At 43.1% G+C, this 53,193-nt stretch overlaps 1 protein-coding gene across 2 annotated transcripts; it reads left to right on the top strand.

Annotated features, from left to right (window-relative positions):
• The first annotated feature begins 22,386 nt into the window (after positions 1-22,386).
• LOC110516601 lies at positions 22,387-35,691 on the top strand. 2 transcript variants are annotated; one of them, XM_021594994.2, is made up of 7 exons: positions 22,387-22,531; positions 23,635-23,727; positions 23,907-23,945; positions 25,078-25,197; positions 33,482-33,611; positions 33,717-33,961; positions 35,388-35,691. In XM_021594994.2, the coding sequence occupies exons 2-7, from the start codon at positions 23,653-23,655 to the stop codon at positions 35,535-35,537; spliced, it is 759 nt and encodes a 252-aa protein (XP_021450669.2). In that variant the 5' UTR covers positions 22,387-22,531; positions 23,635-23,652; the 3' UTR covers positions 35,538-35,691. The 2 variants fall into 2 exon arrangements, with proteins under 2 accessions (XP_021450669.2, XP_021450668.2); XM_021594993.2 differs by having other exon boundaries at positions 22,392-22,531; positions 25,075-25,197.
• The last annotated feature ends 17,502 nt before the right edge of the window (positions 35,692-53,193 follow it).

Here is a 53,193-nt window from a genome sequence, read left to right as displayed (position 1 = left end):
AGGTATGATGGAGGGTATACAGTAGGTATGATGGAGGGTACGTAAGGTATGATGGAGGGTATACAGTAGGTATGATGGAGGGTATACAGTAGGTTTGATGGAGGTTATACAGTAGGTATGATGGAGGACATACAGTAGGTATGATGGAGGGTATACATAAGTATGATGGAGGGTATACAGTAGGTATGATGGAGGGTATACAGTAGGTATGATGGAGGGTACATAAGGTATGATGGAGGGTATACCGTAGGTATGATGGAGGTTATACAGTAGGTATGATGGAGGGTACATAAGGTATGATGGAGGGTATACAGTAGGTATGATGGAGGGTATACAGTAGGTATGATGGAGGGTATACAGTAGATATGATGGAGGGTATAAGGTATACAGTAGGTATGATGGAGGGTTTACAGTAGGTATGATGGAGGGTATACTGTAGGTATGATGGAGGGTATACATCAGGTATGATGGAGGGTATACAGTAGGCATGATGGAGGGTATACAGTAGGTATGATGGATGGTATACAGTAGGTATGATGGGGGGTATACAGTAGGTATGATGGAGGGTATACAGTAGGAATAATGGAGGGAATACAGTAGGTATGATGGAGGCTATACAGTAGGTATGATGGAGGGTATACAGTAGGTATGATGGAGGGTATACAGTAGGTATGATGGAGGGTAAACAGTAGGTATGATGGAGGGTATACATCAGGTATGATGGAGGGTATACAGTAGGTATGATGGAGGGAATAAATCAGGTATGATGGAGGGTATACAGTAGGTATGATGGAGGGTATACAGTAGGTATGATGGAGGGTACATAAGGTATGATGGAGGGTATACAGTAGGTATGATGGAGGGTATACAGTAGGTATGATGGAGGGTACATAAGGTATGATGGAGGGTATACAGTAGGTATGATGGAGGGTATACATTAGCTTTGATGGAGGGTACATAAGGTATGATGGAGGGTATACAGTAGGTATGATGTAGGGTATACAGTAGGTATGATGGAGGGTATACAGCAGGTATGATGGAGGGTATACAGTAGATATGATGGAGGGTATAAGGTATACAGTAGGTATGATGGAGGGTATACAGTAGGTATGATGGAGGGTATACAGTAGGTATGATGGAGGGTATACAGTAGGCATGATGGAGGGTATACAGTAGGTATGATGGAGGGTATACAGTAGGTATGATGGAGGACATACAGTAGGTATGATGGAGGGTATACATAAGTATGATGGAGGGTATACAGTAGGTATGATGGAGGGTATACAGTAGGTATGATGGAGGGTGCATAAGGTATGATGGAGGGTATACAGTAGGTATGATGGAGGTTATACAGTAGGTATGATGGAGGGTACATAAGGTATGATGGAGGGTATACAGTAGGTATGATGGAGGGTATACAGTAGGTATGATGGAGGGTATACAGTAGATATGATGGAGGGTATAAGGTATACAGTAGGTATGATGGAGGGTATACAGTAGGTATGATGGAGGGTATACTGTAGGTATGATGGAGGGTATACATCAGGTATGATGGAGGGTATACAGTAGGCATGATGGAGGGTATACAGTAGGTATGATGGAGGGTATACAGTAGGTATGATGGGGGGTATACAGTAGGTATGATGGAGGGTATACAGTAGGAATGATGGAGGGAATACAGTAGGTATGATGGAGGCTATACAGTAGGTATGATGGAGGGTATACAGTAGGTATGATGGAGGGTATACAGTAGGTATGATGGAGGGTACATAAGGTATGATGGAGGGTATACAGTAGGTATGATGGAGGGTATACAGTAGGTATGATGGAGGTTATACAGTAGGTATGATGGAGGGTACATAAGGTATGATGGAGGGTATACAGTAGGTATGATGGAGGGTATACAGTAGGTATGATGGAGGGTATACAGTAGATATGATGGAGGGTATAAGGTATACAGTAGGTATGATGGAGGGTATACAGTAGGTATGATGGAGGGTATACTGTAGGTATGATGGAGGGTATACATCAGGTATGATGGAGGGTATACAGTAGGCATGATGGAGGGTATACAGTAGGTATGATGGATGGTATACAGTAGGTATGATGGGGGGTATACAGTAGGTATGATGGAGGGTATACAGTAGGAATGATGGAGGGAATACAGTAGGTATGATGGAGGCTATACAGTAGGTATGATGGAGGGTATACAGTAGGTATGATGGAGGGTATACAGTAGGTATGATGGAGGGTATACAGTAGGTATGATGGAGGGTACATAAGGTATGATGGAGGGTATACAGTAGGTATGATGGAGGGTATACAGTAGGTATGATGGAGGGTACATAAGGTATGATGGAGGGTATACAGTAGGTATGATGGAGGGTATACAGTAGCTTTGATGGAGGGTACATAAGGTATGATGGAGGGTATACAGTAGGTATGATGTAGGGTATACAGTAGGTATGATGTAGGGTATACAGCAGGTATGATGGAGGGTATACAGTAGATATGATGGAGGGTATAAGGTATACAGTAGGTATGATGGAGGGTATACAGTAGGTATGATGGAGGGTATACAGTAGGTATGATGGAGGGTATACAGTAGGCATGATGGAGGGTATACAGTAGGTATGATGGAGGGTATACAGTAGGTATGATGGAGGGTATACAGTAGGTATGATGGAGGGTATACAGTAGGTATGATGGAGGGTAAACAGTAGGTATGATGGAGGGTATACAGTAGGTATGATGGAGGGTATACAGTAGGTATGATGGAGGGTATACAGTAGGTATGATGGAGGTTATACAGTAGGTATGATGGAGGACATACAGTAGGTATGATGGAGGGTATACATCAGGTATGATGGAGGGTATACAGTAGGTATGATGGAGGGTATACAGTAGATATGATGGAGGGTACATAAGGTATGATGGAGGGTATACAGTAGGTATGATGGAGGGTATACAGTAGGTATGATGGAGGGTATACATTAGGTATGATGGAGGGTATACAGTAGGTATGATGGAGGTTATACAGTAGGTATGATGGAGGACATACAGTAGGTATGATGGAGGGTATACATCAGGTATGATGGAGGGTATACAGTAGGTATGATGGAGGGTATACAGTAGATATGATGGGGGGTACATAAGGTATGATGGAGGGTATACAGTAGGTATGATGGAGGGTATACAGTAGGTATGATGGAGGGTATACATTAGGTATGATGGAGGGTATACAGTAGGTTTGATGGAGGTTATACAGTAGGTATGATGGAGGACATACAGTAGGTATGATGGAGGGTATACATAAGTATGATGGAGGGTATACAGTAGGTATGATGGAGGGTATACAGTAGGTATGATGGAGGGTACATAAGGTATGATGGAGGGTATACAGTAGGTATGATGGAGGGTATACAGTAGATATGATGGAGGGTATAAGGTATACAGTAGGTATGATGGAGGGTATACAGTAGGTATGATGGAGGGTATACTGTAGGTATGATGGAAGGGGAAACATCAGGTATGATGGAGGGTATACAGTAGGTATGATGGAGGGTATACAGTAGGTATGATGGAGGGTATACAGTAGGTATGATGGATGGTATACAGTAGGTATGATGGGGGGTATACAGTAGGTATGATGGAGGGAATACAGTAGTTATGATGGAGGGTACATCAGGTATGATGGAGGGTATACAGTAGGTATGATGGAGGGTATACAGTAGGTATGATGGAGGGTATACAGTAGATATGATGGAGGGTATAAGGTATACAGTAGGTATGATGGAGGGTATACAGTAGGTATGATGGAGGGTATACTGTAGGTATGATGGAGGGTATACATCAGGTATGATGGAGGGTATACAGTAGGTATGATGGAGGGTATACAGTAGGTATGATGGAGGATATACAGTAGGTATGATGGATGGTATACAGTAGGTATGATGGGTGGTATACAGTAGGTATGATGGAGGGAATACAGTAGTTATGATGGAGGGTATCCAGTAGGTATGATGGACGGTATACAGTAGGTATGATGGAGGGTATACAGTAGATATGATGGAAGGTATAAGGTATACAGTAGGTATGATGGAGGGTATACAGTAGGTATGATGGAGGGTATACAGTAGGTATGATGGAGGGTATACAGTAGGTATGATGGATGGTATACAGTAGGTATGATGGGGGGTATACAGTAGGTATGATGGAGGGTATACAGTAGGTATGATGGAGGGAATACAGTAGGTATGATGGAGGGTATACAGTAGGTATGATGGAGGGTAAACAGTAGGTATGATGGAGGGTATACAGTAGGTATGATGGAGGGTATACAGTAGGTATGATGGAGGGTACATAAGGTATGATGGAGGGTATACAGTAGGTATGATGGAGGGTATACATTAGCTTTGATGGAGGGTACATAAGGTATGATGGAGGGTATACAGTAGATATGATGGAGGGTATAGGGTATACAGTAGGTATGATGGAGGGTATACAGTAGGTATGATGGAGGGTATACAGTAGGTATGATGGAGGGTATACATCAGGTATGATGGAGGGTATACAGTAGGTATGATGGAGGGTATACAGTAGGTATGATGGAGGGTATACAGTAGGTATGATGGAGGGTATACAGTAGGTATGATGGAGGGTATACAGTAGGTATGATGGAGGTTATACAGTAGGTATGATGAAGGACATACAGTAGGTATGATGGAGGGTATACATCAGGTATGATGGAGGGTATACAGTAGGTATGATGGAGGGTATACAGTAGATATGATGGAGGGTACATAAGGTATGATGGAGGGTATACAGTAGGTATGATGGAGGGTATACAGTAGGTATGATGGAGGGTACATAAGGTATGATGGAGGGTATACAGTAGGTATGATGGAGGGTATACAGTAGGTTTGATGGAGGTTATACAGTAGGTATGATGGAGGACATACAGTAGGTATGATGGAGGGTATACATAAGTATGATGGAGGGTATACAGTAGGTATGATGGAGGGTATACAGTAGGTATGATGGAGGGTACATAAGGTATGATGGAGGGTATACAGTAGGTATGATGGAGGTTATACAGTAGGTATGATGGAGGGTACATAAGGTATGATGGAGGGTATACAGTAGGTATGATGGAGGGTATACAGTAGGTATGATGGAGGGTATACAGTAGATATGATGGAGGGTATAAGGTATACAGTAGGTATGATGGAGGGTTTACAGTAGGTATGATGGAGGGTATACTGTAGGTATGATGGAGGGTATACATCAGGTATGATGGAGGGTATACAGTAGGCATGATGGAGGGTATACAGTAGGTATGATGGATGGTATACAGTAGGTATGATGGGGGGTATACAGTAGGTATGATGGAGGGTATACAGTAGGAATAATGGAGGGAATACAGTAGGTATGATGGAGGCTATACAGTAGGTATGATGGAGGGTATACAGTAGGTATGATGGAGGGTATACAGTAGGTATGATGGAGGGTAAACAGTAGGTATGATGGAGGGTATACATCAGGTATGATGGAGGGTATACAGTAGGTATGATGGAGGGAATAAATCAGGTATGATGGAGGGTATACAGTAGGTATGATGGAGGGTATACAGTAGGTATGATGGAGGGTACATAAGGTATGATGGAGGGTATACAGTAGGTATGATGGAGGGTATACAGTAGGTATGATGGAGGGTACATAAGGTATGATGGAGGGTATACAGTAGGTATGATGGAGGGTATACAGTAGATATGATGGAGGGTATAAGGTATACAGTAGGTATGATGGAGGGTATACAGTAGGTATGATGGAGGGTACATAAGGTATGATGGAGGGTATACAGTAGGTATGATGGAGGGTATACAGTAGGTATGATGGAGGGTACATAAGGTATGATGGAGGGTATACAGCAGGTATGATGGAGGGTATACAGTAGATATGATGGAGGGTATAAGGTATACAGTAGGTATGATGGAGGGTATACAGTAGGTATGATGGAGGGTATACAGTAGGTATGATGGAGGGTATACAGTAGGCATGATGGAGGGTATACAGTAGGTATGATGGAGGGTATACAGTAGGTATGATGGAGGACATACAGTAGGTATGATGGAGGGTATACATAAGTATGATGGAGGGTATACAGTAGGTATGATGGAGGGTATACAGTAGGTATGATGGAGGGTGCATAAGGTATGATGGAGGGTATACAGTAGGTATGATGGAGGTTATACAGTAGGTATGATGGAGGGTACATAAGGTATGATGGAGGGTATACAGTAGGTATGATGGAGGGTATACAGTAGGTATGATGGAGGGTATACAGTAGATATGATGGAGGGTATAAGGTATACAGTAGGTATGATGGAGGGTATACAGTAGGTATGATGGAGGGTATACTGTAGGTATGATGGAGGGTATACATCAGGTATGATGGAGGGTATACAGTAGGCATGATGGAGGGTATACAGTAGGTATGATGGATGGTATACAGTAGGTATGATGGGGGGTATACAGTAGGTATGATGGAGGGTATACAGTAGGAATGATGGAGGGAATACAGTAGGTATGATGGAGGCTATACAGTAGGTATGATGGAGGGTATACAGTAGGTATGATGGAGGGTATACAGTAGGTATGATGGAGGGTATACAGTAGGTATGATGGAGGGTACATAAGGTATGATGGAGGGTATACAGTAGGTATGATGGAGGGTATACAGTAGGTATGATGGAGGGTACATAAGGTATAATGGAGGGTATACAGTAGGTATGATGGAGGGTATACAGTAGGTATGATGGAGGGTACATAAGGTATGATGGAGGGTATACAGTAGGTATGATGTAGGGTATACAGTAGGTATGATGTAGGGTATACAGCAGGTATGATGGAGGGTATACAGTAGATATGATGGAGGGTATAAGGTATACAGTAGGTATGATGGAGGGTATACAGTAGGTATGATGGAGGGTATACAGTAGGTATGATGGAGGGTATACAGTAGGCATGATGGAGGGTATACAGTAGGTATGATGGAGGGTATACAGTAGGTATGATGGAGGGTATACAGTAGGTATGATGGAGGGTATACAGTAGGTATGATGGAGGGTAAACAGTAGGTATGATGGAGGGTATACAGTAGGTATGATGGAGGGTATACAGTAGGTATGATGGAGGGTATACAGTAGGTATGATGGAGGTTATACAGTAGGTATGATGGAGGACATACAGTAGGTATGATGGAGGGTATACATCAGGTATGATGGAGGGTATACAGTAGGTATGATGGAGGGTATACAGTAGATATGATGGAGGGTACATAAGGTATGATGGAGGGTATACAGTAGGTATGATGGAGGGTATACAGTAGGTATGATGGAGGGTATACATTAGGTATGATGGAGGGTATACAGTAGGTATGATGGAGGTTATACAGTAGGTATGATGGAGGACATACAGTAGGTATGATGGAGGGTATACATCAGGTATGATGGAGGGTATACAGTAGGTATGATGGAGGGTATACAGTAGATATGATGGAGGGTACATAAGGTATGATGGAGGGTATACAGTAGGTATGATGGAGGGTATACAGTAGGTATGATGGAGGGTATACATTAGGTATGATGGAGGGTATACAGTAGGTTTGATGGAGGTTATACAGTAGGTATGATGGAGGACATACAGTAGGTATGATGGAGGGTATACATAAGTATGATGGAGGGTATACAGTAGGTATGATGGAGGGTATACAGTAGGTATGATGGAGGGTCCATAAGGTATGATGGAGGGTATACAGTAGGTATGATGGAGGGTATACAGTAGATATGATGGAGGGTATAAGGTATACAGTAGGTATGATGGAGGGTATACAGTAGGTATGATGGAGGGTATACTGTAGGTATGATGGAAGGGGAAACATCAGGTATGATGGAGGGTATACAGTAGGTATGATGGAGGGTATACAGTAGGTATGATGGAGGGTATACAGTAGGTATGATGGATGGTATACAGTAGGTATGATGGGGGGTATACAGTAGGTATGATGGAGGTTATACAGTAGGTATGATGGAGGGTACATAAGGTATGATGGAGGGTATACAGTAGGTATGATGGAGGGTATACAGTAGGTATGATGGAGGGTATACAGTAGATATGATGGAGGGTATAAGGTATACAGTAGGTATGATGGAGGGTATACAGTAGGTATGATGGAGGGTATACTGTAGGTATGATGGAGGGTATACATCAGGTATGATGGAGGGTATACAGTAGGCATGATGGAGGGTATACAGTAGGTATGATGGATGGTATACAGTAGGTATGATGGGGGGTATACAGTAGGTATGATGGAGGGTATACAGTAGGAATGATGGAGGGAATACAGTAGGTATGATGGAGGCTATACAGTAGGTATGATGGAGGGTATACAGTAGGTATGATGGAGGGTATACAGTAGGTATGATGGAGGGTATACAGTAGGTATGATGGAGGGTACATAAGGTATGATGGAGGGTATACAGTAGGTATGATGGAGGGTATACAGTAGGTATGATGGAGGGTACATAAGGTATAATGGAGGGTATACAGTAGGTATGATGGAGGGTATACAGTAGGTATGATGGAGGGTACATAAGGTATGATGGAGGGTATACAGTAGGTATGATGTAGGGTATACAGTAGGTATGATGTAGGGTATACAGCAGGTATGATGGAGGGTATACAGTAGATATGATGGAGGGTATAAGGTATACAGTAGGTATGATGGAGGGTATACAGTAGGTATGATGGAGGGTATACAGTAGGTATGATGGAGGGTATACAGTAGGCATGATGGAGGGTATACAGTAGGTATGATGGAGGGTATACAGTAGGTATGATGGAGGGTATACAGTAGGTATGATGGAGGGTATACAGTAGGTATGATGGAGGGTAAACAGTAGGTATGATGGAGGGTATACAGTAGGTATGATGGAGGGTATACAGTAGGTATGATGGAGGGTATACAGTAGGTATGATGGAGGTTATACAGTAGGTATGATGGAGGACATACAGTAGGTATGATGGAGGGTATACATCAGGTATGATGGAGGGTATACAGTAGGTATGATGGAGGGTATACAGTAGATATGATGGAGGGTACATAAGGTATGATGGAGGGTATACAGTAGGTATGATGGAGGGTATACAGTAGGTATGATGGAGGGTATACATTAGGTATGATGGAGGGTATACAGTAGGTATGATGGAGGTTATACAGTAGGTATGATGGAGGACATACAGTAGGTATGATGGAGGGTATACATCAGGTATGATGGAGGGTATACAGTAGGTATGATGGAGGGTATACAGTAGATATGATGGAGGGTACATAAGGTATGATGGAGGGTATACAGTAGGTATGATGGAGGGTATACAGTAGGTATGATGGAGGGTATACATTAGGTATGATGGAGGGTATACAGTAGGTTTGATGGAGGTTATACAGTAGGTATGATGGAGGACATACAGTAGGTATGATGGAGGGTATACATAAGTATGATGGAGGGTATACAGTAGGTATGATGGAGGGTATACAGTAGGTATGATGGAGGGTACATAAGGTATGATGGAGGGTATACAGTAGGTATGATGGAGGGTATACAGTAGATATGATGGAGGGTATAAGGTATACAGTAGGTATGATGGAGGGTATACAGTAGGTATGATGGAGGGTATACTGTAGGTATGATGGAAGGGGAAACATCAGGTATGATGGAGGGTATACAGTAGGTATGATGGAGGGTATACAGTAGGTATGATGGAGGGTATACAGTAGGTATGATGGATGGTATACAGTAGGTATGATGGGGGGTATACAGTAGGTATGATGGAGGGAATACAGTAGTTATGATGGAGGGTACATCAGGTATGATGGAGGGTATACAGTAGGTATGATGGAGGGTATACAGTAGGTATGATGGAGGGTATACAGTAGATATGATGGAGGGTATAAGGTATACAGTAGGTATGATGGAGGGTATACAGTAGGTATGATGGAGGGTATACTGTAGGTATGATGGAGGGTATACATCAGGTATGATGGAGGGTATACAGTAGGTATGATGGAGGGTATACAGTAGGTATGATGGAGGATATACAGTAGGTATGATGGATGGTATACAGTAGGTATGATGGGTGGTATACAGTAGGTATGATGGAGGGAATACAGTAGTTATGATGGAGGGTATCCAGTAGGTATGATGGACGGTATACAGTAGGTATGATGGAGGGTATACAGTAGATATGATGGAAGGTATAAGGTATACAGTAGGTATGATGGAGGGTATACAGTAGGTATGATGGAGGGTATACAGTAGGTATGATGGAGGGTATACAGTAGGTATGATGGATGGTATACAGTAGGTATGATGGGGGGTATACAGTAGGTATGATGGAGGGTATACAGTAGGTATGATGGAGGGAATACAGTAGGTATGATGGAGGGTATACAGTAGGTATGATGGAGGGTAAACAGTAGGTATGATGGAGGGTATACAGTAGGTATGATGGAGGGTATACAGTAGGTATGATGGAGGATATACAGTAGGTATGATGGAGGTTATACAGTAGGTATGATGGAGGACATACAGTAGGTATGATGGAGGGTATACATAAGTATGATGGAGGGTATACAGTAGGTATGATGGAGGGTATACAGTAGGTATGATGGAGGGTACATAAGGTATGATGGAGGGTATACAGTAGGTATGATGGAGGGTATACAGTAGATATGATGGAGGGTATAAGGTATACAGTAGGTATGATGGAGGGTATACAGTAGGTATGATGGAGGGTATACTGTAGGTATGATGGAGGGTATACATCAGGTATGATGGAGGGTATACAGTAGGTATGATGGAGGGTATACAGTAGGTATGATGGAGGGTATACAGTAGGTATGATGGATGGTATACAGTAGGTATGATGGGGGGTATACAGTAGGTATGATGGAGGGAATACAGTAGTTATGATGGAGGGTACATCAGGTATGATGGAGGGTATACAGTAGGTATGATGGAGGGTATACAGTAGGTATGATGGAGGGTATACAGTAGATATGATGGAGGGTATAAGGTATACAGTAGGTATGATGGAGGGTATACAGTAGGTATGATGGAGGGTATACTGTAGGTATGATGGAGGGTATACATCAGGTATGATGGAGGGTATACAGTAGGTATGATGGAGGGTATACAGTAGGTATGATGGAGGATATACAGTAGGTATGATGGATGGTATACAGTAGGTATGATGGGTGGTATACAGTAGGTATGATGGAGGGAATACAGTAGTTATGATGGAGGGTATCCAGTAGGTATGATGGACGGTATACAGTAGGTATGATGGAGGGTATACAGTAGATATGATGGAAGGTATAAGGTATACAGTAGGTATGATGGAGGGTATACAGTAGGTATGATGGAGGGTATACAGTAGGTATGATGGAGGGTATACAGTAGGTATGATGGATGGTATACAGTAGGTATGATGGGGGGTATACAGTAGGTATGATGGAGGGTATACAGTAGGTATGATGGAGGGTAAACAGTAGGTATGATGGAGGGTATACAGTAGGTATGATGGAGGGTATACAGTAGGTATGATGGAGGGTATACAGTAGGTATGATGGAGGTTATACAGTAGGTATGATGGAGGACATACAGTAGGTATGATGGAGGGAATACATCAGGTATGATGGAGGGTATACAGTAGGTATGATGGAGGGTATACAGTAGGTATGATGGAGGGTACCGAAGGTATGATGGAGGGTATACAGTAGGTATGATGGAGGGTATACAGTAGGTATGATGGAGGGTACATAAGGTATGATGGAGGGTATACAGTAGATATGATGGAGGGTATACAGTAGCTTTGATGGAGGGTACATAAGGTATGATGGAGGGTATACAGTAGGTATGATGTAGGGTATACAGTAGGTATGATGGAGGGTATACAGTAGGTATGATGGAGGGTATACAGTAGATTTGATGGAGGGTATAAGGTATACAGTAGGTATGATGAAGGGTATACAGTAGGTATGATGGAGGGTATACAGTAGGTATGATGGAGGGTATACATCAGGTATGATGGAGGGTATACAGTAGGTATGATGGAGGTATACAGTAGGTATGATGGAGGGTATACAGTTGGTATGATGGGAACTCTCTACTAGGCACAGATTAATATCCTCCTTAATCCCACAATTCAATGGGATTGCATCAAGTCAGAATTCCAACAATGGGCCTCAGTAGATAGACAGCAAAGAGTGTCAGGGGTCAATTAATAGCATTCCACTGTATACTGTCTGGATTCTCAAGCCAAACAGGTTCCTGCAACACATCATCAGAACATGTATCTGAATGCAGCACGCACTAAGATCCACATCCCCAGGGGGTTACAAAGACTGGACTGAGACCCCAGCTCGCTCCATATGATGGAGGGTACATAAGGTTTGATGTAGGGTACATAAGGTTTGATGGAGGGTATACAGCAGGTATGATGTATATAGGATCTGTCCAAGGCCATTCTCTACAGGGATCTGTCCAGGCTAGTCTCTACAGAGGTCTGTCCAAGGCGTCTCTACAGGGATCTGTCCAGTCAAGTCTCTACAGGGATTTGTCCAGTCAAGTCTCTTCAGGGATTTGTCCAGGCCAGTCTCTACAGGGATCTGTCCATGGCGTCTCTATAGGGATCTGTCCAGGCCAGTCTCTACAGGGATTTGTCCAGTCAAGTCTCTTCAGGGATTTGTCCAGGCCAGTCTCTACAGGGATCTGTCCATGGCGTCTCTACAGGGATCTGTCCAGGCCAGTCTCTACAGGGATTTGTCCAGGCCAGTCTCTACTGCGATCTGTCCAAGGCCAGTCTCGACAGGGATCTTAAACGTGGTACAGGGACATTAAACGTGATACAGTTAAAAATGAAATTTGTTTAAATCAGGTCTGTTTGCTAGGGATGGGGAAGTGTGACACCAATCAGGCCCCCGAGGACTGGAATTACCCAGACCTGCGTAACGGGTTGGTGGAGAGGTTGGTGGGTTGGTGGAGAGCGGGTTGGCGGGTTGGTGGAGAGCGGGTTGGTGGGTTGGTGGAGAGCGGGTTGGTGGAGAGCGGGTTGGTGGGTTGGTGGAGAGCGGGTTGGTGGGTTGGTGGAGAGGTTGGTGGATTGGTGGAGAGGTTGGTGGGTTGGTGGAGAGGTTGGTGGGTTGGTGGAGAGGTTGGTGGGTTGGTGGAGAGCGGGTTGGTGGGTTGGTGGAGAGCGGGTTGGTGGGTTGGTGGAGAGGTTGGTGGGTTGGTGGAGAGGTTGGCGGGTTGGTGGAGAGCGGGTTGGTGGGTTGGTGGAGAGGTTGGTAGGTTGGTGGAGAGGTTGGTGGGTTGGTGGAGAGCGCTGTACGCTCAGCAAAACACTTATTGGAAAAGTGTCACAGAGACCAGTCCGATATCCATGCTGCGTTGCTGTTTGTGCGCATCCTTCCCCGAGAAGAGACTGTTTTCCAGGAGGACTTGGAAAATGCTTCTCACAACCACAGAGATGCTTCGCCCTGTGGTGAAGGAGGCTCTGACACAACAAAGAATGAGGGGAGAAGTGTACTAAGACCACAGTGCAAGGCAGCTCAGTCCATTAGGGCCTGTCCCTACTGCCCCTGGCACTGGAGCTGTTTCTAAAAAAGTTTCACCAGGGTCAGCTCTTCTAGCTGGCGATCCTGCCCTAACACTGACTCGGTCTGGAAGGGTAAGCAAGCCCAATCCCAAAGATGGTCACTTTTGGAATTCTTAGGCCTAGAACTATAAGACAATGGGGTCACAATAGGCTGTGTAACATTGAACATTGTTAGTGTTGCAAGTTAAAAGAAGGGGGATGTAGATGGGTGGTTGTTCCACCAAGAATTCATGGACTACAAGTGGGATGTGGGGACCACATTGAGTGTGACACAAGATGTAGAGTATCATGTATGAAATTCAGAAGGTCAAGTAAACTCCCTTATTCACCTGCATGATAGAGTAGTCTAAACGGTTAAGAAGCTACAGACAGAAGTTGGCACATCAGCGTTACTGATGTCATAGGAGTCCCGTGGGGCTTATGGGGGTCGTAGAGCAAAACGGAGAACACCATCGTGTTTTTAGTCTCCCTTTCGTATTAGTTTGTAGGCCAAACACTACAGACGTTTTTGTGAGAAGACCGTCTTATGGTCTGACGAACACTGCTCTGGCTCTGCCACCTATCACCCCAGATGCGTAAGGGTGACATTTTCAGATGCGGTGGATTGGGATGCAGCCCATGCAAAAGAAACAGATATATGTAGCTTACAGCAGACAGATTTTGATGGGGATTTTTTTGTTTGTTATTTAGATTGACGCACCGGTGCTTCAATGGACTCTAGGGGATTTCATCCAGCGATAGCCGACACCCACATATAAGATGTTTGTCGGTGTGGTGTGTTGGAGGTGTAACTACGTTGGAGCTGTCAAATCGGTGAGCAGCTGCTCTTGATCATTGTCACAAAGCCACACCCATCCCACTCAGGTTAGAAGTTCAGAACAAGAATGTGTAGGCTATATAGAAACAATTATAGTCAAATTAAAAATAATTCAACTAAATGATGAGGATTTCTATCAGCCTAATCGAGGTGTAGATGACACCTCACATTTGCGTTTGAACATGTAAACAATTCTTAATGTGATTTCTCTTAATCAAATCAAATCAAATCAAATTTTATTTGTCACATACACATGGTTAGCAGATGTTAATGCGAGTGTAGCGAAATGCTTGTGCTTCTAGTTCCGACAATGCAGTAATAACAAGTAATCTAACTAACAATTCCAAAACTACTGTCTTGTACACAGTGTAAGGGGATAAAGAATATGTACATAAGGATATATGAATGAGTGATGGTACAGAGCAGCATAGGCAAGATACAGTAGATGGTATCGAGTACAGTATATACATATGAGATGAGTATGTAAACAAAGTGGCATAGTTAAAGTGGCTAGTGATACATGTATTACATAAGGATACAGTCGATGATATAGAGTACAGTATATACGTATGCATATGAGATGAATAATGTAGGGTAAGTAACATTATATAAGGTAGCATTGTTTAAAGTGGCTAGTGATATATTTACATCATTTCCCATCAATTCCCATTATTAAAGTGGCTGGAGTTGAGTCAGTGTCAGTGTGTTGGCAGCAGCCACTCAATGTTAGTGGTGGCTGTTTAACAGTCTGATGGCCTTGAGATAGAAGCTGTTTTTCAGTCTCTCGGTCCCAGCTTTGATGCATCTGTACTGACCTCGCCTTCTGGTTGATAGTGGGGTGAACAGGCAGTGGCTCGGGTGGTTGATGTCCTTGATGATCTTTATGACCTTCCTGTGACATCGGGTGGTGTAGGTGTCCTGGAGGGCAGGTAGTTTGCCCCCGGTGATGCGTTGTGCAGACCTCACTACCCTCTGGAGAGCCTTACGGTTGAGGGCGGAGCAGTTGCCGTACCAGGCGGTGATACAGCCCGCCAAGATGCTCTCGATTGTGCATCTGTAGAAGTTTGTGAGTGCTTTTGGTGACAAGCCAAATTTCTTCAGCCTCCTGAGGTTGAAGAGGCGCTGCTGCGCCTTCTTCACAATGCTGTCTGTGTGAGTGGACCAATTCAGTTTGTCTGTGATGTGTATGCCGAGGAACTTAAAACTTGCTACCCTCTCCACTACTTGTTATGCACGTGAGTGAGGACCCAAAAGCGGTTTAACAAAAACAGAGTCCTTTAATGTCAAAACACAGGGAAGACATAGATCCTCTTCAGATGTATATAATGGCAAAATAGACAACCCGCAGAGAGGGCGACAAATTAATCATAAAGTTCTTCTGATATTCACAGAAGAGTCCCCCTTCTTAGCAGCAGAGGAGAATAGCTGGGTTAGAGTCCCCTTCTTAGCAGCAGAGGAGAATAGCTGGGTTAGCGGCGACAGACTGCTGGTCTCTCTGGGTAGGCGCGGGTCGTAGAGGACAGAGGTACCTGATCACACGTAGCATCAGAAGAACAGGCAGATTCCGACAGGACGGGACAAGGGTGAAGCAAACGAGACGATAGTTTGGTTCTGGCATGAGAAACTCAAACGAGAATCTGACAAAGAAAGAAGCAGGAACAGAGAGAGAAATAGAGACCTAATCAGAGGGAAAAAGGGAACAGGTGGGAAGAGGGTGAACGAGGTAGTTAGAGGAGATGAGGAACAGCTGGAGGAGGAGAGAAAGAGAAGGTAACCTAATACGACCAGCAGAGGGAGACAGAGTGAAGAGAAAGAACAGGAACAAGACATAACATGACAAGACATGACACTACTGTTCCATCGATGTGGATAGGGGGGTGTTCCCTCTGCTGTTTCCTGAAGTCCACAATCATCTCCTTAGTTTTGTTGACGTTGAGTGTGAGGTTATTTTCCTGACACCACACTCCGAGGGCCCTCACCTCCTCCCTGTAGGCCGTCTCGTCGTTGTTGGTAATCAAGCCTACCACTGTTGTGTCGTCCGCAAACTTGATGATTGAGTTGGAGGCGTGCGTGGCCACGCAGTTGTGGGTGAACAGGGAGTACAGGAGAGGGCTCAGAACGCACCCTTGTGGGGCTCCAGTGTTGAGGATCAGCGGGGAGGAGATGTTGTTGCCTACCCTCACCACCTGGGGGCGGTCCGTCAGGAAGTCCAGTACCCAGTTGCACAGGGCGGGGTCGAGACCCAGGGTCTCGAGCTTGATGACGAGCTTGGAGGGTACTATGGTGTTGAATGCCGAGCTGTAGTCGATGAACAGCATTCTCACATAGGTATTCCTCTTGTCCAGATGGGTTAGGGCAGTGTGCAGTGTGGTTGAGATTGCATCGTCTGTGGACCTATTTGGGCGGTAAGCAAATTGGAGTGGGTCTAGGGTGTCAGGTAGGGTGGAGGTGATATGGTCCTTGACTAGTCTCTCAAAGCACATCATGATGACGGAAGTGAGTGCTACGGGGCGGTAGTCGTTTAGCTCAGTTACCTTAGCTTTCTTGGGAACAGGAACAATGGTGGCCCTCTTGAAGCATGTGGGAACAGCAGACTGGTATAGGGATTGATTGAATATGTCCGTAAACACACCGGCCAGCTGGTCTGCGCATGCTCTGAGGGCGCGGGTGGGGATGCCGTCTGGGCCTGCAGCCTTGCGAGGGTTAACACGTTTAAATGTCTTACTCACCTCGGCTGCAGTGAAGGAGAGACCGCATGTTTTCGTTGCAGGCCGTGTCAGTGGCACTGTATTGTCCTCAAAGCGGGCAAAAAAGTTATTTAGTCTGCCTGGGAGCAGGACATCCTGGTCTGTGACTGGGCTGGATTTCTTCCTGCCTCTTGTGTCTGAGCCGTTGAATTGAGATTCTACTTTGTCTCTGTACTGACGCTTAGCTTGTTTGATAGCCTTGCGGAGGGAATAGCTGCACTGTTTGTATTCGGTCATGTTACCAGACACCTTGCCCTGATTAAAAGCAGTAGTTCGCGCTTTCAGTTTCACGCGAATGCTGCCATCAATCCACGGTTTCTGGTTAGGGAATGTTTTAATCGTTGCTATGGGAACGACATCTTCAACGCACGTTCTAATGAACTCGCACACCGAATCAGCGTATTCGTCAATGTTGTTGTCTGACGCAATACGAAACATGTCCCAGTCCACGTGATGGAAGCAGTCTTGGAGTGTGGAGTCAGCTTGGTCGGACCAGCGTTGGACAGACCTCAGGTAGAGTTATTAATACGACTCCATGCCGCCAAAAGCAATGCTGCTTTAGGTATAATGCCAGGAGCAGATTGTGGATTTGACAGCTCTAACGCAGTTACACCTTCGACACCACCAAAACAACAACTATTCAGATGTCGGTTAATGTGAATCTGATTCAATGGTAGAAAAGAGAAGTTGCAGACAAAAGTGACTACAAAGCAGACAAAAATACAGCATATTGGCCGCAGTGCGTTGACCTCCCTGGAGGGTCACAGATGTTGCCGGGCATCACCCGATTTGTATTTATTTTTGAAACGGCGCAGATGAGTGTTTGCGACCCACCTAGACGACACTTGTCTTTTCTTCCAAAAATGTAGCTTAAAGATGTGTTTTTGGTGGGTTAGTAGGAAAGACAGAAACCACTGTAAAGATGTGCTGTTGGAAATGTCTGGGATTATTCCAATACAACCATCGGGTCTGGGTTTTTTCTGTGTAGACCCCCAGATGGATGACAGGGGGGGGAAACCACCTTCTCCTCCCCACATACAGGCTCTGTGTTGGTATCAACTCTCATCTCATTGGTCTCATGGATATTATGCCAATCAGCTGTGACGTCTGGGGAGGAACTTTGTGTTTTTGACCTTAGAGTGAAACGTGTAACAAGTTCAGCTGGACAGTATGTGAAGGATCAATATCACAATGTCCGGTAGAGTTATTAAATGTGAACAGAACACAAATCAACATTCATAAAAATGTTCCACGTAACCTTTATTTATGCACTTTATTGCACAATGTCCTGAGGTTTGTCAGAACATCCACATAAAATATTTTTCTCTTTGTGTGCGCCAGCTCATGTTTTTTATTCAACATGCCAACATTTATTTATTGCAAAACATAAAAAGTTCTGCTTTAAACACTAAAAGTTTTTATATCTTAGGAAACACATTTTATATATTTAACATTTCAGGCAAACAGGATGTTAAAGATTTTGTCCAGACAAACTCAATGACAGACAAACTGAATTTCAATTTAACAGTAGTACTGACTACTAAATGAAAGACCAAAGTATGTTGATTGATGTTATGTAATGGGACGACAGATATACTTCCTTTAATGATAATGTCCAAGAGAGTCTTTGTTCTGAATATCACCTTCACCTGGCTCTATCAGCCTTCTTTGTAAAACCACGGTGATAGTTCAGTACACCTGGTATGCTCTGCTAGAGACCATGGACCACTGCTCCTCTCATATCTAGGTTAGCAGAAGGCTTGGAACCTATTTGGTTAGATGCTGATTTCACAGTTGAGATGTACAGGACAGAGAGGTGTCTAAAAAGAAATGCCTGTGGCTGGCACGAACATGTGTTTATGTAAGTTTGAAATGTTGAACCTGAACCCTCTGTTCTTGTCACATACTGTACACACACACTCACACTCACACTCACACACATACATTAGCAGACAGTGTCAATCAACTCAGAGTTCACACTTGCATATTGTTGATATACTTGTACCTAATTCAGCGTGTCCAGTAACATTTGTGGATATTGTATACCCAAATAAGGTAATACATGAAATGTAAAATGTAGTTTTCCAGATGAAGACATGTTAGGTTATTTTAGAGAGATGTCCAGTCAGTAGCTATAGGTATCTGGTGACATGTTTGGAGCCCATCAAGGGGTCTCTAATCTCCTTACATACAAACCTTGCTTTCACTAGTGTTCTGAAAGTCTGGTCTGTTTCTATCAGCCTGAACACTTCCTGTGCTTCCTCTTTTATTAACATACAGTAGTGGGGCTCCTGCTGAGGTAAAACAGTGGTGTCCCTGTTGTTTTAACCCAGTAGGACACGCTGTGTCGTATAGTGGTTCACAAACGTTCCTACTTAACCACCAAATAAACATGTTTTTACAGTGTCATGTCTGCGTTTCCATTGTTTTGGTCCGAATCTATACCTAGACACCAGAAAGATCACTTTCATTTTTTTAAACATACTTTTAGAATTCCATTCATTCGAAAATATTGCATCTTAATGTGTTTAATGGAGTTAAATGTTTACTTAAATTCAGGAGAGAAGACCAGACCTGAAAGCAACTCTTTCAACTAGTCGCCTTGAACGTAGCTTTTCCATCAACTCAACAAGCACCAACTAACTGCCAATCATCCTCCACACCTGTCCTCACTTTTGTTAAACACCACAGCCACCGCTACTTAAACCTGACCAAACTAACATCCCTCCTCCTCCACCTTTAGTTCCTCCTGAGGGGGACTGTCATCATCATCATCATCATCGTTATCATCGCAGCAGCAGCCTACCTACCATGGCCTGATGATGATGTTGACCAAGACTCCAGGCCCAAACTCTACAGTCCACACCCTGGTTCCATCATATACAGTCCCTGGCTTCATCTTGTCAATTCCCATTCTCCCCCTGAATCCCTTCACATCCATTCCATTCCTTTGTGTTCTTGACTCTAGAGTGAAATGTGTAACAATTTAATCTGGACAGTATCAATAATATGTGAAGGATCAATATCACCACACCAATGTCCAATAGAGTTATAGAGTGGTAATGAACAGAACACAAAGTAACATGTTGTTGCTCTGTATACTGACAACCTGTGTATGATAGTGGTTATAGATAGTGTACATAGATAGTGTGTATAGATAGTGGTTATAGAGTCTGATTCTGTTTCAGCTCTTCACCTGGACTATGAAGGTTAACACCAGGAACTGATACACTAAACCACTCTGGTCCATGAACATAATAACTCATCTATTTAAATAAGACCTCAAACTAAAAGGTTTTTCAAAGATGTCATGGCTTCCTCTTCAGTCCACAGTAGAATGTAATGGTGTATCCCCAATTATGGCATGGAAGGTTCTGTGTTCGTTAACGTTAAAGCGTCTGATTTGAATAAATGTTATTCAAGCTCTTTGTTCATTTAACAACTTGCTGGTATTTCATTTTCTATATCTGTTGAGTTTTACTACTAGAAGTGTTTCATAATGTTATGATTCAGATTCTGTTCTTATTTGGATACGCCCGCTGTGGATATGAACTCTCATATCATTGGTCCACATCATTGGCATTAGGCCAATCAGCTGTGACCTGTTACTTCCCTTTTCTATGTTCATGAGTTCCTTCATCTCGTTACTCGTTACTCTGTCTGCCTGTGAAAATCCTGCCTTCCACAGAATGTGTCTAAACATATCTATATACCAGAAATATAACTGTAATTTTTTTTTTAAATTTGTTTTTTTTTAATTTTACCCCTTTTTCTCCCCAATTTCGTAGTATCCAATTGTTGTAGTATCTTGTCTCATCGCTACAACTCCCGTACGGGCTCGGGAGAGACGAAGGTTGAAAGTCATGCGTCCTCCGATACACAACCAACCAAGCCGCTGCTTCTTTAACACAGCGCACATCCAACCCGGAAGCCAGCCGCACCAATGCGCCGGAGGAAACACTGTGCACCTGGCCACCTTGGCTAGCACACACTGCGACCAGCCCGCCACAGGAGTCGCTGGTGCGCGATGAGACAAGGACACCCCTACCGACCAAGCCCTCCCTAGCCCTCCCTGACGCTAGGCCAATTGTGCGTCGCCCCACGGACCTCCCGGTCGCGGCCGGTTACGACAGAGCCTGGGCGCGAACCCAGGGACTCTGATGGCACAGCTGGCGCTGCAGTACAGCGCCCTTAACCACTGCGCCAAAAAATATCACAATTTCTTTATTTCAACCCAAGAATGAAACTTGCAACATGTTAAGTTATACAGAATACAAGATATATCATTCCAAAAGACAAATTGTTACATGTTGTTATTGACTTTAATTTTTTTTGTGAGTTCAGCTGATGATAACTGTAGAAGACCTTGACAACATACAGCATATTCTTTATTAGAGTGCACCATCATGTCTCTCTCCCCCTGGGCCTCCATCTGCACCATCATGTCTCTCTCCACCTGGGCTTCCATCTGCACCATCATGTCTCTCTCCACCTGGGCTTCCATCTGCACCATCATGTCTCTCTCCACCTGGGCCTCCACCTGCACCATCATGTCTCTCTCCACCTGGGCCTCCACCTGCACCATCATGTCTCTCTCCACCTGGGCCTCCATCTGCACCATCATGTCTCTCTCCACCTGGGCCTCCATCTGCACCATCATGTCTCTCTCCACCTGGGCCTCCATCTGCACCATCATGTCTCTCTCCACCTGGGCCTCGACCTGCACCATCATGTCTTTCTCCACCTGGGCCACCACTTGCACCATCATCTCTCTCTCCACCTGGGCCTCCACCTGCCACATCATGTCTCTCTTCATCTGGGCCTCCATCTGCATCATCATGTCTCTCTCTACCTGTTCCTCCACCTGCCCCAGCATGTCTCTCTCCACCTGCACCATCATGTCTCTCTCCACCTGGGCCTCCATCTGCACCATCATCTCTCTCTCCACCTGGGCCTCCACCTGCACCATCATGTCTCTCTCCACCTGGGCCTCCATCTGCACCATCATCTCTCTCTCCACCTGGGTTTAATATCAGAACATATTCAAAGCAGCTGATAATTATTTAAAGTGTTCCAATTGTTAAGGTCAGAGCAGTTGGAGGAAGTCTGAGGCTCCATTGTCACGGGTCTGGTCAAGAACAGTATTTAAAAGGTCACCTCTCCCAGCTTCAATAGGCTCTGACCATCACAGGAAAGACCCATCACTCTCACCTCTCAACTCAAAGTCCACTTGTCTTACTCTCCGGAGGTAAGTGATACTTCATATCTTATCAGAAGAGACAGTGGTCTCTTCATCGGTCTGTCTCAGCTGCAGACCTGGGAACAAATACATCCTTATGGGGCTCGCGAATGGCACATCAGTCCAAGGCTCTGCATCTCAGTGGCTGAGCGTCATTAGGGTTAGGCAGGGGTAGGCCGTCATTGATCTTAACTGACTTGTTAAATAAAACATTTCATTATTGAAGTATTTGTATGTGTATTTTCAATTTGAATTTGTCTGTTTGAAACATTACAAATGCCTCTAGTACCAAACGAACCTGGGTCCAAATACATAGAGCATTAAATTATTATAGGTATGAAAACGTTTTAAAAAGTTATTCTCTGTTTGTAAAAACTATCTATTTACTCATTGATTTGGGAGGTTGTGTTGTATATCTGTGATGAACTTAGATATTCTATTCCTGTTATAGTCAATGTCTGTCTGACATTTAACAAAGCTGCTATGGTTGATCTCTCAGCTAACCAACTCCAGTGGCAACCTACCCTATAGTTAGAAAACAAGTGTTTAAACACTGAAATTGCTTCTTGAGATAAGAATGTCATATAGAAGAGATAGCAGTAGAGATACATTAGCCTGAATGAATACTAAGACATGTCGTCCTCATCAGTGGCCTTTCAAGAATAAAATGTTCATGACTTCTCTGGATGTTGTTATGGCTTTGAAGTCTGAAGTCGGAATTCAACCATAACAGATGTTTTTCCGCACTATAATTTCAGAAGTGTGTTTGATTTGAACAGCAGTGTTTCTGGGATGTTTACACTTGATTTAGAAATAGATTGTCCCATTGTGTGACAAGTTCAGTACTGACCTAAAATGATTTGTCAGTTCCCCAGCTCTGTTCTCCGCTGCTACATTGATTGTCGTTTGTCATTGTGTATCCATGTGCTGATGCTGGTTCTGGCTTGCTCTTTGTCTGTTCTTAATTAAACATCAACTCCCCATACCTGCTTCCCGACTCCAGCGTCAGTCCTTGTAAATTCACACAATCTATAAAAGAATTGGTGAAAACCAAGCACACTTCTGAAGGAACAGTGCAGCAGAGTCACATTCACTGATATGTTTCTTCCCAGCATTTCCCCTGGACTGCCATGATGATGAGAATGAAGCTGACCTTCCTTTTGGCCATCTTACTTTTTCAACTGACTATCTCTGTTAAAGGAGGGGTAAGTGACTTCAAATAAATGCTTTTAAAACACACAATTCAGGAGTTAATCTCCTAATCTACCAGTATGACATTTACCATCTTGTTAGTATGTGTCAACAAAAGTGATATATTTTTATTGCAAGTCATTGAAATAGTTTGTTTTGTTCTGAAACAATTATCTCTCTGTTATACTAACAGACATCTGCTTCTAAGCCAGCTCAACAGGCAGATAAACAGGTAAAGATACAACATTACAAACATTGTAAACTGTAGTTATGTGAGTTGTCTAGTTATATTGTCCGTATGATATTTGACTTACTATATTGCTAGCAGTGGTGGGCACCAATATATATATATCTTCTGAAATCTCACCTTCATCTATCACTATTCAGCAGACAGTTCCAGATAATGGAAAACCTAGGGAGACACTCGCTGCCTTATCTAAACATCCCAGAGCTAAGTTGAGTCGGTTCAACCATAGGTTAACGACCCTCTTTGCTTACTTAAAAACCCACAATCCATTCCTCCCCAACCCAGCTGGAATGGTGTTTATTATGTTTAATTACCCCCTGTTTCATGCTACACAATCCTTTCCTTATGAATGAACATTGTTAATCAGATATAATAACACAGAGTAGAGTTGAATTAGTTATAGTTCTATTTAAAATGTAGATATTGTTTAGTCATTATTCATCAAATTCCTAACATGCTTAAACCTGCTTACTGCCGATGCCGTTCTCTGCAGTAGTGATGGAGGCTTGCCACAAACTTACAAGGTTGTGGAGCTCTGTTCAGAAACAACCCCTAGACGCGTGTGCAGATCTTAGAGGATTGGGAAGGTTTAAGCAATAGGGCCAGAATTCCACATAGCAGATTAGAGGGTAGGTGACGGTATCACTACATCATCACCCATCAAACCCTCTCAGAATTCTATAGGTTAACTAGAGGTTAGGGGCTGAGGTTTATTTCTGGACAGGGCCTGGGTTGTAAATGTATATTCATTTTCACATCTTAAATGATTTCTTCAACCTATATCCTTTACCTTTGTCTGTGAAATTGATGAATCTAACAGCAAATGTAATGTCCTAAATGTAATATGACTCTCTGTCTGCCTTTCTCTCAATGCAATGACGTATACTTTGGATGTAAAATGCTGCCATTCACTCAATATTGACAGTTGACAGTTTAATCATTTTGATGCCATCAGAAAGCTGTAATATCATTAGTTGCTTTCAAAAGTGTTTTATTCTGTGATTGCATTTTAAAATGTTGCACAAACTGTACCTTTATCGCCCATATTATTATCATGCAATGAACTTATGAAAAGTTCTTTACAGCCTTGAAAATCTATATTCTCAATTCACAGCAGAATCCTCCTTTTGCCCGCCGGAATTCTGCTCCTGCTGCCCTGAATCATGCTCCTCCTGACCGGTCACCTGATCTTGGCCGCCGGAATTCTGCTCCTGCTGCCCTGTCTAGCGCCAGTCTGGTCAGTACCTGTTTTGTTATCTGATACTGTAAGTCAAATAACACTAAAGACCAATTGAAGTGTCAATTTAAGTCCAACCAGGACTTAAATATCACTTAAATATCAATGTCACTTAATAATTGAACACGTACATATTCTTTTTACATTGTGAGTACACTATGACTAGTAATGCATATGTCACAGTGCACTGCTTAGTTTGCTTTGAGTTTTGTCTCGCGCACCTGCTGCTTATGCACAAGGCAGACACAGACTTCCCCACCTGCTGCTTATGCACAAGGCAGACACAGACTTCCCCACCTGCTGCTTATGCACAAGGCAGACACAGACTTCCCCACCTGCTGCTTATGCACAAGGCAGACACAGACTTCCCCACCTGCTGCTTATGCACAAGGCAGACACAGACTTCCCCACCTGCTGCTTATGCACAAGGCAGACACAGACTTCCCCACCTGCTGCTTATGCACAAGGCAGACACAGACTTCCCCACCTGCTGCTTATGCACAAGGCAGACACAGACTTCCCCACCTGCTGCTTATGCACAAGGCAGACACAGACTTCCCCACGCTCTGAAACTGCCGTTGACAGATGCAAACATGGTTCTTATCCACAAGAAATCAACAAAAACATTGCAAAATGACATGATCTTTTCCAGTATAGCTAGTTACCTATCTAGGTGTCATTGTCTGAATACAGCTGCATTTGATATGACAGTTTTCGTATTTGATTGCTGAAGCAAACCACTAGCCAGAGTATGAAGCTCACCAACTTGTGGCAGCATTGCTAGGTAGCTAGTTTATTTCGTTTGCTACAGTGCCTTCAGAAAGTCTTCACACCCCTTGACATTTTCCACATTTTGTTGTCACAGGCTGAATTTAAAATCTATTACATTTAGATGTTTTGGCCTACACAATACTCCATAATGTCAAAGTGGAATTATGTATTTCAAAATGTTTACAAATAAAACATTAAGATTAAATTAAGTATTCCACCCCTTTGTTATGGCAAGTTCAGCAGTAAATAATGTGCTTAACGAATCACATGAATTGAATGGACTAAGCAAAAACAAGTATAGAACATTTTGCGTATGTATTAAAAAAACAAACAACAAATGTCACATTTACGTAAGTATTCAGACCCTTCACTCAGTACTTTGTTGATGGAACTTTGGCAGCGATTACAGCCTCAAGTCTTCTTGGGAATGACACTACAAGCTTAGCACACCTGTATTTGGAGAGTTTCTCCTAGTCTTCTCTGTAGATCCTCTCAAGCTTTGTCAGGTTAGATGGGGAGCGTTGCTGCACAGCTATTTTCAGGTCTCTCCAGAGATGTTCGATTGGGTTCAAGTCCGGGCTTTGCCTGTGCCACTCAAGGACATTCAGATACTCCTGCGTTGTCTTGCCTATGGGCTTAGGGTCGTTGTTCTGTTGGGAGGTGAACCTTTGCCCCAGTCTGAGTTCCTGAGCACTCTAGAGCAGGTTGCTCCATTCATCTTTCCCTCGATCCTGACTAGTCTCCCAGTCCCTTCCACGGAAAAATATCCCCACAGCATGATGCTTCCACCACTATGCTTTACCATAGGGATAGTGCCAGGTTTCCTCCAGACGTGATGCTTGGCATTCAATATCAAATTAAATCAAATTAATTTATATAGCCCTTCTTGCATCAGCTGATATATCAAAGTGCTGTACAGAAACCCAGCCTAAAACCCCAAACCGCAAGCAATGCAGGTGTAGAAGCACAGTGGCTAGGAAAAACTCCCTAGAAAGGCCAAAACCTAGGAAGAAACCTAGAGAGGAACCAGGCAATGAAGGGTGGCTCTTCTGGCTGTGCCGGGTGGAGATTATAAAAGAACACGGCCAAGATGTTAAAACGTTCATAGATGACGAGCAGGGTCAGATAATAATAATCACAGTGGTTGTAGAGGGTGCAACAGGTCAGCACCTCGGGAGTAAATGTTAGTTGGCTTTTCATAGCCGATCATTCAGCATGTCTGGGACAAGGTAGCATGTCTGGTGAACCGGTCAGGCATCCTATGACGGTTCCACGTTGAAAGTCACTGAGCTCCTCAGATTTACATTCTTTATTTAACTAGGCAAGTCAGTTAAGAACAAATTCTTATTATCAATGATGGCCTAGGAACAGTGGGTTAATTGCCTTGTTCAGGGGTAGATCAACAGATTTGTACTGTCGTGTCTTTGGCTATGCCGGATTAAGTGATATGACATGCTATTCTATAAAATCCTTTTCCCGTAATTATTATTACCTGATTGAGCTAATCATGTAAATGTAATTAACTAGAGAGTCGGGGCACCACAAAATAATATTTATAGAGCTGTTATCTTCTGAATAAACACTTAAAGACCTAGTAATATTTTACATCAATAGCAGTCAATATTAATCGTCACCTTAATTCAGTCTCATCTGAAAGTTGTAAATTCTTGGTTATCTTCACGAACCCTGGCTAACAAGTTGAATCAGCAATACAAAATTGGGTTCAATTATTGATTTACTAAATAGCTAACTAATCACACAGAATTACATATACACAGAATGAATTATAACTTGATTACAAATTACGTCATAAAGTAAAACATCCCTAGCGGGCGGAACAGATATGACAGCTTGTTAAACAAAAGAGGCTGGGTTTGAGTGAAAGAGCAAATCAAATCAAATCAAATGTTATTTGTCACATACACATGGTTAGCAGATGTTAATGCGAGTGTAGCGAAATGCAGGAAGACTGAGGACCAAAGGGAGAAGCTGTGCTATCGTAAATACAATATATTATGCATTCTAAATTACCGCCCATTTGGAAAAGGAAAATGCAATAAATATTTACTCTTTACTCTGAGCTTCAGTAGGTTGGTGGTCGATGGAAGACCGTGTTGCCCAACTGAATCCTTTGAAGAATGTCTATGGTGGTAAATTGAATACGTTGTAGTAACGTCTTTGTGTGGTAGACGGGATACTCTGTCTGTTCTTTCCTAGCCCTCATTTGCAGCTGCTGTTGCTATCTCAACGGCTAGGAGGTATCACTTCTGTAGTGAATAAGAGTTCAAAGTTCATACCATTCGCAACCAAAGCTCACGCTGAGGTAGGTTTAATTCTGTAGTTGACATGTTAGTCCTTTTAACGCAGAGGCTGCAGACCTCACGTACTTGGAACAGGAGGTTACATTTTCGTCAAGGGCTTATTTAGTGGAGGGAGAAAAGGGGTGTGTTTCATAGTTTACAACCTATGTCTCTTCACGTGGGCGGGCCACTGAGTCGGGCCTAATTCACTTATCCCATCACAAATAATTTCATATTCAAACATTTAAATTGAACAACAATTCCATGTGAATCCGATAACTCTGATGTGTAGACTTTCCACTGTAGAGTTTGTCATCTTATAATTGATGAGAATGTCTCAGATGACAACCGAACTGACATCATATTCATTAAGTATCACCGCATACGTTCAATTGGTCGGATTACCAGAATATAGTTAATTTCCCCCCACCTTCTGATGTTCCCAGAATCTCTATGTTAACCAAGGGGTTTTCTAATGTCACATCAGTAGGGTAGAGAGAGGAAAAAGGGGGGAAGACGTATTTATGACTGTCATAAACCTACCCCCAGGCCAACGTCATGACAGTTCCTTGTCAGCGCGTGGATTCAATCTTGTAACTTTTTGGTTACTAGTCCAACGCTCTAACCTCTAGGGTACCTGTTGCCTCAGTACGGACCATTCTACTGCAAATGTTTTTCTATAGGTATTGCATGGCTGTGTGCTGGATTTTACACACCTGTCAGCAACTGGTGTGGCTGAAATAGCCAAATACACTAATTTGAAGGGGTGTCCACCTACATTTGGCCATGTAATGTACCTTTAAAAAAAGGTAGGGGATTAGATCAGAAAACCAGTCAGTATTTGGTGTTACCAACATTTGGCTAATGCAGCGCGCACATCTCCTTTTCATAGAGTGGGTCAGGCCATTGATTTTGGCCTGTGGAATGTTGTCCCACTCCTTTTCAATGGCTGTGCGAAGTTGCTAGATATTGGCAGAAACTGGAACTAGTTGTACATGTCCGTAGCTTATGCCTGCCCATACCATTACCCTACCATGAGGCACTCTGTCCGCAACATTGACATCAGCAAACTGCTTGCCCACACGATGCCATAAATGCTGTCTGCCATCTACCCTGTACAGTTGAAACCGTGATTCATCTGTGAAAAGCACACTTCTCCAGTGTGCCAGTGGGCATTGAAGGTGAGCATTTGCCCACTGAAGTCGGTTATATCGCTAAACTGCGGTCAGGTCAAGACCCTGGTGAGGTCGATGAACACGCAGAGGAGCTTCCATGAGACGGTTTCTGACCGTTTGTGCAGAAATTCTTCAGTTGTGTAAACCCACAGTTTCATCAGCTGTCTGAGTGGCTGGTCTCAGACGATCCCACAAGTTAAGCCGCCGGATGTGGAGGTCCTGGGCTGGCATGGTTACACGTGTTCTGCGGTTTGAGTTGGACGTACAGCCAAATTCTCCATAATGACGTTAGAGGTGGCTTATGGTAGAGAAATTAATATTAAATTCTCTCTCAACAGCTCTGGTGGACATTCTTGCAGTCAGCATGCCAATTGCACACTCCTTCAAAATTTGAGGCATCTGTGGCATTGTGTTGTGTGACAAAACTGTACAATTTAGAGTGTCCTTTTATTGTCCCCATTGTTGTAATGATGATGCTGTTTAGTCAGCTTCTCAATATTCCACACCTGTTAGGTGGATGGATTATCTTGACAAAGACGAAATGCTAACTAACAGGGATAAGCTTTTTGTGCGTATGGACAATTTCTGGGATCTTTTATTTTAGCTCACGAAGCATGGGACCAACACTTTACATGTTGTGTTTATATTTTTCTTCAGGGTAGTTGAATATTTGCTTTGACATTGTAGTTCTTATTACCTACTCAAATCCTCATATCAATGCTTAACAAAACAAATAGTACCTACAAACCCCTTTGGCCCTGCAGTCTAGGGGGAGGGGAACGAGACCCGTATCATATCTCATGCAAATCACCCCAGTGATAAAGTAACAGTGAGAACTAAAAACCACAGACAACCTAAATCTACCGTCAAACACTTCAGGGTTATTTTAAACACACGGTAATGGGGTGTGGGAAAAGGGGCTGAGCTGGACCCAAGGAAATAAATAATAAATATCCAAACAAACCCCTAAGCCAGTCTAGCCTGCTTTAAGAACAGCTAGCTAACCAACCAAAAATACAGTGGGTGGTCCGCCCAGTTCTAATTAGGGTATTTAGACACTGTTTTCCTACGGGTAATGTAGGCCCATTGGCTACTTGGCTGGTTATCCCCGTTTCCCACCAACAAACAGTCATACACCATAACAATATAATACAATACACACAGGCTAACGGACAAAGTGACATGTAGGTACAAGTACAAAAGAGAGAACTGATTGGGATACTTTTAAACCAAGGGTAAGGGGATGTGACTGGGTAAGGGAAAAGGAGCAGGTGTGTCTTCTGATTAGCGACTGATTGGGGAATGATGATTGCCACCTGTGAATAGGGGAGAAGGAGAGAAAACAAAACACACACAGGATACCTGTATCCGTAACAGTACCCATCTGATATTTGGATGAAAATGTAATACTTTGAAAAGAGTAAAGCTGCCATTTGTATGTATGTTTGTATTTATTCTTCCTGAGATCCCAACATATTAAGGCACTTATTACAAATAAAACAAATTACATATAAAACAAAAAATAAAACAGTACATCATATTATTACACCGCTACACACAGTTGAAGTCGGAAGTTTACGTACACCTTAGCACAATTAATTTAAACTCAGTTTTTCACAATTCCTGACAAATTCCCTGTCTTAAATCAGTTAGGATCACCACTACATTTTAAGAACGTGAAATGTCAGAATAAGAGTAGAGAGAATGATTTATTTCAGCTTTTATTTCTTTCATCACATTCCCAGGGGGTCAGAAGTTTACATACACTCAATTAGTATTTGGTCACATTGCCTTTAAATTGTTTAACTTGGGTCAAACGTTTCCGGTAGCCTTCCACAAGCTTCCCACAATAAGTCGGGTGAATTTTGGCCCATTCCTCCTGACAGAGCTGGTGTACCTGAGTCAGGTTTGTAGGCCTCCTTGCTCGCACACGCTTCTTCAGTTCTTCCCACAAATTCTCTATAGGATTGTGTGCAGTGCTTTGTGATGGTCACTCCAATACCTTGACTTTGTTGACCTTAAGCCATTTTGTCACAACTTTGGAAGTATGCTTGGGATCATTGTCCATTTGGAAGACTCATTTGCTACCAAGTTGCTTCAATATATCCACATCATTTTCCTTGCTCATGAATCCATCTATTTTGTGAAGTGCACCAGCCCCTCCTGCAGCAAAGCACCCCCACAACATGATGCTGCCACCCCCGTGCTTCACGGTTGGGATGGTGTTCTTCAGCTTGCAAGCCTCCCTCTTTTTCCTCCAAACATAACAATGGTCATTATGGCCAAACAGTACTATTTTTGTTTCATCAGACCAAAGAACATTTCTCCAAAAAGTGCGATCTTTGTCCCCAAGTGCAGTTGCGAACCGTAGTCTGGCTTTTTTTATGGCGGTTTTGGAGCAGTGGCTTCTTCCTTGCTGAGCGGCCTTTCTGGTTATGTCGATATAGGACTCGTTTTACTGTGGATATAGATACTTTTGTACCTGTTTCCTCCAGCAAGGTCCTTTGCTGTTCTGGGATTGATTTGCACTTTTCGCACCAAAGTACGTTCATCTCTAGGAGACAGAACACATCTCCTCTCTGAGTGGTATGACAGCTGTGGGGTCCCATGGTGTTTATACTTGCATAGTATTGTTTGTACAGATGAACATGGTACCTTCAGGCGTTTGGAAATTGCTCCCAAGGATGAACCAGACTTGTGAAGGTCTACACTTTTTTTGTCTTCTGAGGTCTTAACTGATTTCTTTTGAATTTCCAATGATGTCAAGCAAGTAGGCACTGAGTTTGAAGGTAGGCCTTGAAATACATCCACAGGTACACCTCCAATTGACTCAAAGTATGTCAATTAGCCTATCAGAAGCTTCTAAAGCCATGACATTATTTTCTGGAATTTTCCAAGCTGTTTAAAGGCACAGTCAACGTAACGTAATGTAAACTTCTGACCCACTGGAATTGTGATACAGTGAATTATAAGTAAAATAATCTGTCTGTAAACAATTGTTGGAAAAATTACTTGTGTCATGCACAAAGTAGATGTCCTAACCGACTTGCCAAATCTATAGTTTGTTAACAAGAAATACGTGGAGTGGTTGAAAAACTAGTTTTAATGACTCCAACCTAAGTGTATGTAAACTTCCGACTTCAACTGTATCTACAATACAAATTGTATAATTCCGCCATAAAACAATATTACAATGTACGTGTGTGTAGAGTCAGTGAGCTAGCGCTTGCGTGTGTATGCGTGTGTTTGTACCTTTGTGTGTATCAGGAATCAGATAAGACCCATGTGCAGACCGTTTCGAAGTAACAATGTTTATTACTGCAAACAAAGGCAAAGGTACAGGGCGGCAGGTAGGCTCAGAGTCAGGTCAGGCAGAGGTCGGAAATCCAGATAGGGGTAGGCAGGCTCAGGGTCAGGACGGGCAAGGGTCAAAAACCTGGAGGGTGAGAAAAAGAGGCTGGGAAAAGACAGGAGCTGACAGACGAAAAAAGTCTGGGAAGCTTGACAAAAAAAACGCACTGGCAACAGACAAACAGAAAACACAGCTATAAGTACACAGGGGATGATGGGGAAGATGGGCGACACCTGCAGGGGGGTGGAGACAAGCACAAAGACAGGTGAAACAGATCAGGGCGTGACAATCCCCCCCCCCCCCCAGTTTATATTTAGGTCTAACGATTTTCCTTGCACCCAATCTGAAACTAACTGCAGCTCTTTATTAATACGTGTTGCAGTCATTTCAGTAGCTGTAGTAGCTGACGTGTTTAGTGTTGTGTCATCAGCATACAGACACATTGACAAGCCAGTGGCATGTCGTTAGTAAAGATTGAACAAAAATCCATTGCACTCTAGTTACCATGTAATTGCACAGGTTATTATACATGTTATTACTGTGTAGCTACATAGTTAGAAGGGTAAGCTACAGTACATGAATAATGGCCATCCAGATAGCCTGAGTGCACTTATTTATCATTTGCCTGAATGAGAGACAATATTGGATTGCTCAAAATAACTAATGATGTGTCACCTATTCAACAGTATACATTTGGGGATATCATCAGATTTAATCGGAAGAAGGGTATCATACCATATAACCACTATGCTATTTATGTGGGCAACCATGATATCACAGGTAAAACACCTGGACAGGATATTTTTCACTTCTCAGGTAAGTTTACAAAAGTTTAAATAAAACTTAAGCCTTTTAAATCCTTTATGTTAAACATTTCTACTCCCTTCATCATGTCAAATACCTGTCTTTTTCATTCATCAGGTGAACTTACTGAGCCAAGAAATGCAGATTGTGTGTTTGACAGTCTGGCGGATGTTACAAAAGACAGCACTCCTGTGGTACAAACAGAATGGGATGGAATAGACTTGCCTAGAAGAACAGAGGCCGGCATGATTGAGCAAATTAAACGCTTTCACAATAATTGTAAAGGAGAATACAGTGTGATTTCTGCTAATTGTGAGCATCTTGTGACATTCATTCAATTTGCTTATCCAGTCTGCGAACAGGTACGTTTAATTATTTAATCCAATATTGAGACTCAACAACAATGTAACTTTTGAAATCACTATTATAATCCACCAAATGCATTCAAAAGTATTTGACTTTGATAATTGTTTTAACATCAACTGGAAATTAAAAACAAATTAACTCTGTAGGCTACTTGATATGAATTCTTATAAGATGGTTAGTGAATGTAGGTAACCCCTTATCAACCATGAATCAGTCCATTCCATAGAAATAGAATGAATAGAATGGGCTTGGAAGATCTAAGGCAATTTTACTGGTAAACCCATGGGTACACTCGCAGTAGATGCGGTAAAGTAGTCAATGGAAGGCAGCCGTTCCATTGACTAGATTGGGGCACAATCAACAAATCTGAACTAACAAAGTGGATATTTATGTGTTGTAGCATGCCCACAATGGAAAAGGGGGATACCTAGTCAGTTGTACAACTGAATGCATTCAACTAAAACTTGTCTTCCGAATTTAACCCAACCCCTCTGAATCAGAGAGGTGTGGGAGGCTACCATAATCGGCATCCACATCTTCAGCACGCGGGAAATAGTGGGTTAACTGTCTTGCTCAGGGGCAGAACAGCAGATGTTTACCTTGTCAGCTCGAGGATTTGATCCAGCAATCTTTTGGTTACTGGCCCAACGCTCTAACCACTAGTCTACCTGTCGCCCCAATGTGGTTACTTAAGTCCAATTTGGATATATTTGTCTGTTTTTGCTGTGTAACAGAAGTTGTCCCTTTTCAGGTTTAGAAGAAGTGACTCCAAACAAGCATTATACTCTGATTTTTACCTCAACATAGTGTGAAATAAACTTATAAACAATAGCCTAAATGTAGACAGATTTTGCTGTGGGGCAATGAGGAGACTGAGGATCTTTCACCCACGAGTTTCCATGGCAACTCCATTGTTTTGGTTGAGTTTAATTGACTCCTTTACTGTATCTATAGATAAAGAGACCAATCGAACTCTAGAGTTATACATTGGAAAGACACCAAGAGACAACGAAGATACTATTTACTCAATATTCATATATACATATTCATGTTATTATATACAGTTACAGTTGATCTTTAGAAAGATGAGAGGCAGTGTGATACAATATGTTTTTATATATATATTTTTTTTTTAAGCTAAACTTGTATTTGTGGTAATGTCAGTTTACTTGACTCAAAAAAATCACAGCACAGATTGAAGGGTACACTTCCTGCTTTTACTTCTTAGCATGGGTACACTCAAAATGGCTGCCAGGCCATTCTATGGTCAATTACCCCTAAAAATCCCTGTTTCGTCATTAAAGGAGAATACATTATAATTGTGATTGGAATTTCAGTAACCTTCCTGAATTGAAATAATTGATCACAACCCTGGAGACATTGTGTAACACCTGATTTTGTCTCTTTGTCAACCTTCCACAGAAAGATACCAGTACGTGCATCGAATATTTGGCAAAACAATTGTGCAAAGCTAGCTCAACCCTATTCACAAATAAGAGGGGGCGTGGCAGAAGAGGTCTTGGTCTCCTACAGGATGAAACCCGTGCCAACCAGGGTGCACCAGCTGCTTGAGTTCTAAACCTCTCAGATGTTCTCTCTCTCTTCCATCCTCTCTGTCTCTGTATGAAGTGAGGTCTAAACCTCTCAGATGTTATCTCTCTCTTCCATCCTCTCTGTCTCTGTATGAAGTGAGGTCTAAACCTCTCAGATGTTCTCTCTCTCTTCCATCCTCTCTGTCTCTGTATGAAGTGAGGTCTAAACCTCTCAGATGTTCTCTCTCTCTTCCATCCTCTCTGTCTCTGTATGACGTGAGGTCTTAATAATAATAAAACATGAGCAAGAATTCTGTTTGCCGTCAATTAAGAGTTACATTTTTTAAAATATGTTATAACTCACTTATCAACATTCATCTCGTGTTAAGTGATGTATTGGTAATATGGTGTTTTACTGTAAGATGAGGACATGTTGGAGACATTACTGTTAGCAGCACATGGACATGATTATCACTGATGTAATAGTTGAATCCCAACACCAGATGGCAGACAATGTACAACCTAAAGACCTTTGGTCTCGTGCTCTCAAATTATATTCTGGACCTTCGTGCCAGTTTGACTGCATTTTTTCATTCTTGGCTTCTAATCAGGGACTGATTTATACCTGGGACACCAGGTGGATGCAATTCATTATCAGGTAGAACAGAAAACCTGCAGCAATCTGGACCTCCAGGGTAGTTTTGGATACCCCTGGTCTAGTGTATTACAGTGGAATATTTATAATAAAACTACATGATAACTAATTAACTACCTGATAACTACATGACTACCTGATAACTACATGATAAATAATTGATCACTTTGAAAACGAATTGATAACTGGAGGGTATACAGTAGGTAAGATGGAGGGTATACAGTAGGTATGATGGAGGGTATACAGTAGGTATGATGGAGGGTATACAGTAGGTATGATGAAGGGTATACAGTAGGTATGATGGAGGGTATACAGTAGGTATGATGGAGGATATACAGTATGTATGACAGATGGTATACAGTAGGTATGATAGAGGGTATACAGTAGGTATGATGGAGGGTATACAGTAGGTATGATGGAGGGTATACAGTAGATATGATGGAGGATATAGAATAGGTATGATGGAGGGTATACAGTAGGTATGAATGAGGGTATACAGTAGGTATGATGGAGGGTATACAGTACGTATGATGGAGGATATAGAATAGGTATGATGGAGGGTATACAGTAGGTATGATGGAGGGTATACAGTAGGTATGATGGAGGGTATACAGTAGGTATGATGGAGGGTATATGGTAGGTATGATGGAGCGTATACAGTAGGTATGATGGAGGGTATACAGTAGGTATGATGGAGGGTATACAGTAGGTATGATGGAGGGTATATGGTAGGTATGATGGAGCGTATACAGTAGGTATGATGGAGGGTATACAGTAGGTATGATGGAGGGTATACAGTAGGTATGATGGAGGGTAGATCAGGTATGATGGAGGGTATACAGTAGGTATGATGGAGGGTATACAGTAGGTATGATGGAGGATATACAGTAGGTATGATGGAGGGTATACAGTAGATATTATGGAGGATATACAGTAGGTATGATGGAAGGTATACAGTAGGTATGATGGAGGATATACAATAGGTATGATGGATATACAATAGGTATGATGGAGGGTATACAGTAGGTATGATGGAGGGTATACAGTAGATATGATGGAGGATATAGAATAGGTATGATGGAGGGTATACAGTAGGTATGAATGAGGGTATACAGTAGGTATGATGGAGGGTATACAGTACGTATGATGGAGGATATAGAATAGGTATGATGGAGGGTATACAGTAGGTATGATGGAGGGTATACAGTAGGTATGATGGAGGGTATACAGTAGGTATGATGGAGGGTATATGGTAGGTATGATGGAGCGTATACAGTAGGTATGATGGAGGGTATACAGTAGGTATGATGGAGGGTATACAGTAGGTATGATGGAGGGTAGATCAGGTATGATGGAGGGTATACAGTAGGTATGATGGAGGGTATACAGTAGGTATGATGGAGGATATACAGTAGGTATGATGGAGGGTATACAGTAGATATTATGGAGGATATACAGTAGGTATGATGGAAGGTATACAGTAGGTATGATGGAGGATATACAATAGGTATGATGGATATACAATAGGTATGATGGAGGGTACATAATGTATGAGGGAGGGTATACAGTAGGAATGATGGCGGGTATACAGCAGGTATGATGGAGCGTATACAGTAGGTATGATGGAGGGTATACAGCAGGTATGATGGAGGGTATACAGTAGGTATGATGGAGGGTATACAGTAGGTATGATTGAGGGTACATCATGTATGAGGAAGGGTATACAGTAGGTATGATGGAGGATATACAGTATGTATGACAGAGGGTGTACAGTAGGTATGATGGAGGGTATACAGTAGGTATGATGGAGGGTATACAGTAGGTATGATGGAGGGTATACAGTAGGTATGATGGAGAGTATACAGTAGGTATGATGGAGGGTACACAGTAGGTATGATGGAGGGTACATAAGGTATGATGGAGGGTATACAGTAGGTATGATGGAGGGAATACAGTAGGTATGATGGAGGGTATACAGTAGGTATGATGGAGGATATACAGTAGGTATGATGGAGGGTATATACAGTAGGTATGATGGAGGGTATACAGTAGGTATGATGGAGGGTATACAGTAGGTATGATGGAGGGTATATGGTAGGTATGATGGAGCGTATACAGTAGGTATGATGGAGGGTATACAGTAGGTATGATGGAGGGTATACAGTAGGTATGATGGAGGATATACAATAGGTATGATGGATATACAATAGGTATGATGGAGGGTATACAGTAGGTATGATGGAGGGTATACAGTAGATATGATGGAGGATATAGAATAGGTATGATGGAGGGTATACAGTAGGTATGAATGAGGGTATACAGTAGGTATGATGGAGGGTATACAGTACGTATGATGGAGGATATAGAATAGGTATGATGGAGGGTATACAGTAGGTATGATGGAGGGTATACAGTAGGTATGATGGAGGGTATACAGTAGGTATGATGGAGGGTATATGGTAGGTATGATGGAGCGTATACAGTAGGTATGATGGAGGGTATACAGTAGGTATGATGGAGGGTATACAGTAGGTATGATGGAGGGTAGATCAGGTATGATGGAGGGTATACAGTAGGTATGATGGAGGGTATACAGTAGGTATGATGGAGGATATACAGTAGGTATGATGGAGGGTATACAGTAGATATTATGGAGGATATACAGTAGGTATGATGGAAGGTATACAGTAGGTATGATGGAGGATATACAATAGGTATGATGGATATACAATAGGTATGATGGAGGGTACATAATGTATGAGGGAGGGTATACAGTAGGAATGATGGCGGGTATACAGCAGGTATGATGGAGCGTATACAGTAGGTATGATGGAGGGTATACAGCAGGTATGATGGAGGGTATACAGTAGGTATGATGGAGGGTATACAGTAGGTATGATTGAGGGTACATCATGTATGAGGAAGGGTATACAGTAGGTATGATGGAGGATATACAGTATGTATGACAGAGGGTGTACAGTAGGTATGATGGAGGGTATACAGTAGGTATGATGGAGGGTATACAGTAGGTATGATGGAGGGTATACAGTAGGTATGATGGAGCGTATACAGTAGGTATGATGGAGGGTACACAGTAGGTATGATGGAGGGTACATAAGGTATGATGGAGGGTATACAGTAGGTATGATGGAGGGAATACAGTAGGTATGATGGAGGGTATACAGTAGGTATGATGGAGGATATACAGTAGGTATGATGGAGGGTATATACAGTAGGTATGATGGAGGGTATACAGTAGGTATGATGGAGGGTATACAGTAGGTATGATGGAGGGTATATGGTAGGTATGATGGAGCGTATACAGTAGGTATGATGGAGGGTATACAGTAGGTATGATGGAGGGTATACAGTAGGTATGATGGAGGGTATACAGTAGGTATGATGGAGGGTATACAGTAGATATTATGGAGGATATACAGTAGATATGATGGAAGGTAAACAGTAGGTATGATGGAGGGTACATAAGGTATAATGGAGGATATACAGTAGGTTTGATGGAGGGTATCCAGTAGGTATGATGGAGGGTATATAGTAGGTATGATGTAGGGTATACAGTAGGTATGATGGAGGGTATACAGTAGGTATGATGGAGGGTATACAGTAGGTTTTATGGAGGGTATACAGTAGGTACGATGGAGGGTATACAGCAGGTATGATGGAGGGTACATAAGGTATGATGGAGGGGACACAGTAGGTATGATGGAGGGTATACAGTAGGTATGATGGAGGGTATACAGTAGGTATGATGGAGGGTATACACTAGGTATGATGGAGGGTATACAGTAGGTATGATGGAGGGTATACAGTAGGTATGATGGAGGATATACAGTATGTATGACAGATGGTATACAGTAGGTATGATAGAGGGTATACAGTAGGTCTGATGGAGGGTATACAGTAGGTATGATGGTGGGTATACAGTAGGTTTGATGGAGGGTATACAGTAGGTACGATGGAGGGTATACAGCAGGTATGATGGAGGGTACATAAGGTATGATGGAGGGGACACAGTAGGTTTGATGGAGGGTATACAGTAGGTTTGATGGAGGGTATACTGTAGGTACGATGGAGGGTATACAGCAGGTATGATGGAGGGTATACAGCAGGTGTGATGGAGGAAATACAGTAGGTATGATGGAGGGTGTACAGTAGATGTGATTGAGGGTATACAGTAGGTATGATGGAGGGTATACAGTAGGTATGATGGAGGGTATACAGTAGGTATGATGGAGGGTATACAGTAGGTATGATGTAGGATATACAGTCGGTATGATGGAGGGTATACAGTAGGTATGATGGAGCGTATACAGTAGGTATGATGGAGGGTATACAGTAGGTATGATGGAGGGTATACAGCAAGTATGATGGAGGGTACACAGTAGGTATCATGGAGGGTACATAATGTATGATGGAGGGTATACAGTAGGTATGATGGAGGGTATACAGTAGGTATGATGGAGGGTATACAGTAGGTATGATGGAGGGTATACAGTAGGTATGATGGAGGGTATACAGTAGGTATTATGGAGGGTATACAGTAGGTATGATGGAGGGTATACAGTAGGTATGATGGAGGGTATACAGTAGGTATGATGGAGGGTATACAGTAGGGATGATGGAGGGTATACAGCAGGTTTGATGGAGGGTACATAAGGTATGATGGAGGGGACACAGTAGGTTTGATGGAGGGTATACAGTAGGTTTGATGGAGGGTATACAGTAGGTACGATGGAGGGTTAGAGCAGGTATGATGGAGGGTATACAGCAGGTGTGATGGAGGGTATACAGTAGGTATGATGGAGGGTATACAACAGGTATGATGGAGGGTATACAGTAGGTATGATGGAGAGTGTACAGTAGATATGATTGAGGGTATACAGTAGGTATGATGGAGGGTATACAGTAGGTATGATGGAGGGTATACAGTAGGTATGATGGAGGGTATACAGTAGGTATGATGGAGGGTATACAGTAGGTATGATGGAGGATATACAGTCGGTATGATGGTGGGTATACAGTAGGTATGATGGAGCGTATACAGTAGGTATGGTGGAGGGTATACAGTAGGTATGATGGAGGGTATACAGCAGGTATGATGGAGGGTATACAGTAGGTATGATTGAGGGTATACAGTAGGTATGATGGAGGGTATACAGTAGGTATGATGGAGGGTATACAGTAGGTATGATGGAGGGTATACAGTAAGTATGATGGAGGGTATACAGTAGGTATGATGGAGGGTATACAGCAGGTATGATGGAGGGTATACAGCAGGTATGATGGAGGGTATACAGTAGGTATGATTGAGGGTATACAGTAGGTATGATGGGTATACAGTAGGTATGATGGAGGGTATACAGTAGGTATGATGGAGGGTATACAGTAAGTATGATGGAGGGTATACAGTAGGTATGATGAAGGGTCTACAGCAGGTTTGATGGAGGGTATTCAGCAGGTATGATGGAGGGTACATAAGGTATGATGGAGGGGACACAGTAGGTTTGATGGAGGGTATACAGTAGGTTTGATGGAGGGTATACAGTAGGTACGATAGAGGGTATACAGCAGGTATGATGGAGGGTATACAGCAGGTGTGATGGAGGGTATACAGTAGGTATGATGGAGGGTATACAACAGGTAGGATGGAGGGTGTACAGTAGATATGATTGAGGGTATACAGTAGGTATGATGGAGGGTATACAGTAGGTATGATTGAGGGTATACAGTAGGTATGATGGAGGGTGTACAGTAGGTATGATGGAGGATATACAGTCGGTATGATGGTGGGTATACAGTAGGTATGATGGAGCGTATACAGTAGGTATGATGGAGGGTATACAGTAGGTATGATGGAGGGTATACAGCAGGTATGATGGAGGGTATACAGTAGGTATGATGGAGGGTATACAGTAGGTATGATGGAGGGTATACAGTAGGTATGATGGAGGGTATACAGTAGGTATGATGGAGGGTAAACAGTAGGTATGATGGAGGGTATACAGTAGGTATGATGGAGGGTATACAGTAGGTATGATGGAGGGTATACAGCAGGTTTGATGGAGGGTACATAAGGTATGATGGAGGGTATACAGCAGGTATGATGGAGCGTATACAGTAGGTATGATGGAGGGTATACAGTAGGTATGATGGAGAATATACAGTAGGTATGATATAGCGTATACAGTAGGTATGATGGAGGGTATACAGTAGGTATGATGGAGGGTACATAAGGTATGATGGAGGGTATACAGTAGGTAGATGGAGGGTATACAGTAGGTAGATAGAGGGTATACAGCAGGTATGATGGAGGGTATACAGCAGGTATGATGGAGGGTATACAGTAGGTATGATATAGGGTATACAGCAGGTATGATGGAGCGTATACAGTAAGTATGATGGAGGGTATACAGTAGGTATGATATAGGGTATACAGTAGGTATGATGGAGAATATACAGCAGGTTTGATGGAGGGTACATAAGGTATGATGGAGGGTATACAGTAGGTATGATGGAGGGTATACAGTAGGTAGATGGAGGGTATACAGTAGGTAGATTGAGGGTATACAGCAGATATGATGGAGGGTATACAGCAGGTATGATGGAGGGTATACAGTAGGTATGATGGAGGGTATACAGTAGGTATGATGGAGAGTATACAGCAGGTATGACGGAGGGTATACAGTAGGTATGATGGGAACTTTCTTCTAGGCATAGATGAATATCCTCCTTAATCCCACAATTCAATGGCAAGGCATCAAGTCAGAATTCCAACAATGGGCCTCAGTAGATAGACAGCAAAGAGTGTCAGGGGCCAATCAATAGCATTCCACTGTGTATGATCTGGATTCTCCTGCAACACAACATCAGAACATGTATCTGAATGCAGCACGCACTGAGATCCCCATCCCCAGACACAGAGGGGGACAAAGAGTGGACTGAGACCCCAGCTCGCTCCATCAGAGGCAGGGTGCCGGGCGGAAGACCGACGCTACTGTTCTGGGGGTGTAGGAGCCAGGGGGGTCTTGCTGGTTCGAAAACGTCTGGAGGAGACAGTCTCTACAGGGATTTGTCCAGGCCAGTCTGTACAGGGATTTCTCCAGGCCAGTCTCTACAGGGATTTGTCCAGGCCAGTCTCTACATGGATCTGTCCAAGGCCAGTCTCTACAGGGATCTGTCCAGGCCAGTCTCTACAGGGATTTGTCCAGGCAAGTCTCTACAGGGATTTGTCCAGGCCAGTCTCTACAGGGATTTGTCCAGGACAGTCTCTACAAGGATTTGTCCAGGACAGTCTCTACAGGGATCTGTCCAGGCCAGGCTCTACAGGGATATGTCCAGGCTAGTCTCTACAGGGATTTGTCCAGGCCATTCTCTTCAGGAATCTGTCCAGGTCAGTCTCTACAGGGATTTGTCCAAGCCAGTTTCTACAGGGATTTGTCCAGGCCTGTCTCTACAGGAATTTGTCCAGGCCAGTCTCTACAGGGATTTGTCCAGGCCAGTCTCTACAGGGATTTGTCCAGGCCAGTCTCTACGGGGATTTGTCCAGGCCTGTCTCTACAGGAATCTGTCCAGGCCAGTCTCTACAGGGATCTGTCAAGGCCAGTCTCTACAGGGATCTGTCAAGGCCAGTCTCTACAGGGATCTGTCCAGGCCAGTCTCTACAGGGATTTGTCTAGGCCAGTCTCTACAGGGATCTGTCCAGGCCAGTCTCTACAGGGATTTGTCCAGGCCAGTCTCTATAGGGATTTGTCCAGGCCAGTCTCTACAGGGATCTGTCCAGGCCAGTCTCTACAGGGATTTGTCCAGGCCAGTCTCTACAGGGATCTGTCCAGGCCAGTCTCTACAGGGATCTGTAAAGGCCAGTCTCTACAGGGATCTGTCCAGGCCAGGCTCTACAGGGATTTATCCAGGCTAGTCTCTACAGGGATCTGTCCAGGCCAGGCTCTACAGGGATTTATCCAGGCCAGTCTCTACAGGGATCTGTCCAGGCCAGGCTCTACAGGGATTTGTCCAGGCCAGTCTCAACAGGTAGAGATAACACTGGATCCCCTGAGTGAATAGGTGAATGGGACATCAGTGAGGACTTGTGTGTCTATTAAGATCTGCTTTGATTACAGTATTTCTTTTGTTTTCTGCCCTGTAACAAATCCACGTTTTTATTGTTCATTATAATGTGATATGATTTGCATGGATACAGTGCTGTGATGCCTTGGCTGCAAAACAATTGGCCCTGTTTCTTTTAATATTGATTTGAATTTCATGTAATATTGTACATTTTGTGTAATTTGTTTGTGTATCTATCACAAATGTACCTACAGGTGTAGGATCTTAATTTGATCACTATTTTGTTGCTGAGAATTTTGATGCACAGCAGGAAAAGTAAACTTGTAGTATATTCAAGGTTTAAAAAAGCTTCTAAAGTTTACAATTTCCTCTTTAAATGTCAGACTTGATTTGCCCTAACAAAAAATATGTCTCAACCTCTAAATCCATTCATTATAATCCATCCATTCATTATAATCCATCCATTCATTATAATCCATCCATTCATTATAATCCATCCATTCATTATAATCCATCCATTCATTATAATCCATCCATTCATTATAATCCATCCATTCATTATAATCCATCCATTCATTATAATCCATCCATTATAATCCATCCATTCATTATAATCCATCCATTCATTATAATCCATCTATTCATTATAATCCATCCATTCATTATAATCCACACAATAATTCACATTTTATGTTGCAGCAGGATTATGTTCCTGCTGTGAGAAACTGCTCAAAATAAGATCCAACATCTTTAGCTGTGCATGTAGAGACAGCAAATTATACACCACAATGCTGCAGCCACCAAAAACACCAGCAGAAGTACATGAAAGCAAACTAATTTTGCGGTTCATAAATGATAATTTGATGTAATCACAATGACTACAACCACTTTTGTATTTGTATTTATTAGGGACCCCCATTAGCTGGCAGCAGCTACTCTTCCTGGGGTCCAAACACATGAAAGGCACTTGATTGTTCCATTGTTACACCACTACATATGAGGCTGAGCCATGTTCCGACGAGCGTTAAAAGTAAACAGTCTCCATGGTAAGTTGTCAACACAGCCAAGTGTATATCCTTTAGTAACCCTGGGAAATAAATGATTAAAGTTTAACATGGTTCAGCAGGTGTCCTGTTAATTAGTTAACGTCATCGTCATCATCTTCCTGTCAGGACGGAAGTCTCCTGCGTAGCACAATGGGAACTCTCACACCCCACTGTCTCGGAGTCATTTAAAGAAGGGCAGGATTCAGTATGAGCAACTATTCTCAATCTAGAGACTGTAGTTACTAGTTCTTGTAGAACTAAAACATAATGGTTGGCCTGTGATAACAGCAACCCAGCTAATGGGAAACATTCACAAACATAATGGTTGGCCTGTGATAACAGCAACCCAGCTAATGGGAAACATTCACAAACATAATGGTTGGCCTGTGATAACAGCAACCCAGCTAATGGGAAACATTCACAAACATAATGGTTGGCCTGTGATAACAGCAACCCAGCTAATGGGAAACATTCACCAACATACTGGTTGGCCTGTGATAACAGCAACCCAGCTAATGGGAAACATTCACCAACATACTGGTTGGCCTGTGATAACAGCAACCCAGCTAATGGGAAACATTCACAAACATAACCTAAAGGAAAGTTTTTTTTTTTATCAGGGCCCCACTTGGTTGTGAGATGACAATAATAAAAACGTTCACAGAACGTTAGAATGTTCTCTGAACATGCTTTGAATGGTTAAATCAAGATTCCTGTTCCAAATGTTATTTTTATTTATAATTTTTTTGAGATCCCCATCAGCCAACGACAATGGCGACACCTAAGTCTTCCTGGGGTCCGACAAAAACTTTATTCTGAAAACGGGAAGAACTGACTTAAGAGGGTAGAAAAGGGCTATAATTATATTTACATAATGGGTAGGCTACTTGAATGCATAATGCAATGAAAATAGCCTTTTGTTAATGATTGACTGACCTTGGATGCCATGCTCCCCTGTAATCAAACAGCTGGGGAAGGAGAGTGATGATTGACAGCAGATAGGAATCCCGCCCCATCATGGGGTGTAACACAATCCACACCCCAGTCACGACTGGCTCATTACAAACATCTTAACAATGAGGTGCTGCCAAGGCCCCAGGCCCCGTAACTCTCCGCCCTGGTGACCACCTCGACAATGGTGAATTAATTAAATATTGAAAAGCCTAATTCAATATTGAACAGATGAGATTCTGATTGGCTCTTTTAGTAGGAAGCTGTTGGGATATGCAGGGGCTGTTGAACACATGTTACACATATAAACACAAGATACACACACACACACACACACACACACAAACACACAAACACACAAACACACACTTAATGCACAAAACATATATATTTTTTTTTAGGTTTTTCTTAAAATTGCATTTTTGGATAAGGACTTGTAAGTAAGCATTTCACTGTAAGGTCTACACCTGGTTTATTCGGCGCAAGTGACAAATAACATTTGATTTGATATGGAATGCAGTCTATGGCCATGCACTTACAAAGTTAATGTATACGCCCTTTTTCTCAATTTTCTCCAAAAATGACACCCAAATATAACTGACTGTAGCTCAGGACCTGAAGCAAGAACATGGATATTCTTGAAACCATTTGAAAGGAAAGACTTTTAAGTTTGTGTAAATGTGAAATGAATCTAGGAGAATATAACACATTAGATCTGGTAAAAGATAACACAAAGAGAATAACAATGCGTTTTTTTTGTACTGTTTTTGTACCATCATCTTCGAAATGCAAGAGAAAGGCCATAATGTATTATTCCAGCCCAGGTGCAATTTAGATTCTGGCCACGAGATGGCAGCAGTGTATGTGCAACGTTTTATTCAGTAAGAAGCATTATACCCCAGTCACGATTGGCTTATTAATCAGTAAGAAGCTTTATACCCCAGTCACGATTGGCTTATTATTCAGTAAGAAGCTTTATACCCCAGTCACGATTGGCTTATTATTCAGTAAGAAGCTTTATACCCCAGTCACGATTGGCTTATTATTCAGTAAGAAGCGGTATACCCCAGTCACTATTGGCTTATTAATCAATAAAAGGTTTTGTGACAGTATGATTCTTATCTAGGCACAAGTATCTGGTTTATATCGTCTCCCAGTGCCTGTGTTCTCTTCTCTCTCTACGGCTGGAGACATAGAAGGTCATAGAATCCCCCTGGTCTGTTTGTATGCATGGGCGGAACCCGGGGGAGTGGCAGGACGGTGCTCAAACCCGTTCTAGAATAGCCTAGCACCCCAATTAGAACCCCAAAGAAATATGCACACATCTACACCATATATTGCAAGAACTGCTGCACAATGACCAAGCTACCCATTCGCTCCTCCAGGGAAAAATGTCTAATGCCGACACTGTGCGTGGGAGAATGCAGTGTGTGAGACTGTGTGTGTGTGTGTGTGTGTGTGTGTGTGTGTGTGTGTGTGTGTGTGTGTGTGTGTGTGTGTGTGTGTGTGTGTGTGTGTGTGTGTGTGTGTGCGTGCGTGCGTGCGTGTGTGTTTGTGTGCGTGTGTGTGCACGTGTGCCTATGATGAAAACATATCAGTTACAAACATATGGAGTCATTTTGTGGTGTGAGGCGGTCATTCATAGTACCTCATCTGCATTGTACATGGATTCATGCAGTACAGTATGTACAAAAATGACACCCAAATATAACTGACTGTAGCTCAGGACCTGAAGCAAGAACATGGATATTCTTGAAACCATTTGAAAGGAAAGACTTTTAAGTTTGTGTAAATGTGAAATGAATCTAGGAGAATATAACACATTAGATCTGGTAAAAGATAACACAAAGAGAATAACAATGCGTTTTTTTTGTACTGTTTTTGTACCATCATCTTCGAAATGCAAGAGAAAGGCCATAATGTATTATTCCAGCCCAGGTGCAATTTAGATTCTGGCCACGAGATGGCAGCAGTGTATGTGCAACGTTTTATTCAGTAAGAAGCATTATACCCCAGTCACGATTGGCTTATTAATCAGTAAGAAGCTTTATACCCCAGTCACGATTGGCTTATTATTCAGTAAGAAGCTTTATACCCCAGTCACGATTGGCTTATTATTCAGTAAGAAGCTTTATACCCCAGTCACGATTGGCTTATTATTCAGTAAGAAGCTTTATACCCCAGTCACGATTGGCTTATTATTCAGTAAGAAGCGGTATACCCCAGTCACTATTGGCTTATTAATCAATAAAAGGTTTTGTGACAGTATGATTCTTATCTAGGCACAAGTATCTGGTTTATATCGTCTCCCAGTGCCTGTGTTCTCTTCTCTCTCTACGGCTGGAGACATAGAAGGTCATAGAATCCCCCTGGTCTGTTTGTATGCATGGGCGGAACCCGGGGGAGTGGCAGGACGGTGCTCAAACCCGTTCTAGAATAGCCTAGCACCCCAATTAGAACCCCAAAGAAATATGCACACATCTACACCATATATTGCAAGAACTGCTGCACAATGACCAAGCTACCCATTCGCTCCTCCAGGGAAAAATGTCTAATGCCGACACTGTGCGTGGGAGAATGCAGTGTGTGAGACTGTGTGTGTGTGTGTGTGTGTGTGTGTGTGTGTGTGTGTGTGTGTGTGTGTGTGTGTGTGTGTGTGTGTGTGTGTGTGCGTGCGTGCGTGCGTGTGTGTTTGTGTGCGTGTGTGTGCACGTGTGCCTATGATGAAAACATATCAGTTACAAACATATGGAGTCATTTTGTGGTGTGAGGCGGTCATTCATAGTACCTCATCTGCATTGTACATGGATTCATGCAGTACAGTATGTACAGTATCATCTCTGTTAAAAAATCTTCTCAACTATTACAAGAAAAGCCTATAGATTATCATATTAACGCTCAAGCCTATAGCTGGCTTTAAGATGCTAATTTTAACATATATTCGTCAATCTCATCACCTGTGCTGTCAAGTAAACCTCAAATATTTTCTAGCAGGTTGTCTGTACTGTGGTTGATGTGTTGCAGGTGAAAATTTAGGCATTTAATGAACAACACTGATGCCAGGCATAGGACTTTTTGTTCTGGATGTAATGACTCCTTACTTAAATAATCATCTCATCGGAGTAACACTTCTTCAAAACGAAGGCTTCAAAGGAGCTCTGCCACAGCCTCCAAACAAACATAACCTCCCTCTTACCTGCACCTGCACCTCAAACACACACACGTACGCATGCACACATATATTCACACCCCTTCCCTGGGCAGCCGCACCTCAAACAAACACCCCTTCCCTGGGCACCTCAAACAAACACCACTTCCCTGGGCACCTAAAACAAACACCCCTTCCCTGGGCAGCCGAACCTCAAACAAACACCCCTTCCCTGGGCACCTCAAACAAACACCCCTTCTCTGGACACCTCAAACAAACACCCCTTCCCTGGGCACCTCAAACAAACACCCCTTCCCTGGACACCTCAAATAAACACCCCTTCCCTGGGCACCTCAAACAAACACCCCTTCCCTGGACACCTCAAACAAACACCCCTTCCCTGGACACCTCAAACAAACATCCCTTCCCTGGACACCTCAAATAAACACCCCTTCCCTGGACACCTCAAACAAACACCCCTTCCCTGGACACCTCAAACAAACACCCCTTCCCTGCACACCTCAAATAAACACCCCTTCCCTGGACACCTCAAACAAACACCCCTTCCCTGGGCACCTCAAACAAACACCCCTTCCCGGGGCAGCCGCACCTCAGACAAAGAAAACAAGGATTATACATTTGACATTTTTGTCATCTATCAGACGCTCTTATCCAGAGTGTTAGTGCATTCAACTGAAGATAGCTAGGTAGGATGAAATTCCTCTTGCTGTTCCGTAGGCAAGCACCATGGTCTTGTAGTGGATGCGAGCTTCGTTGGAAAGCCAGTAGAGTGTGCGGAGGAGCGGGGTGACATGGGAGAACTTGGGAAGGTTGAAAACCAGGTGGGCTGCAGCATTCTGGATAAGTTGCAGGGGTCTGATGGCATAGGCGGGAAGCCATAGCGGGAAGCCCAGCCAACAGAGAGTTGCATTAATCCAGACGGGAGAGGGCAAGTGCCTGGAGTAGGACCTGCGTCACTTCCTGTGTGAGGTAAGGTCTTACTCTATGGATGTTGTAGAGCATGAACCTGCAGGAGCAAGTCACTTCTTTAATGTTTGCAGAGAATGACAGGGTGTTGTCCAGGGTCAGGCCAAGGTTATTTGCACTCTGGGAGGGCGACACTGTGGAGTTGTCAACCATGATGGAGAGGTCTTTGAGCGGGCAGGCCTTCACCGGGGGGAAGATCAGCTAAATCTTGTGGAGGTTGAGCTTGTGGTAGAGGGCCGACATCCAAGCTGAGATATCTGCCAGGTACGTAGAGATGTGTGTCGCCACCTGGGTGTCAGAAGGGGGGAAGGAGAAAAGTTGTTGAGTGCCATCCGCATAGCAATGATAGGAGAGACCATGTGTGGATATAACAGACCCTAGTGACTTGGTGTAGAGAGAACAGAGGACAGCGCCTAGAACCGAGATCTGGGGACACGAGTAGTGAGAGCACGTGGTGCAGACACAGATCCTCTCCACGTCATCTGGTAGGAGCAGAGAGAGAGAGTGTGCAGAGCCTGAGACGCCCAGCCCTGAGAGGGTGGAGAGGAGGATCTGATGGTTCACAGTGTCGACGGTAGCAGATAGACCAAGCAGGATGAGAACAGAGATAGAGTCAGCTTTGGCAGTGTGGAGAGTCTCAGTCACAGAGAAGAGCAGTCTCAGTTGAGTGACCTGTCTAGAAGCCTGATTGGTTTGGGTCAAGAAGATGGTTCTGTGAGAGATAACGAGAAAGTTGATCAGAGAAGAACCAGGGGATGTGGGTTATGCTTGATGTGACAGATGGACTGAGGGAGCACAGTGTCAAATGTGACAATTTCTTCACCTCTTATGAACTCAGCCAGCATCTCCGGAAGCGGAAGATCACCATGGTTGGCACAGTTATAAAGAACAAGCCTGAGCTCCCCCCTGCACTCCTCGCAAAAAGGGGGAGAGAGGCCTTCTCATCAAAGTTTGCCTTCACCCCCACCACCGCTCTAGTTTCTTACCTTCCAAAGAGGAACAATAACATGGTCCTCCTGAGCACACAGCACAAAACGGATGAGATCAGTGATCGAGAGGACAGGAAGCCAGCCATCATCCTGGACTACAACCACAACAAAGGAGGCGTGGAAAACCTGGACAAGGTGATTGGAACTTACAGCTGGCCCTTGGTCATCTTCCATAACATCATTGATGTGTCCTCATACAATGCCTTCGTGATATGGATCAAGATCAACCCTACCTGGATGCCTGATAAGCGGAACATGAGGAGGGTGTACCTGGAGCAGCTGGGAAAGGCACTGGTAACCCCACACATTCAAAGACGGGAGCGCCTCTTCCGCACAGCAGCCTCTGCAGCGCTTGTGAAAGCTGTTCAGAGGACTGGATCTTGTCCTGATCCACCTGAGGCTGTAGCTGGGGCAGACGAGAGGAGGAGATGCCAATTCTGCCCCCCCCCCCCCAAAGAAGGACTGTAAAACAAATCCTATGTGCTGCACATGTGAGAAATACATCTGCAAAGTCCATGCACACACACTTGCATACTGTCCTACTTGTGCTAATTAGAGTTGATTTATGTTCTTCACATTTTTGTTGTTGTTTATTGTTGTTGTTTATGCACCTTGTGTATGGTAATGGTTAAAAAAATGGGAGAAGACTAGTATTTTGTAGTTGAATTCCTCATTGTACAGAATAATAGAATATATCACCATGATGCCAAAAAAAGACTGTTATTGTTTCCCTTCAATAAAATGCGTTCACAACTACTTTCTGCACATTTCTGCTACTTTCTTAGGCTATACAAGTGCTATCTCTTGCTAAAAAAGTGTTTACACCTATGCAGTACCTTTAGCAATAATGATAATAATAATAATAATAAATAATAATAAAAACTATGACATGTGTGTTGTAATAAAAAGAGTGGTGTCCACTGGTGTCTTTCTGCATTGTGAAGAGGGACAACCCACATATTCACAAAGTTTGTGATGAATGACAGGTTGTTTCTTCATGAAAAATAGATTTGGGGTTTAAAATTCAATGAAGCTGCTTTATTTTAGGGGTTTGGTGAAGGCGGGTCATTTTTTTTTACCTTAGGACAAGGGGAGTATACAGAGTGTTAAGGGTTAACACAAGGGTTAACATGTCTCCTTCCCTTCATCTACACTGATTGAAGTGGATTTGACATGTGACATCAATAAGAGATCATAGCTTTGAGCTGGATTCAACTGGTCAGTCTATGTCATGGTGTGTACTCAGTGTATATTATCCATGTCCTTGGTCAGCCACAGTTCTTCAGGTCCCGTTGATAGAATAGTCTCAAATGGAGCTCGCCAGTTTGTCCTTTAATGATTGTATTTTCACCAACAGAAAGGAGGGTAGAGGAGGTTTATTTACTCTCAGGTGTAGTGTCGTCAGGGAGCTTGCTCGTTTGCATCTCTTTCGAGTCTCGGGGATTAGGGCCTGGTCCAGAATGAGCAGAACATCCCCACCGCTGCTGACTCGTTGAAGTAGAAATCTTCATCCAAATTGAGGTTAGTGATCACTGTTCTGATGTCCGGAAGCTGTTTTCAGTCGTAGGAAATTATGGTGGAAATATTATGTATGAAAAAAGTTAAGATTGGTGTATAAAAACATACAAAATAACAGAATGGGTCAGCAGCACATAAGACGACAGCTATCCACTATAGCACCATATATATATTTAAAACAGAACACTGAGGGGGCACGTGCCCATGTGCCCCATATGGGCATGATGCCTCTGGGAGGGACAAAGATGGGCTGGGGGGTGAGAGAGGGAGAAGGGGGAGGGAGAGAGGGAAGAGAGAGGGAAAGAGGAAGATTGAAACAG

This window comes from Oncorhynchus mykiss, chromosome 8, assembly GCF_013265735.2.
Source record: "Oncorhynchus mykiss isolate Arlee chromosome 8, USDA_OmykA_1.1, whole genome shotgun sequence".
NCBI classification, from domain to species: domain Eukaryota; kingdom Metazoa; phylum Chordata; class Actinopteri; order Salmoniformes; family Salmonidae; genus Oncorhynchus; species Oncorhynchus mykiss.
This window is presented reverse-complemented; position numbering and strand designations above follow the sequence as displayed.

What these genes read in the sequence shown, in the direction of transcription:
- LOC110516601 (XM_021594993.2), top strand. Translation starts at nt 23,653, where the DNA reads ATGATGATGAGAATGAAGCTGACCTTCCTTTTGGCCATCTTACTTTTT. An exon ending in CTATCTCTGTTAAAGGAGGG is followed by an intron (nt 23,728 to 23,906) that starts GTAAGTGACTTC and finishes TTATACTAACAG; the next exon opens with ACATCTGCTTCTAAGCCAGC. An exon ending in GGATATTTTTCACTTCTCAG is followed by an intron (nt 33,612 to 33,716) that starts GTAAGTTTACAA and finishes TTCATTCATCAG; the next exon opens with GTGAACTTACTGAGCCAAGA.